Source organism: Lithobates pipiens, unplaced genomic scaffold (genome assembly GCF_037356315.1).
Source record: "Lithobates pipiens isolate NorthernLeopardFrog02 unplaced genomic scaffold, aLitPip1_a1.2 Scaffold_25, whole genome shotgun sequence".
In the NCBI taxonomy this organism is placed as follows: Eukaryota; Metazoa; Chordata; class Amphibia; order Anura; family Ranidae; genus Lithobates; species Lithobates pipiens.
The window spans coordinates 224,192,621-224,253,568 of NW_027507787.1; the positions used below are offsets into that span (position 1 = coordinate 224,192,621).

The following is a 60,948-nucleotide window of genomic DNA, read 5'->3' on the forward strand; positions in this document are numbered from 1 at the left end:
TTTGGTCATTTTAGACGCTTTTTGGGGGTAAAGAGCCGGAGGTGCGATTTTGTTTAATTTTGGACCCATTTTAGGATAAAAGGGCAGTGGGTGCAATTTTGGTCATTTAGACCCTTTTTAGGATAAAAGGGCCGGGGTGCAATTTTGGTCATTTTAGACTCTTTTTGGGGTAAAGGGGCCGGGGGTGCGATTTTGTAGCATTTTGAACCCATTTGGGGATAGAGGGGCCGGTGGTGCAATTTTGGGCATTTTGGACCCTTTTTTGGGGTAAAAGGGCCGGGGTGCAATTTTGTGTCATATTTGAACCCATTTGGGGATAAAAGGGCCGGGGGTTCAATTTTGGTCATTATTGACCCATTTTGGGATAAAAGGGCAGCGGGTGCAATTTTGGTCATTTTAGACCCTTTTTGGGGTAAAAGGGCTTCGGGTGCGATTTTGTGGCATTATGGACCCTTTTTAGGATAAAAGGGCCTGGGGTGCAATTTTGGTCATTTTAGACCCATTTTGGGATAAAAGGGCCGGGGGTGCAATTTTGGTCATTTTAGACCCTTTTTGTGGTAAAGGGGCTGGGGGTGCAATTTTGGTCATTTTAGACCCTTTTTGCGGTAAAGGGGCTGGGGGTGCGATTTTGTGGCATTTTGGACCCTTTTTAGGAAAAAAGGGCCGGGGGTGCGATTTTGTGGCATTTTGGACCCTTTTTAGGAAAAAAGGGCCGGGGTGCAATTTTGGTCATTTTGGACCCTGTTTAGGGTAAAAGGGCCGGGGGTGCGACTTTGTAGCATTTTGGACCCTTTTTAGGATAAAAGGGCCGGGGGTGCAATTTTGGTCATTTTGGAACCATTTTGATATAAAAGGGCCGGGGGTTAAATTTTGGTCATTATTGACCCATTTTGGAATAAAAGGATCGGGGGTGCAATTTTATGGCATTTTGGACCCGTTTTGGGGTAAGAGGGCCGGAGATGCGATTTTGGTCATTTTGGACCCTTTTTGTTTTAAAAGGGCCGGGGTGCGATTTTGTGTCATTTTGGACCCATTTTGGGATAAAAGGGCCGGGGGGTCCGATTTTGTGTCATTTTGAACCCATTTTGGAGTAAAAGGGCCGGGGTGCGATTTTGTGTCTTTTTTGACCCATTTTGGAATAAAAGGGCCGGGGGTGCAATTTGGGTCATTTTGGACCCTGTTTAGGGTAAAAGGGCCGGGGGTGCGATTTTGTAGCATTTTGGACCCTTTCAGGATAAAATGGCCGGGGGTGCAATTTTGGTAATTTTGGAACCATTTTGGTATAAAAGGGCCAGGGGTTAAATTTTATGGCATTTTGGACCCGTTTTGGGGTAAGAGGGCCGGAGATGCGATTTTGGTCATTTTGGACCCTTTTTGGTATAAAAGGGCCGAGGGTGCGATTTTATGTCCTTTTGCACCCATTTTGGGATAAAAGGGCCGGGGTGCGATTTTGTGTCCTTTTGGACCCATTTTGGGATAAAAGGGCTGTGGGTGCGATTTTGTGTAATTTTGGACCCATTTTGGGATAAAAGGGCCGGGGTGCGATTTTGGTCATTTTAGACCCATTTTGGGATAAAAGGGCCGGGGGTGCGATTTTGTGTCATTTTGGACACATTTTGGTTAAAAGGGTTGGGCTTGCGATTTTGTGTCATTTTGGACCCATTTTGGGGTAAAAGGGCCGGGGGTGCAATTTTGGTCATTTTAGACCCTTTTTGGGGTAAAAGAGCCGGGGGTGCGATTTTGTTTAATTTTGGACCCATTTTGGGATAAAAGGGCCGGGGGTGCAATTTTGTGTCATTTTGGACCCATTATGGGATAAAAGGGCCGGGGGTGCGATTTTGTGTCATTTTGGACCCTTTTTGGGGTAAAGGGCCAGTGGTGCGATTTTGTAGCATTTTGGACCCTTTTCTGGATAAAAGGGCATGGGGTGCCATTTTGGTAATTTTGGACCCATTATGGGATAAAAGGGCCGGGGTGCGATTTTGTGTCATTTTGGACACATTTTGGGATAAAAGGGCCGGGGGTGCAATTTTGGTAATTTTGGACCCATTTTGGGATAAAAGGGCCATGGGTGCAATTTTGGTCATTTTAGACCCTTTTTGGCATAAAAGGGCCATGGGTGCAATTTTGGTCATTTTAGACCCTTTTTGGGATAAAAGGGCCGGGGTTGCAATTTTGGTCATTTTGGGATAAAAGGGCCAGGGGTGCGATTTTGGTAATTTTGGACCTATTTTGGGATAAAAGGGCCGGGGGTGCAATTTTGGTCATTTTGGACCCATTTTGCTATAAAAGGATCGGGGGGTACAATTTTGGTCATTTAGACCCTTTTTGGGGTAAAAGGGCCGGGGGTGCGATTTTGTGGCATTTTGGACCCTTTTTAGGATAAAAGGGCGGGGGGTGCAATTTTGGTCATTTTGGACACAATTTGGGGTAAAAGGGCCGGGGGTACAATTTTGGTCATTTTGGACTCATCTTGGGGTAAAAGGGCCGGGGGTGCGATTTTGTGGCATTTTGGACCTATTTTGGGATAAAAGGGCAGCGGGTGCGATTTTGGTCATTTTAGACCCTTTTTGGGGTAAAAGGGCCGGAGGTGCGATTTTGGTAATTTTGGACCTATTATGGGATAAAAGGGCCGGGGGTACAATTTTGGTCATCATAGACCCTTTTTGGGGTAAAAAGGCCGGGGGTGCAATATTGGTCATTTTGGACCCTTTTTGGGGTAAAGGGCCGGAGGTGCGATTTTGTTTAATTTTGGACCCATTTTGGGAAAAAAGGGCCGGGGGTACAATTTTGGTAATTTTAGACCCTTTTTGGGGGAAAAGGGCCAGGGGTGCAATTTTGGTCATTTTGGACCCTTTTTAGGATAAAAGGGCCTGGGGTGCAATTTAGGACATTTTGGACCCATTTTGGGATAAAAGGGCCGGGGGTGCGATTTTGTGTCATTTTGGATTCATTTCGGGATAAAAGGGCCGGGGGTTCAATTTTGGTCATTTTAGACCCTTTTTGGGGTAAAAGGGCCGGAGGTGCGATTTTGTAGCATTTTGGATAAAAGGGCCTGGGGTGCAATTTAGGACATTTTGGACCCATTTTGGGATAAAAGGGCCGGGGGTGCGATTTTGTGTCATTTTGGATTCATTTCGGGATAAAAGGGCCGGGGGTTCAATTTTGGTCATTTTAGACCCTTTTTGGGGTAAAAGGGCCGGAGGTGCGATTTTGTAGCATTTTGGATAAAAGGGCCTGGGGTGCAATTTAGGACATTTTGGACCCATTTTGGGATAAAAGGGCCGGGGGTGCGATTTTGTGTCATTTTGGATTCATTTCGGGATAAAAGGGCCGGGGGTTCAATTTTGGTCATTTTAGACCCTTTTTGGGGTAAAAGGGCCGGAGGTGCGATTTTGGACCCTTTTTAGGATAAAAGGGCCTGGGGTGCAATTTAGAACATTTTGGACCCATTTTGGGATAAAAGGGCCGGGGGTGCAATTTTGGTAATTTTGGACCTATTTTGGGATAAAAGGGCCGGGGGTGCAATTTTGGTCATTTAGACCCTTTTTGGGGTAAAAGGGCCGGGGGTGCGATTTTGTGGCATTTTTGACCCTTTTTAGGATAAAAGGGCCTGGGGTGCAATTTAGGACATTTTGGACCCATTTTGGGATAAAAGGGCCGGGGGTGCGATTTTGTGTCATTTTGGATTCATTTCGGGATAAAAGGGCCAGGGGTTCAATTTTGGTCATTTTAGACCCTTTTTGGGGTAAAAGGGCCGGAGGTGCGATTTTGTAGCATTTTGGATAAAAGGGCCTGGGGTGCAATTTAGGACATTTTGGACCCATTTTGGGATAAAAGGGCCGGGGGTGCGATTTTGTGTCATTTTGGATTCATTTCGGGATAAAAGGGCCGGGGGTTCAATTTTGGTCATTTTAGACCCTTTTTGGGGTAAAAGGGCCGGAGGTGCGATTTTGGACCCTTTTTAGGATAAAAGGGCCTGGGGTGCAATTTAGAACATTTTGGACCCATTTTGGGATAAAAGGGCCGGGGGTGCAATTTTGGTAATTTTGGACCTATTTTGGGATAAAAGGGCCGGGGGTGCAATTTTGGTCATTTAGACCCTTTTTGGGGTAAAAGGGCCGGGGGTGCGATTTTGTGGCATTTTTGACCCTTTTTAGGATAAAAGGGCCTGGGGTGCAATTTAGGACATTTTGGACCCATTTTGGGATAAAAGGGCCGGGGGTGCGATTTTGTGTCATTTTGGATTCATTTCGGGATAAAAGGGCCAGGGGTTCAATTTTGGTCATTTTAGACCCTTTTTGGGGTAAAAGGGCCGGAGGTGCGATTTTGTAGCATTTTGGATAAAAGGGCCTGGGGTGCAATTTAGGACATTTTGGACCCATTTTGGGATAAAAGGGCCGGGGGTGCGATTTTGTGTCATTTTGGATTCATTTCGGGATAAAAGGGCCGGGGGTTCAATTTTGGTCATTTTAGACCCTTTTTGGGGTAAAAGGGCCGGAGGTGCGATTTTGGACCCTTTTTAGGATAAAAGGGCCTGGGGTGCAATTTAGGACATTTTGGACCCATTTTGGGATAAAAGGGCCGGGGGTGCGATTTTGTGTCATTTTGGATTCATTTCGGGATAAAAGGGCCAGGGGTTCAATTTTGGTCATTTTAGACCCTTTTTGGGGTAAAAGGGCCGGAGGTGCGATTTTGTAGCATTTTGGATAAAAGGGCCTGGGGTGCAATTTAGGACATTTTGGACCCATTTTGGGATAAAAGGGCCGGGGGTGCGATTTTGTGTCATTTTGGATTCATTTCGGGATAAAAGGGCCGGGGGTTCAATTTTGGTCATTTTAGACCCTTTTTGGGGTAAAAGGGCCGGAGGTGCGATTTTGGACCCTTTTTAGGATAAAAGGGCCTGGGGTGCAATTTAGAACATTTTGGACCCATTTTGGGATAAAAGGGCCGGGGGTGCAATTTTGGTAATTTTGGACCTATTTTGGGATAAAAGGGCCGGGGGTGCAATTTTGGTCATTTAGACCCTTTTTGGGGTAAAAGGGCCGGGGGTGCGATTTTGTGGCATTTTTGACCCTTTTTTAGGATAAAAGGGCCTGGGGTGCAATTTAGGACATTTTGGACCCATTTTGGGATAAAAGGGCCGGGGGTGCGATTTTGTGTCATTTTGGATTCATTTCGGGATAAAAGGGCCAGGGGTTCAATTTTGGTCATTTTAGACCCTTTTTGGGGTAAAAGGGCCGGGGTGCGATTTTGGTCATTTTAGACCCATTTTGGGATAAAAGGGCCGGGGGTGCGATTTTGTGTCATTTTGGACACATTTTGGTTTAAAGGGTTGGGCTTGCGATTTTGTGTCATTTTGGACCCATTTTGGGGTAAAAGGGCCGGGGGTGCAATTTTGGTCATTTTAGACCCTTTTTGGGGTAAAAGAGCCGGGGGTGCGATTTTGTTTAATTTTGGACCCATTTTGGGATAAAAGGGCCGGGGGTGCAATTTTGTGTCATTTTGGACCCATTATGGGATAAAAGGGCCGGGGGTGCGATTTTGTGTCATTTTGGACCCTTTTTGGGGTAAAGGGCCAGTGGTGCGATTTTGTAGCATTTTGGACCCTTTTCTGGATAAAAGGGCATGGGGTGCCATTTTGGTAATTTTGGACCCATTATGGGATAAAAGGGCCGGGGTGCGATTTTGTGTCACTTTGGACACATTTTGGGATAAAAGGGCCGGGGGTGCAATTTTGGTAATTTTGGACCCATTTTGGGATAAAAGGGCCATGGGTGCAATTTTGGTCATTTTAGACCCTTTTTGGCATAAAAGGGCCATGGGTGCAATTTTGGTCATTTTAGACCCTTTTTGGGATAAAAGGGCCGGGGTTGCAATTTTGGTCATTTTGGGATAAAAGGGCCAGGGGTGCGATTTTGGTAATTTTGGACCTATTTTGGGATAAAAGGGCCGGGGGTGCAATTTTGGTCATTTTGGACCCATTTTGCTATAAAAGGATCGGGGGGTACAATTTTGGTCATTTAGACCCTTTTTGGGGTAAAAGGGCCGGGGGTGCGATTTTGTGGCATTTTGGACCCTTTTTAGGATAAAAGGGCGGGGGGTGCAATTTTGGTCATTTTGGACACAATTTGGGGTAAAAGGGCCGGGGGTACAATTTTGGTCATTTTGGACTCATCTTGGGGTAAAAGGGCCGGGGGTGCGATTTTGTGGCATTTTGGACCTATTTTGGGATAAAAGGGCAGCGGGTGCGATTTTGGTCATTTTAGACCCTTTTTGGGGTAAAAGGGCCGGAGGTGCGATTTTGGTAATTTTGGACCTATTATGGGATAAAAGGGCCGGGGGTACAATTTTGGTCATCATAGACCCTTTTTGGGGTAAAAAGGCCGGGGGTGCAATATTGGTCATTTTGGACCCTTTTTGGGGTAAAGGGCCGGAGGTGCGATTTTGTTTAATTTTGGACCCATTTTGGGAAAAAAGGGCCGGGGGTACAATTTTGGTAATTTTAGACCCTTTTTGGGGGAAAAGGGCCAGGGGTGCAATTTTGGTCATTTTGGACTCCTTTTTAGGATAAAAGGGCCTGGGGTGCAATTTAGGACATTTTGGACCCATTTTGGGATAAAAGGGCCGGGGGTGCGATTTTGTGTCATTTTGGATTCATTTCGGGATAAAAGGGCCGGGGGTTCAATTTTGGTCATTTTAGACCCTTTTTGGGGTAAAAGGGCCGGAGGTGCGATTTTGTAGCATTTTGGATAAAAGGGCCTGGGTGCAATTTAGGACATTTTGGACCCATTTTGGGATAAAAGGGCCGGGGGTGCGATTTTGTGTCATTTTGGATTCATTTCGGGATAAAAGGGCCGGGGGTTCAATTTTGGTCATTTTAGACCCTTTTTGGGGTAAAAGGGCCGGAGGTGCGATTTTGGACCCTTTTTAGGATAAAAGGGCCTGGGGTGCAATTTAGAACATTTTGGACCCATTTTGGGATAAAAGGGCCGGGGGTGCAATTTTGGTAATTTTGGACCTATTTTGGGATAAAAGGGCCGGGGGTGCAATTTTGGTCATTTAGACCTTTTTGGGGTAAAAGGGCCGGGGGTGCGATTTTGTGGCATTTTTGACCCTTTTTAGGATAAAAGGGCCTGGGGTGCAATTTAGGACATTTTGGACCCATTTTGGGATAAAAGGGGCCGGGGGTGCGATTTTGTGTCATTTTGGATTCATTTCGGGATAAAAGGGCCAGGGGTTCAATTTTGGTCATTTTAGACCCTTTTTGGGGTAAAAGGGCCGGAGGTGCGATTTTGTAGCATTTTGGATAAAAGGGCCTGGGGTGCAATTTAGGACATTTTGGACCCATTTTGGGATAAAAGGGCCGGGGGTGCGATTTTGTGTCATTTTGGATTCATTTCGGGATAAAAGGGCCGGGGGTTCAATTTTGGTCATTTTAGACCCTTTTTGGGGTAAAAGGGCCGGAGGTGCGATTTTGGACCCTTTTTAGGATAAAAGGGCCTGGGGTGCAATTTAGAACATTTTGGACCCATTTTGGGATAAAAGGGCCGGGGGTGCAATTTTGGTAATTTTGGACCTATTTTGGGATAAAAGGGCCGGGGGTGCAATTTTGGTCATTTAGACCCTTTTTGGGGTAAAAGGGCCGGGGTGCGATTTTGTGGCATTTTTGACCCTTTTTAGGATAAAAGGGCCTGGGGTGCAATTTAGGACATTTTGGACCCATTTTGGGATAAAAGGGCCGGGGGTGCGATTTTGTGTCATTTTGGATTCATTTCGGGATAAAAGGGCCAGGGGTTCAATTTTGGTCATTTTAGACCCTTTTTGGGGTAAAAGGGCCGAGGTGCGATTTTGTAGCATTTTGGATAAAAGGGCCTGGGGTGCAATTTAGGACATTTTGGACCCATTTTGGATAAAAGGGCCGGGGTGCGATTTTGTGTCATTTTGGATTCATTTCGGGATAAAAGGGCCGGGGGTTCAATTTTGGTCATTTTAGACCCTTTTTGGGGTAAAAGGGCCGGAGGTGCGATTTTGGACCCTTTTTAGGATAAAAGGGCCTGGGGTGCAATTTAGGACATTTTGGACCCATTTTGGGATAAAAGGGCCGGGGGTGCAATTTTGGTAATTTTGGACCTATTTTGGGATAAAAGGGCCGGGGTGCAATTTTGGTCATTTTAGACCCTTTTTGCGGTAAAGGGGCTGGGGGTGCGATTTTGTGGCATTTTGGACCCTTTTTAGGAAAAAAGGGCCTGGGGTGCAATTTAGGAAATTTTGGATCCATTTTGGGATAAAAGGGCCGGGGGTGCGATTTTGTGTCATTTTGGATTCATTTCGGGATAAAAGGGCCGGGGGTTCAATTTTGGTCATTTTAGACCCTTTTTGGGGTAAAAGGGCCGGAGGTGCGATTTTGGACCCTTTTTAGGATAAAAGGGCCTGGGGTGCAATTTAGGACATTTTGGACCCATTTTGGGATAAAAGGGCCGGGGTGCAATTTTGGTAATTTTGGACCTATTTTGGGATAAAAGGGCTGGGGGTGCAATTTTGGTCATTTTAGACCCTTTTTGCGGTAAAGGGGCTGGGGGTGCGATTTTGTGGCATTTTGGACCCTTTTTAGGAAAAAAGGGCTGGGGGTGCGATTTTGTGGCATTTTGGACCCTTTTTAGGAAAAAAGGGCCGGGGTGCAATTTTGGTCATTTTTGACCCTGTTTAGGGTAAAAGGGCGGGGGTGCGACTTTGTAGCATTTTGGACCCTTTTTAGGATAAAAGGGCCGGGGGTGCAATTTTGGTCATTTTGGAACCATTTTGATATAAAAGGGCCGGGGGTTAAATTTTGGTCATTATTGACCCATTTTGGAATAAAAGGATCGGGGGTGCAATTTTATGGCATTTTGGACCCGTTTTGGGGTAAGAGGGCCGGAGATGCGATTTTGGTCATTTTGGACCCTTTTTGTTTTAAAAGGGCCGGGGTGCGATTTTGTGTCATTTTGGACCCATTTTGGGATAAAAGGGCCGGGGGTCCGATTTTGTGTCATTTTGGACCCATTTTGGAGTAAAAGGGCCGGTGTGCGATTTTGTGTCTTTTTTGACCCATTTTGGAATAAAAGGGCCGGGGGTGCAATTTGGGTCATTTTGGACCCTGTTTAGGGTAAAAGGGCCGGGGGTGCGATTTTGTAGCATTTTGGACCCTTTCAGGATAAAAGGGCCGGGGGTGCAATTTTGGTAATTTTGGAACCATTTTGGTATAAAAGGGCCAGGGGTTAAATTTTATGGCATTTTGGACCCGTTTTGGGGTAAGAGGGCCGGAGATGCGATTTTGGTCATTTTGGACCCTTTTTGGTATAAAAGGGCCGAGGGTGCGATTTTGTGTCCTTTTGCACCCATTTTGGGATAAAAGGGCCGGGGTGCGATTTTGTGTCCTTTTGGACCCATTTTGGGATAAAAGAGCCGGGGGTTCGATTTTGGTCATTATGGACCCATTTTGGGATAAAAGGGCTGTGGGTGCGATTTTGTGTAATTTTGGACCCATTTTGGGATAAAAGGGCCGGGGGTGCGATTTTGGTCATTTTAGACCCATTTTGGGATAAAAGGGCCGGGGGTGCGATTTTGTGTCATTTTGGACACATTTTGGTTAAAAGTGTTGGGCTTGCGATTTTGTGTCATTTTGGACTCATTTTGGGGTAAAAGGGCCGGGGCTGCATTTTTGGTCATTTTAGACCCTTTTTGGGGTAAAAGAGCCAGGGGTGCGATTTTGTTTAATTTTGGACCCATTTTGGGATAAAAGGGCCGGGGGTGCAATTTTGTGTCATTTTGGACCCATTATGGGATAAAAGGGCCGGGGGTGCGATTTTGTGTCATTTTGGACCCTTTTTGGGGTAAAGGGCCAGTGGTGTGATTTTGTAGCATTTTGGACCCTTTTCTGGATAAAATGGCATGGGGTGCCATTTTGGTAATTTTGGACCCATTATGGGATAAAAGGGCCGGGGTGCGATTTTGTGTCATTTTGGACACATTTTGGGATAAAAGGGCCGGGGTGCAATTTTGGTAATTTTGGACCCATTTTGGGATAAAAGGGCCGGGGGTGCGATTTTGGTTATTTGGACTCATCTTGGGGTAAAAGGGCCGGGGGTGCGATTTTGTGGCATTTTGGACCTATTTTGGGATAAAAGGGCAGCGGGTGCGATTTTGGTCATTTTAGACCCTTTTTGGGGTAAAAGGGCCGGAGGTGCGATTTTGGTAATTTTGGACCTATTATGGGATAAAAGGGCCGGGGGTACAATTTTGGTCATCATAGACCCTTTTTGGGGTAAAAGGGCCGGGGGTGCAATATTGGTCATTTTGGACCCTTTTTGGGGTAAAGGGCCGGAGGTGCGATTTTGTTTAATTTTGGACCCATTTTGGGAAAAAAGGGCCAGGGGTGCGATTTTGTAGCATTTTGGACCCTTTCTGGGATAAAGGGCAGGGGTGCAATTTTGGTCATTTTGGACACATTTTGGGGTAAAAGGGCCAGGGGTGCGATTTTGTAGCATTTTGGACCCTTTTTAGGATAAAAGGGCCGGGGTGCAATTTTGGTCATTTTAGACCCTTTTCGGGATAAAAGGGCCGGGGGTTCAATTTTGGTCATTTTAGACCCTTTTTGGGGTAAAAGGGCCGGAGGTGCGATTTTGGACCCTTTTTAGGATAAAAGGGCCTGGGGTGCAATTTAGAACATTTTGGACCCATTTTGGGATAAAAGGGCCGGGGGTGCAATTTTGGTAATTTTGGACCTATTTTGGGATAAAAGGGCCGGGGGTGCAATTTTGGTCATTTAGACCCTTTTTGGGGTAAAAGGGCCGGGGGTGCGATTTTGTGGCATTTTTGCCCCTTCTTAAGATAAAAGGGCCGGGGGTGCAATTTTGAGTCATTTTGGACCCAATTTTGGGGTAAAAGGGCCGGGGGTGCAATTTTGCGGAATTTTGGACCCATTTTGGCGTAAAAGGGCCGGGGGTGCAATTTTGGTCATTTTTGACCAATTTTGGGATAAAAGGGCCAGGGGTGCAATTTCAGTCATTTTGGACCCTTTTTGGGGTAAAAGGGCCGGGGTGCGATTTTGTAGCATTTTGGACCCATTTTGGGATAAAAGGGCCGGGGTTCGATTTTGTAGCATTTTGGACCCTTTTTAGGATAAAGGGGCCAGGGGTGCAATTTTAGTCTTTTTGGACCCATTTTTGGATAAAAGGGCTGGGGTGCGATTTTGTGTCATTTTGGTCCCTTTTTGGGGTAAAAGGGCCGAGGGTGCAATTTTGTGTCATTTTGGATTTATTTTGGGATAAAAGGGCCGGGGCTGCAATTTTGGTCATTTTAGATGCTTTTTGGGGTAAAAGGGCCGGGGGTGCGATTTTGTAGCATTTTGGACCCATTTTGGGATAAAAGGGGTGCGATTTTGGTCATTTTAGACCCTTTTTGGGGTAAAAGGGCCAGAGGTGCGATTTTGGTAATTTTTGATCTATTTTGGGATAAAAGGGCCGGGGTGCGATTTTGGTCATTTTGGATGCTTTTTGGGGTAAAAGGGCCGGGGGTGCGATTTTGTAGCATTTTGGACCCATTTTGGGATAAAAGGGCCGGGGGTGCAAATTTTGTCATTTTAGAAACTTTTTGGGGTAAAAGGGCCCGGGGGTGCGATTTTGTAGCATTTTGGACCCTTTTTAGGATAAAGGGGCCGGGGGTGCAATTTTGTAGGATTTTGGACCCAATTTGGGGTAAAAGGGCCGGGGGTGCGATTTTGTGTCATTTTGGACCCAATTTGGGGTAAAAGGGCCGGGTGCGATTTTGTGTCATTTTGGACCCATTTTGGGATAAAAGGGCCGGGGGTGCAATTTTGGTCATTTGACCCTTTTTGGGATAAAAGGGCCAGGGGTGCAATTTCGGTCATTTGGACCCTTTTTGGGGTAAAAGGGCCAGGGGTGCGATTTTGTAGCATTTTGGACCCTTTTCGGGGTAAATGCCCCAGGGTGCGATTGTGTCATTTTGAACCCATTTTGGGATAAAAGGGCCGGGGGTGCAATTTTGGTCATTTTAGACCCTTTTTGGGGTAATAGGAACGGGGGTGCAATACTGGTCATTTTGGACCCATTTCGGGGTAAAAGGGCCGGTTTCGGGGTAAAAGGGCCGGGGTGCGATTTTGTGTCATTTTGGGATAAAAGGGCCGGGGGTGCAATTTTGGACCCATTTTGGGATAAAAGGGCCGGTGGTGCATTTTTGGTCATTTTAGACCCTTTTTGGGATAAAAGGGCCGGGGGTGCGATTTTGTGTCATTTTGGGATAAAAGGGCGGGGGTTGCGATTTGTCATTTTGGACCCATTTCCGGATAAAAGGGCTGGAGGTGCAATTTCGTGTCATTTTGTCCCATTTTGGGGTTAAAGGGCCGGGGGTGCAATTTTAGCAATTTTGCACCCATTTTGGGATAAAAGGGCCGGGGGTGCGATTTTGTGTCATTTTGCACCCATTTCAGGATAAAAGGGCCGGTGGTGCATTTTTGGTCATTTTAGACCCTTTTTGGGATAAAAGGGCCGGGGGTGCGATTTTGTGTCATTTTGGACCCATTTTGGGATAAAATGGCCGGGGGTGCAAGTTTGGTCATTTTGGACCCATTTTGGGATAAAAGGGCGGGGGTTGCGATTTGTCATTTTGGACCCATTTCCGGATAAAAGGGCTGGAGGTGCAATTTCGTGTCATTTTGTCCCATTTTGGGGTTAAAGGGCCGGGGGTGCAATTTTAGTAATTTTGCACCCATTTTGGGATAAAAGGGCCGGGGGTGCGATTTTATGTCATTTTGGACCCATTTTGGGATAAAAGGGCCGAGGGTGCGATTTTGATCATTTTGGACCCATTTCAGGATAAAATGGACGGGGGTGCAATTTTGGACCCATTTTGGGGTAAAAGGGCCCGGGGTTCGATTTTGTAGCATTTTGGACCCTTTTTAGGATAAAAGGGCTGGGGGTGCAATTTGTTATTTTGGACCCTTTTCGGGGTAAAAGGGCCGGAGGTTCAATTTTGGTCATTTTGGACCCATTTCAGGAGAAAAGGGCCGGTGTTGAAATTGGTCATTTTTAACCCATTTTGGGGTAAAAGGACTGGGGGTGCCATTCTGGTCATTTAGGACCCATTTTGGGGTAAAAGGGCCGGGGTGCAATTTGTGTCATTTTGGACCTATTTCGGAGTAAAAGGGCAGAGACAGACATTATGGACCCTTTTTGGGGAAAGCGGTCAGGGGGGTGCAATTTTGGTCATTTTGGACCCATTTCATGGTCTCTGGACACCAAAGAGGGCAAGCAGGCCCTATCGGCTCGTGCCTGTCTTCCTCTCCTTGTTGACCTTCCAGACATGGTAATGGCCTGATGGGAAAACCAGCAATTGGGTAGTGTATACTGTGCTGGAGGCACACAACACCCACTAACTCCTGCAGATGGCTCAATTAGAGAAGAGTAAAATAGGTAGATACCGGTGTATACTGCACTCAGGTCACAGACAACACCCAGAAACTCCTGTGCAGATGGCTGAAAGCTCTATTACAGAAGAGCAAGAACGCTAAAATCGGTGGATAACGGACGTTTATACTGAGTTGAAGATACAGAGAACACCCACTAACTCCTGCAGAGGCCAACACTACACAAGGCCGCCGTGCTGGTGGCCCTATATAGTGTGGGGCGTGTACTACACAGCCTGAAATACGATTGGCCACAGGCATCCTGCCTGTAGCCAATCATGGCTCACCTCGCTGCGGGCGCTGTGATTGGCCAAGCATGCAGGGTCACAGTGCGTGCTTGGCCAATCATGAGCCAGCAATGCACTGCGATGGCACAGTGCATTGTGGGCCGTGAGTGCCACACAAATTTGGCGTGAACGGCCCACAGAGTTCTGGCTTCGCCGAACACCAAGCTCATCCCTATTGGAGAGCAATGTGGCAGAAATCGGACACTGTTGCCGTCTCACACTGGTGGGTTTAGAGACTGATGTGGCAGCTCTGGTATTGTATTGCTATGGTGGTGATCAGACAATGGTTGGCAGCACTGGCATCGGAGTAGACAGCAATCACATCATTTCAAGGTCAATCAGTGGCCCAGTACAATGGATCAGTAATCTGTCCCCAGCGGTGATCTCACTGCACATCAACACGGGCACATGAGGTAGTCAATGAACATTCATGAGTTTGTATGTCATCTGCTTGTACATTGATCCTATGAGGTTTATTAGGATTTGTTACCTGCCTGTATGATCCTTAACCAGTCTTGCTAATTGACAAAACACATTGACTTTAAGGGATCCGCCATCACCAGGCCATATGAGAATACTTGGCCTATGTATTGTATGTTAGATTATCCTGCAGGGTAGTTGATATAAAATGTAAGGTCAAGCAAATGTGAATTTTAACCAAACGGGAATAAAATGATGTTTTAATATGTGCATGCTCTCATTCTGTACCAGTGAAGTCTAATGAAAGTGTAAAAAGAAAAAACGATGTTAAAGTTGTACATTTTAAAAAGTTAAGCAAAGGTGGTTCCTTTCCCCCTCAATTGTCTTTATAGGATTTTATTACCATGTAATCTAAGTACAAGCACACTACCCATCTAGTTAAAACATAGTAAAGAATGGACGACATTTCTCATGTTTAATAATCATGTCAACATTTATTCTTTAGCCATGTACAATTGTTTTTATTTCACATTGCAATCAGAAGACGCTGGCCCTTTAAGCAAATCAGAAAGGCTGCTGCCCAATAGTGATTGGGAACCTTTGCATCTCAGATGTTTTGGAACTACATTTCCCATAATGCTCAACTACACAAGCATCATGGGAAATGTAGGAACATCTGGGATGCCAAGGTTCACTGTCACTGGCCCAATACCACCACAGAATAAAAAATAAAAAGCAAGTTAATAAACAAAAAAAGAAGAAATCAGATGAAGTGATAAAATGAGGTCTCTGGGATGATTGAAGTTCACCTCGGCCTTGCTTGCAAACAAACACTCCAAGTATAGTAGCAAAAGTTGTAGACAACAGCTAAAAAACAAAAGGAGGAAAGGTATAGTGTTAGAGACAAAAGATTTGAAAGTACATTTCCAGCCATATTTGCATTACACCTACTTTTAAATTCGTTAAATGTTGCCATTAATATAGCATAGCTTAGGAAGGTCAACCAGTAATATTTAAAAGCCACCCAACTTTAATTCCTACATGCTCTCCCCACTTTGGTACAGTGTATATTCAGACCCCTCCTAAACATAACAGTTCCTGGACATCTCCATCAACTTATCAAGGATAGGCAAAGTGTAAAAAAGGTTCATTATACCAGATGCTGATGGAAATTGAATAGTGCCAATGTTGGCTTAGCCCTTCTATAGTCTGTATGCAATCTGTTTCCAGCCATAGGGTTTCCATAAATGACCTGCAGAAAGCCAGTATTGACCATTTATAAAGATTCTGAATGGAAGAGAGCATATGGACCAGACACTTGCCAAAAAACCCAACCCTCTGCCCACTCATGCTTTTGTTAAGCTTAGGTGCATTGTCTAAAAGGACAGATCAAAAGATATACCCTTAATTTACCATTGTACCCTTCACAAAGATTTCCTGGAAATATTATGTATGGATGCTTACCAATCTCCCACACCAGTCTTGCCAGAACCTAGCAGTGTTGCTCAGCCAGCCATCTGAATGAAATGGAGGTACCATTAAAAACACAAAGGATAAAAGGCCTCTAAAACAAGTAAACAAACTCCTCTGCAAGGCCCGGCTCACATGGATGTGACAGACATTGTAAAACCACAATATGCATTCCTGGCTGGGCTCTTGAAGAACCAGCAGTGAATCAACCAACATTTTTAAAATCCCTTTAACTGCCCCAGTGTCTCAGATTAAATAGCTGCGCTAATGGGACCAAAGCCTGCAACCAACAGAACATTTGCATTCTTCACTGCATCAGGGTGGGCATAAAATGACCAGCAATGGGGAATCACTGGCATTGTAAACAACCACCACTAGAATGAGCTTCAGAGAGCAAAGTGCGCAGAGAGCAAAGTGCGCAGAGAGCAAAGTGCGCAGAGAGCAAAGTGCGCAGAGAGCAAAGTGCGCAGAGGACAAAGTGCGCAGAGGACAAAGTGCGCAGAGGACAAAGTGCGCAGAGGACAAAGTGCGCAGAGGACAAAGTGCGCAGAGGACAAAGTGCGCAGAGGACAAAGTGCGCAGAGGACAAAGTGCGCAGAGGACAAAGTGCGCAGAGAGCAAAGTGCGCAGAGAGCAAAGTGCGCAGAGAGCAAAGTGCGCAGAGAGCAAAGTGCGCAGAGAGCAAAGTGCGCAGAGAGCAAAGTGCGCAGAGAGCAAAGTGCGCAGAGGACAAAGTGCGCAGAGGACAAAGTGCGCAGAGGACAAAGTGCGCAGAGGACAAAGTGCGCAGAGGACAAAGTGCGCAGAGGACAAAGTGCGCAGAGGACAAAGTGCGCAGAGGACAAAGTGCGCAGAGGACAAAGTGCGCAGAGGACAAAGTGCGCAGAGGACAAAGTGCGCAGAGGACAAAGTGCGCAGAGGACAAAGTGCGCAGAGGACAAAGTGCGCAGAGGACAAAGTGCGCAGAGGACAAAGTGCGCAGAGGACAAAGTGCGCAGAGGACAAAGTGCGCAATCTGTTTAACTGCCTTCGTGGCGCTTCACAGCAAGACCAAACATTTAAACCTATTTATTAGATGGGAATGGCACATGTTAGAACACTTATGCCCTTAAGGGAAAAGGTCTAACACAATACCAAAAAGTCTGACCCAAGAATAAGAGTGTTGATGTTGGCTTGGTCCAAAGTGTTCCTTGACTCTAGTATGGTGCCCTCATACTTTAACCAAAAAACACCATGGAGCATTCCAAATCAACACTCTGTATTCCCAGGAAGAAAGAATGTGCAGTCAAAGAATTCCCCCAGTCGCATCATGAGCTATGATTGAGTCCCTAGACCAACTTCCAAGCCGCACTGCAGCAGAGGGCAAGAAGACTGAACCAGCCCTAGAACTGACCTTCATGAAGAGCTGGGCACTCGCCCTCAATCAAGCAAGGACTGAGACTGGCCCAGTCTCCAAGCCCTCTGCTACAGAGAAGCCCATCGACCAGCCCAGTTTCCCAATCATAGCTCACAATAGGAAAGGCAAGACAGTCTCAGAACGGCAGACCCTTTTACTTGCAGAGAGCAGGGGCTCTCTGGAGACTTTCCCCAAGAGGTTTTAGAGTAAAATAAATGCTCAGCCATCTATCCCCGTCTATGGCAGAAAGAAGCTCCTAGAAACCGATAACCTGCAAGGTAAGCACAAAAGGTGGATTAAAGAGGCCAACAGAGTCTGAAGGAGCAGTGTTGCAGTGCCCCGCCCTGCTCCAACAAAGCTCAACCCACAACCTAGGAGCAAATTTCTACCCAGGGACTTCCAACTGAACAAGTACTTTGCTCTTAGACCCCAACATCTAAGGGTTATGATTTAAAGCTCATAACTTTGCCAACCAAGCTAGACTAGTATCCTAAATTCATTTGTGGGTCCACAGTGTGGCTAACCCAAGCCAAGAGTTCGAACAAAAGCTCAGAACTCTGGTGAAACCTAGCAAACCAAGCTAGACTAGTATCCTAAAATTCATTTGTGGGTCCACAGTGTGGCTAACCCAAGCCAAGAGTTAGAACAAAAGCTCAGAACTCTGGTGAAACCTAGCAAACCAAGCTAGACTAGTATCCTAAATTCATTTGTGGGTCCACAGTGTGGCTAACCCAAGCCAAGAGTTAGAACAAAAGCTCAGAACTCTGGTGAAACCTAGCAAACCAAGCTAGGCCTTCATCCTTAATGAGTTTTGGTACCCACCATCCACAAATGCTGCAGGACAAGAGAAGGGATTCCATCATGCTTGAAGTGTTCAGCCGTCAACTTGAAGTGGTCAAGGCTTCCAATAGAAACCAAGTTGTTAATGTCAACATGTCTACAAAAGATAGAAGTTTGAGGTTAAGGTTAAATATAAAAAGGTTAATAAAGTTTATAAAAGTAATGAAAGGGGCTCACTGACTACCCAAAATTGACCTGCTGTTCTGCTCAACACCTGGCTTCATGTGTTTCAGGTCACCCTCAAGTGGGCAGATCATGAAAGTCTAGAAGTCTCTGCATACTTGTGTAGAATATTAGTAGGACAGCCAAGCAACTGACATTTTCAGGAGAAAACCACAATAGAAGCCTCTATGGCTTCCTATGCCTAGTCCCAAAAACACACAAATAAAACCACCCTAGATAATTCCATACTGGGAGCATAGTGAAGATGTTTTGCTTCACTTTGCTATGGCTTACTGAACAGTACAGGGACTAATGGACTTGTTACCTGGCTAATGTGGCTTTAAAATGTTAATCAAAAAGAAAGCATTCTGCAATTGTCAGAATCTTCTATTTCTCAGGTCACACTCAGTGTTGAGGCCAAAGCACCAGAGAGACAGAACAAACCCACAGACTTGAGCAATGGCAGCCTCCATACTTCATGATTAAGGGAACCCCAGGCAGAAATAAAAAACCCACCCCCACTGAACCCTGGTGCTTGAGCTGCCACAAAAATGCTCTACACCCCACATACCCCAGGCTCCATTTGATGATCTGTGGGCCTGAGACTGGCATAGGTGCACATCTGCTGTCCCCTTCTTGCTGCTGACCCATAAGTGACATCACTCTTCCAGGCCCCACTGACAATTTACCTAGCCGTCAAGGCCAGGAAAGAATGTAATGCAGTGTGATGTGCATTGCTTTACATTCAGTGGAGCACAAGACAACATGCATGGTCTCAGACCCTGGGTGCCTCATTTAAAGAGAAACTTAAAACATAGGCGTTTGTTCCGCCTATGCGATTGGCTTTTGTAAAAAAAAAATTAATTGGGTAACTTTTTTTAAGGCGTTTTTGAACTCAAATTGGGATTTCCTAGTCCCCTGCGGCATTATCGTGTGACAAATTGAGGAACATGTTACACCCATAAGCTTGACTGGCAACTAACTTTATCTCCTACAGAATGGCACGCAGTGAGTGTGGTGTTAAGCTGTACTAAAGCCAAAAAAGCTCACCAATTTTTTCCCAAAGTGGTGGCTGCATTAGTTTAGGTTTTTATTCCTATACAGATTAGTTTTATCAAGACTGAAGTTATAGCTGGCTATTGTAGCAATATATGTTAATGCAATTGAAGCAAACTTTCATACCCATGCAATACGTCTACGCACTTTCTAAAATTACAGTAAATTGACCTTTAGAATCTAGGGCCTGGAATGTGCCCACTGAGAATAAACCATGCCAAATAGTTAGGTATTAGGGGAGAAATTGTTGGTGTCATGGGAGAAATAGTGTCCCATGTTTGTGAGTGAAGAGATACTGCCTCATGGCCTTGAGGCATAATTTCTGCCACTGACAAAGGCAAGCAAAAGGAGCACATCTGGCCCCAGGCTGCAGCGAGACCGCTGGTCTATTGTAACCCACTAGTTTGAGAAACCGCTTCAGGATAGACTTTCTGGTAGTGTTAAAGATGTATATAATACCAGGATTTGGTACCTAAACTCTATCAAAACACCCCGTGGATATCCGTTTGCTCAGCGGGGATCACTCCGTCGATCCCCGCTGAGCAGGGAGATGACCGGTCCGTCTCTGCACACTGCGCAGGGACGGATCTGTCACAGCGCCGCTCTCCCCTATGGGAGATCGGATGACGACGGACCGCAGTGCCCGTCATCACCCGATCCGATCACGGATGGAAAAATAGCTTTTTCCTCCGTTACACTTTTTCGGATCGGAGCGGGTCGGATGTCAGCGGACATGTCACCGCTGACATCCGACGCTCCATAGACCTCTATGGAGCACCCGTTCAGGTCCGCCTGAAAAACTGACAGGCGGGCCTGAACGGGACGTCAGTGTGAAAGAGGCCTTACACTGTCCAATAGATTACTGCATTTATAAGCCAAATTTAACCCATACCTCCAATTTTTCATCTGTTCACCGTTTCCATATTTCACCCTTGATGGGCACCTCACCAGCTACAAAACAAAGGCAGTCATTAGAACCCCATAAAAAAAAAAAAAAAAAAAAAAAAAAAAAACATTTTGCAAGTACGATAAACTTGTTAACTACTTACCAATCTTGCAGTAGACAGTTCAGTCTTTTAAAGAAACACTAGAAAAGCAAAAAAGGTAAAGAGGAAAAAAAAATAAAAAAATAACAAAAACACACACACCACCACCTCCTTATTGCCTCCAATAAAGCCACAAAAAGGTGCATTTCAGTATGGTGACCACAGTTACAGAGGTGAAAGAGCAGCAAATTTAATTAATTAGAGTTCCACTCCAAAGTGGAACTTCCACTTGTACAAAATTAAAAAAGTCAGCAGCTGTAGTATGTGCAGCTGCTGGCTTAAATTTTTTTTGCAGCGGTGGGCAGACTGCTGCTTTAAAACAAGATATTTCAAAATGGCAGTCTCCAAACTTTCTAAAAGGTCAATTTACTGTCCATGAGAATCTAAGGTGGCTGAAATGAGCCCGAGCATAAACCATGCCAGATCTTTAGGCATTATGGGAGAAAAAGTGCCCCAGGTTTGCGAGTGGAAGGAATACTGCCCCAGTGTCAGTAATTATGCCTCAAGGCCCAGATAAGGAAAGCAAAGGATCACATCTGGTCCCAGTGAGACCACTGGTCTATAAGTAACCCAACTAGTTTGAGGAACTGCTTCAGGATAGACTTTCTAGTAGTGTTAATCATGGAAAGGAGGGGGGACCTCCACAGGATTTGGTACCTAAACTATATCAAAACATATTTTCACTTAAAATGTCCTATAGATTGCATTTATAACCCCAATTTGATACATACCTCTAATTTTTCATCTGTTTACAGTGTTGCCATAGTTCACCCTTGAAGGGCACCTCAGCTACAAAATAAGGTAGGCATTAGAACCCCATAAAACAATTTATAAACCATTTTGCAAGCATTTTATATTAAAGCAGAAAAGCTTCATGAGATCTTTGAGTGAAGTTAGCCAATGAAAAGGTTGATGTTTTGCCATTTTGTGGGAATGGCACGCGCTAGACCCTTATCCCTTAAGAGGATAAAGCATCTAACCCAATACCAAAAAGTCTGACCCAAGAATAGCGTGCCAGTGTTGGCCTGGCCAAAGTATCTGTTGACTGTAGCATGGTGCCCTCATGCTCTAACCAAGAAAGACCAAGAACCATTCCAAGACCGACACTATTCCCAGGAAGAAAGGATGTGCAGTCGAAGATGACCCTCCCATTCCCATGATGTCCATGATTGACCTCCTAAACCAGCTTCCAAGCTGCACTGCAGCAGAGGGCAAGAAGACTGAATCGGTCCTAGCCCCGACCTTCACAAAGGACTGGGCACTAGCCCCCCGATCCAGCAAGGACTGAGATTGACCCAGTCTCCAAGCCCTCTGCTACAGAGAAGCCCATCAACTAGCCAGTTAGCCAAACACAGTACAAAATAGGAAGCTCAGACCATTTAAGAACAGCAGACCCTTCACTTCCAGAGAGCGAGACCCAGGGCCCAAGCTCTCTGTAGACTTCCCAAGAGGGATCAGGGAGTTAAAAGCCTAGCAGCCGGCTATAACTTGCAGAAGGATCCAGAGGAGAGCAAAAGAGACGAATCGGGAGTCTCGGTAGGACAGGGCGGGGCAAGCAACACTGCCAAACCGAGCTGCAAGACAAGCTCAGTCATTCAGCCTAGGAGTGCAATCTGAAGAGATATCAAACTGAACTAGGACTCGTCACTCCTAGACCCCAGAACCTGGGGACCACCAACAAGTGGTTAAACCCAAGCCCATGAGTTACGATAACAGTTCATAACTCAATTAGCAGTTTAACACTGGGTCCACATAAATGTGTGGCTAAACCCAACGACAGTGTTTGTATGAGAACCTACCATTTGATGCTGCGGGGCCACAGAGGAAATTCCACGTTGCTTTGAGCTTTTCGTTCCCAGTAGTACCTAAACAAATAAATAAATGGCATCATGCCCACTGAAATCAAATGCTTAGCTCAAAATAGCTACTAGAAACTTATGAGAAATGTGGGCTCTAGCATTGCCGACAACGCTGGCTTCCTAGAGCTCATTATATGCAGATCTTGGATAAAAGCCCCAATCTGCATACTTGACTGGAATTAAACACCAGCATGACAGCCTGGTAACTAGCCTTGTCATATCAAATCATTTCATATACAAATATCGCTTTAGCAAAAATGAAAAGATAATTCATTGAAAAAGGCAAAACAAAGTTGTGCTTTGAGTCATGCGTACACAGCCTTGCAACACAAAGTAATAACCACTGCCACACCTGCATGATATTGCAGCTTAGCCCATTATATTGGTCTGGCCAGTAAGGATGAGCTCAGGCATGTTCATAACCCGCACATGCAGAGCCCGCCAGGAAGTCAGCACTGCACAGAGATAATCACAGGCAGCGAGACATATTCACACTCTACAGCTGAAGAGTTGGAGAAAGGTCTCACTGCCTATGATTAGCACTGTGCAGTGCCAATTTCCTGGCGGACTCTGCACATGTGGGTTATGAACATGCCTGAACTCATCCTTACTGGCCAGCAGCCATCACAGATCCTTCCCCTTATGTCAGTGCTGCCAGTCCTACTTCAGACACCAGGAGGCTCAGGAGGGTGGGAGTCTGGTCATATTTTCATGTTAAGTGGCCGATTAGTTGCTAGGATAAGAGATAGTCCTAGAAACGAGCCACTAGCAACATGAAAAGTTGGCCAGTTTCTGCACCCCATCCAGACCCACTATGTGCCCTGCTGTGTAACATAGGACTATAAAAAAAAAAAAAAAAATGGGGGGCGAGCATGCTTCCCACAAATTCACAATGATGGTGGGGGGGCGCAGAGCATGCATCCCACATTCAAAATGAGGGTGGTGGTGGGGGGGCGCAGAGAGCATGCATCCCACATTCACATCCTTGATGCAAAGCCTGTTTCCATGTGTTCATCTCTAGAGACTCTAGAGATGAACACATGGAAACAGGCTTTGCATCAAGGATAAAGGCTGTGTGGCTCATGTGACAGTTCATCCAGAACTTCTGTGCTTTTGCCCTGTTGATCTCATTGACACTGAGATCTACAATTCTGGTAAGCAGCCCCCCTTCTCACTGGTGGAGGTGATTGCTTGGATTCCCTTTAACACAGAGCATTGTGGGTGTCAATTCCATATTTTCACTTTGGAAGAATCAACACTATCCTTTGGATATTATTTCTGGGACTCTTTCTGATTTTTTTCTCTAAAATTTTTTTATGTTCATTTATTACAACTAATTGGTGGTGTGTCGGTTTATTTTCTTTAATACTGACAATTTATGTGATTTATATATAAGGGATATGTAATTTATGCTAACTATATTATGGGCACTGATTACATTTTTTGTCACATGCATGTTTAAAAGATATTACCCACTAATTTAATTTATTTTCTTAAATTTTTCAAGCTAATTGTTTGTATCCCTTTTTGTCACTATTTTTCCTTGTGATTAGAAATTTTTTTTTGATTTGAGTTTTTTTTAAGCGCAGCTCACTTTTTTCACCTATTCAGTCTATTATCGGAGTATTACAATTAGGGTTGCTGCTTGTAGGGAATTTTATATTTTTTAAACTTTTTTGAATAGCGTGGTTTACTCTTTATATCGTGTTTATGATTCCATATTATAAATAGTAGAGGACAGTCATTAAAGTGATCAGAAAGAGGCTACATCTTCATGCATACAAATCGAAAAATTGGGAAGGAAGTCCGGTAAAAATCAATGAAGACATCTTTGGGTTGATTGCTTTTCTTCGACCTTGCTGGCACACCAACACTGCTAGAAGTTCAGTTGAGCAAACTCATTGAAACGTAGGCAGGAGCTAAAAAAAAAAAGAGGATGAAGGGTTAGAGATGAGACATTGATAAGCAATCCTTAAAGCCCATTTCCACATTGGCAGCTAAATTGTGTGATTTAGGAGGGGCACTGTGGAGACCATTAACGAAGTGGTGGTCAACTTTGACACCGAGGGACTCAAGTGCATATGTATTGCCCATAAACTCTGCTCTGTTGGGACCACAAAGCCCGCAATCAAAAGGGAAATCATTTGCAACTACATTCTACTCTCTTCCAAGGTGGACATTAATTGAGGTTATACCCTGTCCAAACTAACAACTAGCTTCCTGACACCAATACATCCGGTGTGAACTTGCAGACTTATACCAATAAATTAAATTCGGGAAGATTAAACCTATTAGTGTGGGAACGACATGTGTCATACCTTATCCCCTTAAGGGGACAAGGCATCCTGACTCCATATCTTAAGCCTGACCCAAGAATAGGGAGCGTTGATTTTGGCCTGGCTGAAGTGTTTGTTGACTGTAATATAGTGCCCTCATACTCCAACCAAGAAAAACAAAGAACCAATCCAAAGAACACCACTCCGTATTCCCAGGAAGAAAGGATGAACAGTTATAAGAGAATCCGCCATTCCCACTGTAAGCCATAGTTAAACTTCTAGACTAACTGCCAGGATGCACTAGAGCAGCAGACAAGGAGACTGAATACAAACTAGCCTCGGCCTTCTCGAAGGAGTGGGCACTTCTCCCCCAATCCAGCAAAGACTGAGATTGACCCAGTCCCCAAAGCTGCCACTACAGAACAGCCTGGCAACCAGTCCAGATGCCCAACTACAGCTCACAGTAAAAATTTAAGACCGTCTTGCAACAGCTGACCCTTTACTTGCAGAGAGCGGGGGGGCTCCCTGTAGACTTTCCCAATAAAATTCATAAACTCAGCCATAGAATATATTGACTCCCTGTATACTTTTCCCAAAGGGATCAGATTAACATTCTTGCTCAGCCCTGCAGAAACCAAATCCTTGAAACCGATGACCTTCAGGGTAAAGCACAAGCTGTGAGTAAATGAGGCAGAGACTCGGGTGAAGCAGTGTTGCAATGCCCTGCCCTGCTCCATCAAAGCTCCTTAACGCCCCAATAACCCACAACCCAAGGAGGAAGAGACTTCAGACTGAACAAGAAGCTCTGAGCCCAAAACTTAAGAGCTATGATAAAATTCAATGCACCTGCAGAGACTTACAGAGAGCGGGGAGCTCCCTGTAGACTTTCCCAATAAAATTCATAAACTCAGCCATAGACTATAGTGGCTAAAATAGTATAAGCCAATATAAAGCTTTGGGTCCACAAAAAAACTGAGTGGCTAAACCCATGCAGCAAGTTAGGATGAAAGCTCATAACTCTGCTTTAGACCTATCCTACTTGGCTATCTCCTTCCTAACTCAGAGTAACAAAGTAGTACATTCATTTTTGGGTCCACAACATTGAGTGGTTAAACCCAAGCAATGAGTTATGATGAAAAACTCACAACTCAGACAGATGATTGAGCTCTAGATTCTCGCTCTACTTCCTAATCCTGCGTAACCAAGTACATTCATTTTTGGGTCCACAACATTGAGTGGTTAAACCCAAGCAATGAGTTATGATGAAAAACTCACAACTCAGACAGATGATTGAGCTCTAGATTCTCGCTCTACTTCCTAATCCTGCGTAACCAAGTACATTCATTTTTGGGTCCACAACATTGAGTGGTTAAACCCAAGCAATGAGTTATGATGAAAAACTCACAACTCAGACAGATGATTGAGCTCTAGATTCTCGCTCTACTTCCTAATCCTGCGTAACCAAGTACATTCATTTTTGGGTCCACAAAATTGTGTGGCTAACCCAAGCCATGCTACCTACCATTTGCCAGTACTGCAGGAGCAGAAAGGGGATTTCATCTTGCTTTGACTGTTCATGGCCTTCCAACTAGTCATGGAAAAGAAAAAAAATTTACAATGGAGTCATGCCTATATATTCAGAGATAATGAAATCTGAGGTCCAATCTAAACCATGTCATGCAATACAGACTTTCACTGTGAACCCAAAATGCTTGCTGTATGGTTAAACCTGGCTTCAATGTGTTCCAGGGTCACTTAGCCCTGAATCTCTAGAGCCGTTAAAGCAGGAGTCAGTTTACGTTTAACCAGTGGGTTAAATGAAAAAAAAAAAAAAAAAAAAATCAGATTCCTCCATCCAAATGCGGGAAGCCTCCCCGCTCATTTTATTTTGACAGCAGGGAGACTCCCTTGCTGTGAGGCTAGGTTCACACAATGCGATGCGAACAGCGTGATTCTTGTGCGAGTTCCCCCATCGCATGTCTCACAGGCAGGTCACAATTCCCTCTGCGAACCTCTGTGGGTGTCAATACAAAGTTAAAGTGGAAGTAAACTCATGGATTTAAACAGTTAAAAAAATAAAAAAGAAAGCATGCCGGGAATGCCAACTGCACATTGGCTGTGCTCTCAGCCAAACTATCAAACCATCCAATGGCTGGTGTCATAACAAATCACATGTGCAGCACCATATCAGTTGAAGATTAAAACAAACAGAGGCAAAGAAGGCAGCTTCCTTGGCTGAAAACGATAGGGGAGTTTACTTCCACTTTCATGACACCCCCAGTTCGGTTGTCAGTACGCGCTGTGAAATGGTGCAGGAATCAGATCGCATTTGATCCGATTCAATTCCAGTGCGGAGCAAAAAAGGGTCCTGCACCCTTTCGATCCAAATGCGATGCAAATTCAGCCATATATAATCTGTATGGTTGAATTCACATCGCACAGACATCATATGTGATCTGCAATACAGTGCCAAATCGCACGCGGATGTCCAACGCCGAGATCGTGTGAACCCAGCCACAAAATGTACAAATCAGATTTGAATCCTACTGCCTCTGCAGCACTTATCGAGCCGGGATAAACCGACTTCTGTCCAGCCACAGTGGTCACACATTTAATTTGATACATACCTCTCAGTTTACTCTGACAGCATCGTGTTGCCATAATTCAGCCTTGGTGGGCATCTCGCCAGCTACAATATAAAACGTAAGCCTTAGGATCACATGAAAACATAAGCGGTTGATTTTGTATAGAAAAAAGGAAAGGGGTTTATCAGAACATCAATATTAAATACATCAGCAATACTGGTTCAACAATGAAATAGGGGGAAGGCTCGTGCACCTCATCCACACCCCCAGGAGCTCAATCCATGCCAGACACTACCAACCGAACCATAACATCTCACTCTTAGGCACCAGGAACCTGGTCACCACCAGATCGCGTGGTTAAATCCAAGCCCATGAGTCACGAGAAAGGCTCATAACTCAGTTTAGCAATGAAATTAGCAACTCTGGTCCACAAAAACCATGTGGCCAAACTCAAAACTCAAGTAACGATAAAAGTTCATAAACTCGTCCCGTGTTTATAAAAAAAATAAAATAAAAAATAAAAACTTACCATTTGCTGAAGTGGCAGGGCCAAAAGGAAATTCCGTATTGCTTTGGGCTTTTTTTCTCCCGCTAGAAAATTTAAAAAGATCATAAAATGATTACAGTAAGCTTGATCGCGCAACATGCCATTTGCATTTCACAGGAGGTCAGTGCGCAGAGGCCTCAGAAACAGAAGTAGCGTGAGCAGAGACAGCGTGAGCAGAGACAGCGTGAGCAGAGACAGCGTGAGCAGAGACAGCGTGAGCAGAGACCTCATACGCAGGCGCAGCGTGTGTCCCAGCACGCTTGTTGCCGCATGCGTCCCGACTTGTATGTGGCCTGCATACATCCCGACTCGCAAGGGTCAACATGCGCCCGACACAGAGGCCAGTGTTGGGGAAGCTCTCCGCAGACTTCCCCCAAGTGGGATCAGAGTGAAATTCGCCACCTGCATCTCTTTACAGAGAAGGAGCTCCTAGGAACCGGTAACCTTCATGGAATGCTGAACACTGATGTGAATGAAAGCCAACCAAGTTCTCCGCTGTGACAGGGCAGGGCATGCAACACTGTCGACTTTGAACTTGGGGAGGAAGGCTCGCGCACTTCATCCACACCCCCGGGAGCTCAATCCCTGCCAGATGCTTCCAACCGAACCATAACAGCTCACTCCTAGATCCCCAGAACCTGGCCACCTCCTGTGCTTTCTCATCTTACCATTTGCTGAAGCTGCAGGGCCACCAAGGAAATTCCACATTGCTTTGAGCTTTTTTTCCTCCCACTGGAATTTGAAAAAAATATCATAAAATGAACGATGGGGTCAATTTCACCAAAGTCGAATAAACCAAAATAGATACCATAACCCTACCAAGAAATAAGGAATCTAGCATTACCGACCTACCGAAAGATGCTTCCTAAATCCCTTACCTCCCCAGAAAAGTATCCATATTGGGGGAATGCCTAAACCTGCATACTTGTCTGGGGTTAAAGAACAGCATGACGGCAAACTGGTCATCCACCACAATATTCCACGACTGGAGTAAACAGACATAAAACACTCCCGTCCCCTCCGAGGAATTACCCACAACTACAGCCCCACTTAATCCAACCATACAAGAACAGACGTCTGGAGTGAAAATTGGCTGTAGCGGCCATTTATTAACATATAACCAATAAAACACATTCCTTGAACGTGGAGGGGAGGCAACTTGGGGGCGCTCAAGCTGGTGCAGAACTACAAGTCCCATCATGTCTCTTGGAGTCATTTTAAGTGCCAGCAATGCCTCATGGGAAATGTAGTTCCACAACAGCTGGAGGGCCTACCCCTGCTTTAACAGAAACATAATTACAAAGATACCCAGAGAAAATGGAGGCTGGACTGGAGGTAATAGAAGGCATTACAATGACATTTCAAGTAAACTTTTACCAGTATTTTACATATTTAAAATGATAAAACACACAACACAAAAACACACAACACAAAATCAGCCTTTACTACTACTTTAATCTAAAAGATTTATATCTCCCTCCATGTCTGACCCCTAGTTAAAATGCCCATATATCCTACTTCACTATATATTACTTTTACTGTTCTACAGTATAAATGAGCCCCTTATAGTAGCGATTTTCTGCTATAAAAAAGGACTCCATTTTAGTTTTTTGTTTTTTTTAAACACGACAAAAAAAAAAAAAACATGCTGCTGCTACTAATCGTCTTAGGCCTGGTTCAAACCAATGCATTTTTGGTGCTTTTTTTGCAGAAACGCACTACAGTTCATTTATCGCCGTTTCCTATGGGACACGTTCACATATTAGCCAATTAATCAAAATAAAATCAGGCAACTAATCGATTATGAAAATAATCATTCGTTGCAGCCCTACTAAAATGCATACATGGTTTATAGTAGGGCTGAAACTAATAGGGCCATGCTTGCCATCGATCGCCAGCGATCGCCAGCGGCCAAGGGCCATGCTTGCCATCGATCGCCAGCGGCCAGAGCCATGCTTGCCAGCGGCCAAGGGCCATCGATCGCCAGCGGCCAAGGACCATGCTTGCCATCGATCGCCAGCGGCCAAGGGCAATGCTTGCCATCGATCGCCAGCGGCCAAGGGCAATGCTTGCCATCGATCGCCAGCGGCCAAGGGCCATGCTTGCCATCGATCGCCAGCGGCCAAGGGCCATGCTTGCCATCGATCGCCAGCGGCCAAGGGCCAGAGCCATGCTTGCCATCGATCGCCAACGGCCAGAGCCATGCTTGCCATCGATCGCCAGCGGCCAGAGCCATGCTTGCCAGCGGCCAAGGGCCATCGATCGCCAGCGGCCAAGGGCCATCGATCGCCAGCGGCCAAAGGCCATCGATCGCCAGCGGCCAAGGGCCAGAGCCATGCTTGCCATCGATCGCCAGCGGCCAAGGGCCAGAGCCATGCTTGCCATCGATCGCCAGCGGCCAAGGGCCAGAGCCATGCTTGCCATCGATCGCCAGCGGCCAAGGGCCAGAGCCATGCTTGCCATCGATCGCCAGCGGCCAAGGGCCAGAGCCATGCTTGCCATCGATCGCCAGCGGCCAAGGGCCAGAGCCATGCTTGCCATCGATCGCCAGCGGCCAAGGGCCAGAGCCATGCTTGCCATCGATCGCCAGCGGCCAAGGGCCAGAGCCATGCTTGCCATCGATCGCCAGCGGCCAAGGACCAGAGCCATGCTTGCCATCAATAGCCAGCGGCCAAGGGCCAGAGAAATGCTTGCCATGAATAGCCAGCGGCCAAGGGCCAGAGAAATGCTTGCCATCAATAGCCACGGGCCAGATCTATCTATCACCAGTGGCAAAGGGCCAGAGCCATGCTTGCCATCAATCGCCAGTGGCAAAGGGGAGGCATGCTTCCTAGTCACCAGCAGTGGCAAGAGGAATGCATGCTTCCCATTGATCAGCAGTAGATTTTAGCATGGATTCCCCTGGAGTTGAGCTCTGCAGCTTTGTGTTCAGACTTGAACACAAGTCATAGGGAAGATTAGACATTCAGATTGGAACATTTAAACAAAGTGCAGTAAAAATGAATGTAACCCAGAGCTTCTAACTCAACATATCAAACATCACTTACCAAACCAACATGGCAGCAGCAAGCCATGTGCTCCATCTGTAGACCAACAGGGCAGACTGCTCCAAAAGTGGGCGTATTTATATGGAAAGCAGACATTTTTTTTTCCAACTTTATTTGTGACAGCACATACCTGACAAATCTAACAAACTCTCCAAATAAGTTCAAATAACTCTTATTTTCTTTCGCAAGCAGAGTTGGGACTTGTAGCTGTTCCTGGACAGCTGCAGATAAGAGGAAATAAAGTAAAAAGGATAAAAAAATAAAAAATAAACTGCAAACTGCATGGGGGACTAGAAAAGGTCAGCTGACACAGCCATGCCCTCTTCAACTTTAACCCCTGATTGCCCAGATTCAGTGTTGCTTTTGCAAAAAAAAAAAAAATAAATAAAAAAAAAAAGGCAAAATAAAAAAAAAAGAAGAAAAATTTAAATAGAAAAATAAAGAACAAATAAAGAAGAAAAAAGAAAAGAAAAAAAAAGAAGAAAATAAAGAAAAAAAAAAAGTTTGTCCTTTTTATCCGGTAAAAATTCAGCAACCAAATTATACAAATAGTTTCATTCAGTAATGCAGAGTGCGTTATGGGGCCCTGTTGTGAGACGCACATTGCCTTTTTAGTGCGTTTTTTTTTAAATCTGTTGTGTAAAAAAACAAAACAAAAAAAGAAAAAACACATAATGCGTTCTTCATGCTTTTTTTCTCCATGGTGGGGGGGGGGGGGGGGGGGAATGGATATGTGACTCAAAAAGCACGCTCAAAAACAAGTCATGTTGCTTTTTTTTCGTTGCGTTAACATAGTGTCAAGTAATCAAGTATACTACTACAACTATAGTGGAAGATGTATTTTTTTGGTGCGTTTTTCACAAAACGCGCTAAAGACGCAAAGCACACAGGGCTTTTCAAAAGGAGAGCCCACAGGTTCACATCTAATACATAGTATTTAAAGGGGATTGGCACCTCTGGCACACTGGAAAGCTGCCGGAGCTCAGTAAAGGCCTTAAACTTATAGAATTAAGTCATACCGAGGTCTCTATAGTAACATCAAATGTGATTGGTCGGTATGGGTTGGCTGCCAAGCATCCCAGATCACACGGGACAGCCCAGGGATTGTGGATGCGGTTTGAAAAGGTCGGCGTCCTGCAGGGTGTCCGGATTATGGGGTGGCGGTGGGGTGATAGTGTAGGGAATGCAGGGTGCCTGGCACTGTAGCCGAGGTTTAGTTGCAGCTTCAATAAAGAGGCAAAACACCATGATAAGGAAAGCCACCACTGACACTAATGATATGGAGCGTCTTTATATCAGTCACCAACCATATGGTTTATTTTATTTCACATACACCAATAATGGGGCTAATTTCTACTCCCAATGGCACCAGGTGCCAGTCAAGGGGAACGGTTGGTTGTAACATGGGGATGTGATGGGCCTGAGCTCAGGGAACGTGTGCCCCAGGGAATTCTGGGGTCTTTCAGAGGAGTCGGTTGGAAGAGCTGCTGTGGACACTGCACCTCTGGCCATGGACACTAACATTTTGTTGGCCAGGGTCCACAAGCTGGCCCTCCAAGGTCAGGCTGAATGGCTTTTCTGTCTCCTTACACTTGAGATGTCCCACCCTCCACTGCCACCTACAGGGGCCCCCGGATGCTAGGGCCAGCAGACGCACCCATCCTCCTTCCCGTCTGAGCCCCATTCCTTCAAGGCCTTCCTATTCCCCTTCCACCACCCACGTCCCCCTGGAGCTGCTGAGGGCTACTGATCCTGGCTCTCCCCCCCCCCCGCTGCCACCCGCCGCAGAAATTCTCCCCGGCGGGTCCCCCCACCATTTGAACACAGCCCGGGCCGGGGCTCCTCTTGCCCGGCCCGCTCCCAGAGCCCAAGAGTCCTCCGGCGGTCCGTTCGGGCTCCTCTGACTGTCCCTCCACGTGGGTGCCCCACCCCTGCTCACTGCTTGTGGGTGCCGGTTACCGCTGTCCTTGGTTCCCCCCGGGGGATGGGAGGGCCAACCGGAGATTTTCCCGCGGCACCAGACCCCAGGAATGCCAGCCCAGAGCTGCTGCATGAGCCTCACATCCTTCTTCCTCCACGCTACTTGGATCTGCTGGCGTGTCACTGCCAGCGTCTCTGCTTGCGCCCAGCAGGGTTGGAGAGTCAAATTTTGATGCTCTCCACTCTTCCTATGCCAGATCCACTGTGCATCCACATATCCCTGTGGCATGTACATCCCTGCCATCCCCTGTACCCGACTGGGTGGGGGATGGCAGGGATGTACATGACACTCACCCCCTGCAGTGTACCCACCTGGGTGAGGGATGTTAGAGCTGCCCATGCCGCTCACCCCCTGCTGCTGATCCCCACCTTCCCACATCCCCCTGCACCCAGCTCACTGACCTCTGACCATCAGCAGCTACCTGCACCCGGCTGGGCTGGAGCTTCCTTCCAGACGCCTGCTGCCACAGCCTCGCCCCACCATCTCCCTGCGCCCGGCAGGGTGGGAGATTCCCATTGTGGGCATGCCAATGAGACCTTGCCCCTGCCTGCTGCGCGGCAGCTTCCTTGGACATTCGGGAACTGGCTGCAGGGGTTCTGTGCTTATGCCGGGAGTGCTTTGTGAGCATTTTCCAGAGTTAGCTGCACCACTTTTTTGCTACCTTGATCTCATTTGTGGTGCCTACAAAGTGTATGGGGGCCAGTGTTGGTTCCACTACGACACGCAGTTCCATCAAAAAAGTCATCAAGTAAGGAGCTCCGCTTTGATTGCCCGGACGGTAGCCTGTGGTTATAGCTCATGTGCCCCCACAGGCCTTCCTCCTTTCAGTCCCCAGCTTGGCGATCCCTCCGGAGCATCGGCTGCCCCCAAAAAAGGTCTATGCTGGCTATTCAATGAGAGCCACTTGAAGTGGTACACTGTGTGCGGTTTTAAACACGACTGCTCACTTTGCGGGGCTGCTCACCCAGCCAGCCGGTGCTTCCAAAAGGGAAAACAACCTATTTCCCGGCTGGGGCCAAGCCTGAAATTTCTAAACCGCAGGACCCCGGTGATTGTCTCAGAGAAGCTTCCCTGGCTAGACCGGTACTCCATAGCGAAGCCTTGATCTTAAGGGATGGTTTAAACCGTGGTTTTTGGATCCCCTTTACTCCTTCGGATGTGCCGACCATGGCACCCAATTTGAAAACGGGCGTTCAATTGAAGTCTGTGGTGGCCGAGAATCTCCAGAAGGAATTGGACTTGGGGCGCATGGCGGGCTCTTTTGATCTCCCCCCCTTTCCACAACCTGAGTTGTTTCCCCCCTCGGTGTGGTCCCCAAAAGGGCTGAGGGAAAATTCCACCTTATCCACCACTTGCCCTATCCTTCTGGCTCCTCGGTCAATGATGGCATCGACAAGGCGCTCCACTTGATCAGAGTGGCTGGTCCTTCGGCCTTGCTGGCCAAGGCGGACATTGAGTCCGCCTCTTCCCGGTCCACCTGCTGGGATACTATTTTCAGGGAAGCTACTTTTTTGACATGTGCCTTCCCATGGGCTGTGCCATTTCTTGTTATTTTTTTTTTTTACTTTTCAGTAGTTTACTTGAATGGGTAGTTGTCCAGGCAGCTGGTTTGCATTCTGTATTACACCATTTGGATGGCTTCTTCTTTGTGGGCCCAGCTGACAGCAGCAAATGGTTTTCTATCCCGCTGTCAGCTGACAAGACTGAATGCCCTGCGAAGGTTCTGGCCTTCTTGGGTATTGAAATCAACACCATGGAGATGGTTTTCTGGCTGCCCAGTGACAAGCTGGCTAGGCTACTCACCCTGATCTGCTTGGCAAAAGGGGCTAAAAAACTGCAATTAAAACAACTTCATTCTTTGCTGGATCACGTGGTCTTTGCATGCCGCATCATCTGCATGGGGGGGGGGGCTTTCTGTAGATGCCTGCATAGGCCACAAAGGGAGTAGCTGCCCCCCCCACCACCATGTGGGATGACTTGGGGATGTGGCTATCCTTTCTCCAGTCCTACAACGGGCAGTCTTGTTGGTTGCTGGAGGAGGTACCGAACTTACAGCTGGAGCTATACACTGATGAGGCAGGCTCCTGTGGTTTCTGGGCCTTTTTCCAAGGGGAGCGGTCTGCTGGCCGCTCCCCTTGTTGGCTGGCCTCATGGGCCTGCATGGATCTTTTGGGCAACCTCACACTGCTGGAGCTTTTTCTGATTATTGTCACCATTGAGTGTTGGGGGGAAGCAGATGCGTAATCACCAGATGGTTTTCTGGTCCGATAACATGAACGTGATGCAGGTGGTCAGTCAACAGTCTGCCAGATCCCCTCCTGTCATGTCATTGCTGCATTTTTTGGTTTTAAAGTGCCTTCAGTTTGGAACTCCAGCGTTTGGGTAGGTGGGAATCTGGCCCACTACCCTCTCTGCAGTAGTGCGATGGGCATCACGGGAGAGCCGGGAGCCAAGAGAGCAGAGAGATTATTATCTGTCAATTTCCGCCCTCTCTCTGGAGCTGTGTGAAGTTGGCACCCCATGTTTGTAAAACCTGAATAAAAATATACCATTCGTTTGTGCCGAGTTTGTGCTGATTTGTGCCGCAAAAATTAGCGTTTGTGCCGGTTCGGTTTCTGAGATATTAAACATTCAATGTAATGCAAGCCCCGCCCACTTTGCACCCTATGTTCTTGAATTTAAAAAACAAAATGCGCAATTTGTTTGTGCCGTGTTTGTGCTGTTTTTTTTCCCCGCAAAAATAAACGTTTGTGCCGCTTTGGTTGTGGAGATATTGTGCGTTATAGTTGCTAAAACCCCGCACACTTTGCACCCCATGTTCTTGAATGTTAAAAACGAACGCGCCATTCGTTTGTGCCGCAAAAATAAATGTTTGTGCCACTTTGGTTTCTGAGATATTGTGCGTTATAGTTGCTGCAACCCCGCCCACTTTGTACCCCATGTTGCTGAATTTTAAAAACAACCGCGCCATTCGTTTGTGCTACGTATGTGCTGGTTTGTGCTGCAAAAATAAACATTTGTGCCATTTTGGTTGTGGAGATATTGTGAGTTATAGATGCTGAAACCCCATCCCATATTGCTTGCTTAAAAAAAAAAAAAAAAAAAAAAAACGCGGCACAAACGAATGGCGTGTTTGTTTTTAATATTCAGCTGGTTTGTTCGTGGTTTGTGCAGATTTGGTGGATATTGTACATGTTTTACTCCACATGGATCCCCCCCTTCCGATTCTCTAGCGCTGACTGGAAGAACAGACGGAGGAGGAAATCTGGGGAGAGGGAGGGCACAGCTGGCGCTGGCTCTGGCTCTAGTGAGGCAGAGTCAGCTGTCAGGTGGCAGGATGGATCTCAACAGTATTGTCAGGATCTTTCCCGGCTGCATTGCGGCTCTGTGCTGTTAGGATATAGTGGGCCATAGCGTGCCACATGCATATGAATTTTTTTTGTCACGGGAGAACATCCTATATGTCATCTTGTGAACAAAAAAAAAAACTAAGGCCAAAAAAGGTTGGGCCATAGTTCCCTTTTAAACCAGGTCTTAAACAAGCAAAACAGCACTCCAGCAAATTCTCTTATATAAGGCCCTTTTTTTTTTTATTGCTTTTTTGAAAAACATCTATGTCAGTAAACATTCTTTTCCTAACAACCCACATATATTATGCCATGGAATCTAACACCGCCTCCTCTCCAATGCTATAGGACCCCACATAAATTTGAGCTCACCACTAGAGCTTTTTTTGCCCTCCTCACTGAACCTCCTTACTTTTAGGCTCGGTTCACATAGGGGCAACACGACTTTCAACAACTTGGGCACGACTTGGGGTGACTTACAACACGACTTTCAGTCACCCCAGGCCAGGCGACTTTTGTCGTGGCCAATCAGAGAATGATCTCTCAAGGGGGGACTCCACGACAATTTTTTTTTTTTTTTAAACGGCGTGGGTTCCCCCTCCGAGAGCATACCGGGCCCTTAGGTCTGGTATGGATTTTAAGGGGAACCACCTACGCCGAAAAAAATGGCGTGGGGGTCCCCCCCAGATCCATACCAGACCCTTATCCAAGCATGCTACCCGGCCGGCCAGGAAAGGGGTTGGGGATGAGCGAGCGCCCCCCCTTCTGAGCCGTACCAGGCCATGTGCCCCCACCCCAAAGCACCTTGTCCCCATGTTGATGAGTACAAGGGCCTCTTCCCGACAACCCTGGCCATTGGTTGTCGGGGTCTGCGGGCGTGGGGGGGGCTTATCGGAATCCGTGAGCCCCCTTTAATAAGGAGCCCCCAGATCCCGGCCCCCCACCCTATGTGAATGAGTATGGGGTACAATGTACCCCTACCCATTCACCTGTGAAATAAAAATGTACCAAAAAAAAAAAAAAAACACAACAAAGGTTAAAATAGTTTATTGCACGGCTCTGGGGGTCTTCTTCTGTCTGCGGGGGTCTTCTCGCCGGACTCCTAAGCTATCTTCTGCTCTTTTGCTAGCTCTTTCACTAGCGGAGGAGCCCGGCTTTTTGGAAAAAAATTTTCACAGGTGAATGGGTAGGGGTACATTGTACCCCATACTCATTCACATAGGGTGGGGGGCTGGGATCTGGGGGCCCCCTTATTAAAAGGGGTATGGTATGCTCTCAGAGGGGGAACCCAAGCCAATTTTTTTAAATAAATTTGGTGTGGAATTCCCCCTTGAGAGCTGATAATTCTCTGAGAGTCGCCTCCGTATAGACAGAGATCCGACTTGGAGGCGACCTCCATTGAAATCAATGGGTACCAGTTGCCTACCAGTCGGATAGAAGTAGTACAGGAACCTTTTCTGAAGTCGGAGCAACTTCAGTAGTGTGCATTAAGATGGCTCTCATTCACTTACATTGATTTTTACATGTTGTGCGACCTGAGGCGACTAGGGGCGACCTGAAGTCGGATCTGAGTCGCCCCTGTGTGAACCGGCTCTTACGGATGTCCAAAATTGATTGTGGAAGTTGATGCCGGGCAGTTTCAAGATAGCCCAGGACCCAACCATGGGCGGGTGTGTGGCTCCAGGCCCGTGTCCTGTGGTGGGGATGGCCTTCATCTTCAGACTTCTGTCAGGTCTGAAGATTCTCTGTGGCAGCAGTTCTTGTATGTAAAAGCTCCCCGATTTTCCCTCATGTGCCTTGCTGTCTTTTTTTTTTGCTTCTATGGCACCTGGAACTCAAGTGCATCATCCAGGTGGCAGCTCCGGCTCGCTACTGTACATGTGCGATCTTCGGACGAAGCCGAGGCTTGGTTTCGCGCATGCGCTGTGTGGCAGGGGACCCGGCGGCCATGCAGGCACTCTACGGCAGGTCACCACTGCGCAGGCGCAGTCCGGACATGGCAGTGATGTTATTCCGGCGGGGATGTTTGAATCCCTGAGAGCCCTGTCATTACAGTACAGGCAGCTTGCGTCCGATCCTCAGGCCCCAGGTTCCCAGCTCATGGTTAGCTTCAGCCTGGGGCTATGGTAAAAGAGGGAAGGGGGTCTAAGATGCCTTTTAAAAAGGGAAGCTGCACTTCTATTTGTACTCCTTTGTTCCAGGACGTGTGAGTGTTCCTACAATGCTGCAGAATCACATCCTATTCGTCCGTCAGGGTGCCATGGACAGATCACCGCCTCCGTACGGCCAGCCCTTGTGCTCCAGGTATGTGGGGCATGAGAAGGGGTATGACGGCTTCGTGGGCAGCAGCCCGGCATGTAGCTCCTGATCTCATCTACTAGGCGGCCTCCATTAATACCTTTACCTTACACTATTGCAATCTTTGCATCTTTCGATCTTTGGTTTAAGAATCCAGTCGGTTGGTGGGGAGAACTAAACTTATTTTTTATCAGCATACCCACCCGTGTGGTTTGGCTGTCAGGAAAATGGAAAATTTATTATCAAATACTTACAGTAATTTTACTTTCCTGATGGACTCCATGGCAGACGGAGTTCCCACCCTTTGGTGATGAGTTGGCTAATTACGGAACGCAGTCTCTAGTGGTGAGCTCAAATTTATGTGGGGTCCTATAGCATTGGAGAGGAGGCGGTGTTAGATTCCATGGCAGACTATATGTGGGTTGTCAGGAAAAGAATGTTTACTGACATAGATGTTTTTCAAAAAAGCAATAAAAAAAAAAAAAAAAAAAAAAAAAAAAGGGGGACTTATATAAGAGAATTTGCTGGAGTGCTTTTTTGCTTGGTTAAGACCTGGTTTAAAAGAAAACTATGGCCCAACCTTTTTTGGCCTTAGTTTTTTTTTTGTTCACAAGATGACATATATAGTGATGGACGAACTTCCGACGGGACGTTTAGCGAACGCGGACCGCGAACGCGGCCGATCGTTCGCGAAACCGAACGTTCGCGGCGGGCCCCATTGACTTCAATGGGAGGCGAACTTCACAAACCTACAGGTCAAATTTGCAGCCACAAAAGAATTAATAGCTGTGTAAACACATAGTCCCACCACATGGCCAATGACATAACACATGTATGAGGTGAATCTGGGATCGACAACTACAAGCATTCTTTTTTTATATGGGAAAATGTTGTGACAATTCAGGAATGTGGAGCACATGAAGGCAATGGAGGAGAGGGAAGGTCTGGGACCAGGGTAGGCAAAGAAGAGGGTGCAGGAGATGATCACTAGCAGCGTGACATACAGCAATGACACCTGCACCGTGATAGAGTGATCTGACAACAGCACCGTGATAGAGAGCACTGACATCAGCAGCGTGACATACAGCAATGACACCTGCACCGTGATATACAGCACTGACAGCAGCACCTTAAGCAGCCCCAGGAGGAAGTCAGCATAGCACAGGGATGGTGGGAGCACCTCAAAATATGCACAGCAGAGATACAGTCCCAGGAGGAAGTCAGCACAGCACAGGGATGGTGGGAGCCCCTCATAATAAGCAGCCCCAGTAGAAATATGATACCGCTCAACCTCTTCAAAGAGGAGGGTGCGGGCATATAGTACAGTGTGCTTTTTTTGGACAAGGAAGTGAGCCAAATGAAGAAAGAAGGTCTCTGTGCTCGATTAAAAAAATAGTTTATAGACATATACATGGTCTACTGGTCACATGTGTTGAATTCCTCCGAGATCCATGCCTCATTCATTTTTAGAAATGTGAGGTAGTTAACACTGTCGTGAGCTAGGCGAGTACACTTATCGGTCACAATCCCCCCTGCTGCGCTGAAAGTCCTTTCGGACAGGACACTGGATGAGGGGCAAGCCAACAGTTCCATTGCAAATTGGGCAAGCTCTGGCCAGAGGTCTAGCCTGCCCACCCAGTAGTCCAGGGGTTCATCACTCCTCAGAGCGTCCACATCGGCCGTTAACCCGATGTAGTCGGACACCTGACGGTCTAGGCGTTCCCTGATGCTGGATCCGGATGACACCGGTCGATGGGTCGGCTGAAAGAATGACATCATATCCGAAGTCACCAGCACATCTTCAAACCGGCCTCTTCTTGCAGGCGCTGTTGGATTGGTACCCGCAACTCCTTCTCTGGGAGTGGGAATTGCTCCTCTGCCAGCGCACGCAAAAGCAGAATGCAGCATTTCTCGCAGCAAGGCCTGGAAGCGCTGCATTCTGACAGCCCTCTGTGACAGCGGTAACATTTCTGCCATTTTGTGTTTGTACCGGGGGTCTAAGTACGTTGCCACCCAGTACTTGTCCTTGACCCTTATGCTTTTTATTCGGGGGTCCCTATTAAAACACTGGAGCATGAAGGCCCCCATTTGCACTAAAGTGGAAGCGGTGTGGTGGCCTGGCTCCTGCTCATCATCCAGGATAATGTCGTCCTCTTCATTCTCCTCTCCCCATCCACGCACAACAGGGATCCCAGAAAGGTTTAAAGCATGCTCTTCTTGCTCCTCCTCATCCGCCCCTGCACCATCCTCCTCTGACTCCTCTTCAGACTTCTGTTGTTGACTTGTCTCAGAGTAGCCCCCCCTGGGAATTCATCCAGCATTGCGACTTCCTTATCTTCCCGCTCCTGCTCCTCCACAGCTTGATCAATGACGCGCCGCAATGCACGCTCCATAAAGAAGGCATAAGGTACCATGTCACTGATGGTGCCATGGCTGCGACTGACCAGTTTGGTGATCTCCTCAAATGGCCGCAGAAGTCTGCATGCGTCGCGCATGAGCAGCCACTGGCGCGGTGAAAAAACCCCCAGCTCCCCAGAACCGGTTCTTCCGCAGAGTTCATACAGGTAGACGTTAACTGCACGTTTCTGCTGGAGCAGCCTATCAAGCATATAGCAGGTTGAGTTCCATCGCGTCGGGCAATCGCAAATAAGAAGTCTGACCGGCAGATTGTGTCGCCACTGAATGTCAGCAAGGCGAGCCATGGCCGTGTAAGATCTTCTGAAATGGGCTGAGATTTTCCTTGCCTGCCGCAAGATGTCCTGGACCCCAGGGTATTTGACAACGAATCGCTGCACGACCAAGTTTAAGACGTGTGCCATGCATGGCACGTGCGTGATTTTGCCCTGTTTCAATGCGCTAAGCAGATTGGCACAGTTGTCACACACCACTTTACCAACTGTCAAATTGAGCGGTGTTAGCCACTGATCTGCCTGTAAACGCAAAGCTGATAGGAGTGCCGTTCCAGTGTGGCTCTTGGCTTCCAGGCACAACAGACGCAGCACGGCATGGCAACGTCTCACCTGGCATGTGGAATAGGTTCTGGGGAGCTTGGGTGGTGCAGCGGAAGAGACGCTAGCAGCAGAAAAGGAGGAGGCAGCTGAGGAGGAGAGGGAGGAGGAGGAGAAGAAGAGTCAGGCCTGCATGCAATCCTTGGCGGTAAAACCAAATCTACACGGGTGCCACGGGTTACATGCTTGACGGCCGTCAGAAGGTCCACCCAGTGGGCAGTAAAAGTGATATACCTTCCCTGCTCGTGTTTGCTAGACCACGTGTCTGTGGTCAGATGTATCTTGGCACCGACACTGTGTGCCAGAGATACATTCACTTGCCGCTGAACATGGCCATATAGCTCTGGGATGCCCTTCTCTGAGAAATACTTCCTTCCTGGGACCTTCTATTGTGGTGTTCCAATGGCCACAAATTTGCGAAAGGCCTCCGAGTCCACCAGTTCTGACAAGCCAGCCGTCAATCGTTGGGCAAGAGGGTTATCCGGCGTCATCATTTTTTTACGCTCGAACATTAGGCCCACGGAAGCCTGCCTTTTTGCAGAAAAATGTGAGCTTGGCGTGATGGAAGGTGGAGTGGAGGACAATTGTGAGGAGAGAGGAGAAGGAGAAGTAGAAGACGAGGCTGGACGGTGAGAGCCTGCAGTGTGGCTTTGTGTGTTCCGTTGCTCCCACTGGGCTCGGTGATGGCTGCCCATGTGCCTTCTTAAGGCGGTCGTCCCTAGGTGAGTATTGGGCTTACCGCGACTAATGCGTTGACTGCAAAGATTGCAGATGGCAACGCTATTGTCAGCAGCGGACACGTTAAAAAAAGCCCACACTGCGGAGCCATGTGCCGGTGTCCTGGGAGCGCCAGATGTGACCGTACATGGTCGATGACTCGCTCCTGATACATTTGCAGTCTGCTTTGTCCCTCCTGTGCAATGTAAGTTATGCCTGCTTCTCCTCCCTATCTGCTGGTCCATATCTCCCTCTGAACTCCCCTCCTCTTCCTCTCTTGTGGGCACCCACGTGACATCACACGTCATCATCAACGTCACCTTCCCCACCGCTATAAGTAGAGATCTCGGAGTAGGCAGCAACACCGGGGACCAACCTCCTCCTTGGGCTGATCTGGGTACTGTCGTCAGACTGCTGAGTAGTGGTTGTTGCTACCTCCTCTTCCTGATCCAATACCAAGAGTGGCTGTGCATCAGAAATTTCCTCTTGATATGGATCGGAAAATAATTCCTGTGACTCAAGCGGAAGGTATGTGGTGGTGGTGGTGGTGGTGGTGGTGTTAGTGTCTTTGGGGGTGCACATAGCAGAGAGTGAAAAAGAGGGTGCAGATCGAGAGGATGAGGAGGGTGCAGAAGAGTAAGGTTGAGTGAGCCACTCAACCAAGTCTGGTACATCCTTTAAAGTAATTGAACGCACCTTCTGCAACTTCCCACTTTGGCTCAACGCTGTTGCTCCTGCCCTACCCCTACCATCTCTGCGGAAGGGCCTGCCTCTTCCTCTGCCTGTCATTTTTTAACCACTTTCAGACCGGACCATTTTGCTGGTCAATGACCAGAGGTCTTTTTACAATTTGGCACTGCGCTGCTTTAACTGGTAATTGCGCGGTCATGCAATGTTGTACCCAAACAAAATTTGCGTCCTTTTCTTCCCACAAATAGAGCTTTCTTTTGATGGTATTTGATTGCCTCTGCGATTTTTATTTTTTGCGATATAAACGTAAAAAGACCGCACATTTTGAAAAAAAATGATATTTTCTACTTTTTGTTATTAGAAAAATCCAATAAACTCAATTTTAGTCATACATTTAGGCCAAAATGTATTCAGCCACATGTCTTTGGTAAAAAAAAAAGTCAATAACTGTATATTTATTGGTTTGCGCAAAAGTTGTCACATCTACAAACTACGTACAAAGGTACGTTTTCTGGAATTTACGCAGCTTTTAGTTTACGACTGCCTATCTCATTTCTTGAGGTGCTAAAATGGCAGGGCAGTACAAAACCCCCCCAAATGACCCCCATTTTGGAAAGTAGACCCCCTAAGGAAATTGATAAGTGGCATGTCGAGCCCATTGAATATTTTATTTTTTTGCCTCAAGCGATTGAATAATGACAAAATATTTTTTTTTTTTTTTTTACACAAAGTTGTCACTAAATGATATATTGCTCACACATGCTATGGGCATATGTGAAATGACACCCCAAAATAAATTCTGCTGCTTCTCCTGAGTACGGGGATACCACATATGTGGGACTTTTTGGAAGCCTAGCCGCGTACGGGGCCCCGAAAACCAACCCCCGGTATCAGGCTTTCTAAGGGCGTACATTTTTGATTTCACTTCTCGCTACCTATTACAGTTTTGAAGGCCATAAAAGGCCAAGATGGCACAAAACCCCCACAAATGACCCCATTTTAGAAAGTAGACACCCCAAGCTATTTGCTGAGAGGCATGTTGAGTCCATGGAATATTTTATATTTTGCCACAAGTTGCGGGAAAATTACAAACTTTTTTATTTTATTTATTTTTTTCACAAAGTTGTCACTAAATGATATATTGCTCACGCATGCCATGGGCATATGTGAAATGACACCCCAAAATAAATTCTGCTGCTTCTCCTGAGTACGGGGATACCACATATGTGGGACTTTTTGGGAGCCTAGCCGCGTACGGGGTCCCGAAAACCAAGCACCGCCTTCAGGCTTTCTAAGGGCGTTACAGTTTTGAAGGCCATAAAATGCCAAGATGGCACAAACCCCCCCCCCCCAAATGACCCCATTTTGGAAAGTAGACAGCCCTAAATTTAGGGGTACACTAGCGAGACTAGGTAATAAATGGCGAGTGCCCTGAAACTATAAAAAAATAACTAACCAACCAGCGTCACCTGTAACAGTTATATGGTGATCACTGGTGAAAGGGTTAACTAGGGGGCTTTATGCGGTAGTATATGGGGGTCCCTGGCGCTATAAAAAGCTGCAGCGAACCTAAATACCTACCTGCCTAACTAGCGTCACCTGTGACACTAATACAGCGATCAGAAAAACAATCGCTTATTAGGCTGGGTTCACACTGGAGCGATGCGGGAACGCCACGAATCCGCGGCGGGTTCCCGCATCGCATGCCTCCCGGCGGCAGTTCACACTGCCCTATGCGAACTGCTGGGAGTGTCAGTGAAATGTTAATGACACCCCCAGATCAGTTCGCATATCACAGTGCGATCTGCAAACTCGGATCGCATGGTGTGAACACCCATGCGATCCGATTCTGCTGCGGACCAAAAAAAGGGTCCCGTGCGAATTTGTGGCGGGTGCGGCGGGTGCGTTGAATGGCTGAACTCGAATCGCACAGAGATCGGATCATATGCCTGCCCGTGCCATTCTGTCGACGTACATCGTCGTGCGGCGGTCGGCAAGTGGTTAAATGACCCTATGACAAAACTCTTAGTCCCTATACCGATGAAGGACTGCTGCAGTATAGGGCAGCGGTCAGCAGTGGTGCACCTCAACCCTATCTATTGTGGACCGATGCCGGTCCTTACAGAACAGCAGACTGTACCTCACTCAACCCTATGTACTGTAGCACCCTAGACAGACCAAGTTACCAGTCCTGATAAAGAGCTTTGTGGAACAAGTGAGTTGTGAATGATTAGCAGACTGCAGCAGAAGGGCAGCAGTCAAGTATAATATTCTTTCTATATTTGGAAGAAAGAATATTATACGTGTACAAGCCTATTACTATACCACTGATACCAGTCCTGAAAAGAACCTTTGTGGAACTAATAGTAACAGCTACTGTTTAAACTGACCCTCACTGCCTGACACACTGCTTCCTTCCTGTCCCTATACAAACTGGCAAAACAGAGGAGACTGGAACAATTACTGGTTACTCGAATAGCACTTTTGTGGACCTGATAGTAACAGCTAATGATGATGATGATGACTAATCTGGCTGTCCCTAAAATAGCAGCACACAGCGCTCTGTCCCTTTATCTAAACTGACAAAAGACACTCAGGCTGCTGCAACAATCAGTAGCACAGCAAACCTATATACACCTAACACCTATACCAGTCCTGAAAATAACTTTTGTGTACCAAATAGCTAGCGATTTAGCTCTCGCTGCTCCACACAGCAACCTTTCCCTATAGTGACAGAAGAAAGAATGTAAAATGGCCACTGGATCGGGTGTATTTATAGGTTAGGGGAATGTCCAAGTGTCCATGTGCTGTAATGTCTCAATTGGCTGTCCTGTACCCCATGATGGATGTGTCATCATAGGTCAAAGTTCTTTTACACATTAAACACGAAAGTCCGCCGGGTGAATGACGCCAATAGTCCGCCGAACGAGCGGACCGTGAACGTCCGAATTTCCCCGCAAAACGACCGCCGGGCGAACCGTTCGGCCATCACTAGACATATAGGATGTTCTCCCGTGACAAAAAAAAAAAAAAAAACTCATGTGCATGTGGCGGGCTATGGCCCACTATATCCTGACAGCATAGAGCCGCGATGCAGCCGGGACAGATCCTGACACTACTGTTGAGATCCATCCTGCCGCCTGATTGACAGCTGACTCTGCCTCACTAGAGCCAGAGCCAGCGCCAGCTGTGCCCCCCCCCCTTCCGTCTGTTCTTCCAGTCAGCGCTAGAGAAGCGTAAGGGGAGGGATCCATGAAGAGTAAAACGTGTACAATATCCACCAAATCTGCACAAACCGCAAACAAACCAGCTGAATATTAAAAACAAACACGCCATTCGTTTGTGCCGCGTTTTTTTTTTTTTAATTCAGCAATATGGGACGGGGTTTCAGCATCTATAAACGCACAATATCTCCGCAAAACGGCACAAATGTTTATTTTTGAAGCACAAACATAGCACAAACGAATGGCGCGTTTGTTTTTAAAATTCAAGAACATGGGGTGCAAAGTGGGCAGGGTTTCAGCAACTATAACGCACAATATCTCCGCAACCAAAGCGGCACAAACCAGCACAAACGAATGGCGCGTTTGTTTTTAAAATGGGGTGCAAAGTGGGCGGGGCTTGCATTACATTGAATGTTTAATATCTCAGAAACCGAACCGGCACAAAATCAGCACAAACGAATGGTATATTTTTATTCAGGTTTTACAAACATGGGGTGCCAACTTCACACAGCTCTTTCCCATTCTTCTTTAACAAAGTCCAGTAGTCCCCGAGGTCTCCGCCCATATACTAATTCAAAGGGCGAAAACCCAGTGGAGGCCTGGGGCACTTCTCGGATAGCAAACAGGAGAGCTGGTAACAGGCAGTCCCAGTCTTTCCCATCCCCTTGTACCACTCTCTTGAGCATAGACTTAAGGGTCTTATTAAAACGTTCTACCAATCCATCTGTTTGGGGATGGTAGACCGATGTGCGCAGCTGTTTAATCCGGAACAGTTTGCATACATCAGCCATAACCTTCGACATAAACGGGGTGCCCTGATCTGTCAGTATTTCCTTGGGGAAACCTGTCCGTGTAAACAACTGGAATAGTTCCCGGGCAATAGCCTTAGAGGAGGTATTCCGCAGGGGTAGCGCCTCAGTATGTCGAGTGGCATAGTCGAGGATCACCAGTATGTAAGAATGACCTCGAGCCGACTTTACCAAGGGACCCACTATATCCATGGCTATCCTCTCGAATGGGACCTCAATTATGGGCAGAGGGACCAACGGGCTCCGGAAATGGATCGCCGGAGCGGTCAACTGACAGGTGGGACAAGAGGTACAGTATCTCCTTACCTCTGCTTTCAAGCCTGGCCAGTAAAACTGGTCGGCGATCCATGCCTCCGTCTTTTCAACTCCCAGGTGTCCCTCTAAAACATCATCATGGGCCAGGTCCAGGACCTTGTGTCTATACTGTTGGGGTACCAATAATTGTTCTACCACATTTTATCGCACTTTAGTAACCCGATAAAGCAATTCATTACATATTGCAAAATGTGGCCACCGCTCATTCGCACCTGGCTCTTGGTATTCCCCATTTATTACTACAACCTGTTCCCGTGCCCTGGCCAAAGTGGGGTCCTGCATCTGGGCAGTACCAAATGCCCCCTGGGGAACACCCAAATCCGGCAAGGCAGGGGTAGAGGCCACTTCCTCATCCTCTTCCCCCAGCATTACCTGAAGCGGGGAAGGTTCCCCCCCCTCAGTGTTCAGGTAGGTCTGTGAACCCCACATTTTGACATCCTTAACAGTATCAGCACTACTTTCATCACCATTAACCAAATCCTTGGCATTTTTATCAACTGGGTCCATATTACGATCATGCGGCATCTCAGGGTTATTACCCTCAACAACAGGAACAGAGGGATTAGTTTCTTCCCAGTCTCTGGACCTTTCAGATAGTTCTCCTTGTCCCCACAGTTTTGCAAATAACGGACAGTCTCGTCCTATGAGAACGTCATGTACCAAGTTCTTTACCACCCCCACCTCTTGAGTACTAGTGCCACATGCTGTGGAGATGGACACCGAGATGAGAGGGTACTCTCTAGTGTCCCCATGAATGCAGACAACCAGTAAAATGTTGCTTACCGGACCGATCTTTCCAATTACTCTAGGGTGAACCAGGGTTACCATGCTTCCAGAGTCCAGCAAAGCCCGGGCAGGGTGGTGGTTCACTTAGACTTCACACTCAAATTTCCCCTCTCCAAGGTCAAGATGTGTTGTACAGGCTTTATGGGCATAAAAAGACCCCCTTCGAAGAACCCCGCATTCCATGGGTTCTTCCTGCAATGGGCAGTGGGAACGGGTATCGCCCCAGGCATTACATCGCCAACATTTTAATCCCCTCCTCTCCGAACAGGAACAGGTCGCTGAGGGGGTAACGGGTGTGACTCTTGGCCTTCCGGGGTGTTGGTTCCAGGGCTCCTGGGGACATCCTTTCGAAGGGCGGCAGTTGGTCGGAAAGGCCGTAGCAGACTGGGCCCTTGACGCTTGGTAGGGCCAAGCAGATCCTCCACCACTTTATATCGTTCCACCATCTCGACAAGGAGGTTCACCGTTTTGGGGTCTCCATGTCTGACCCACCGTTGAAGGTCGTCTGGCAGTGACCTCAAGTATCGGTCCAGCCCGACCCGCTCCACAATTTGGGGGCCAGACAACACTTTGGGCTGCAGCCATTTTTTTTACTAGTTGCACAAGGTCATGCATTTTAGATCGCGGTGGCCGGTCTGAACGATACTTCCATTGGTGCACTCGTTGGGCCCGAACAGCCGTAGTCACCCCCAACCGAGCCAGTATTTCTGCCTTTAGTTTTTGATAATCTTTAGCATCTTCTGGTGGTAGGTCAAAATAAGCTTTTTGAGGATCTCCGGTGAGGAAAGGAGCAATTAAGCCGGCCCACTGGTCCTGGGGCCACCCTTCTCTCTCTGCCGTCCTCTCAAATGTAGTCAGAAACGCCTCTACATCATCACTTAGGGACAATTTCTGCAGAAAATGGCTTGCCCTTATGGTCACCTGGTTGCCAGGGGCAACGGCCACTTGTTCATGGCCCTGAGAAAGCTGCTGCACTGCTTCTTTTAAAGGCAGCCATCTGAGCCTGCATAACCCCTTGTTGGGTCGCTTGCTGGGCTGCTAACTGGGCCACCAACAGGCGAGCATTTTCTTGCTGCAGAGCCAGCGCCTCATTGTGGTGCATTTTTTTGTACCTCCAGCTGGGTTGCTAAGCGCTGATTAGCTTCCTCATAGCGAGTCTGCACTTGCATATTAGCCAAGGACAGCTGTTTAATTAGCTCCTACATTGTTTCAGCTTTCAACAGTTGTGCAGCTTTAACCCAGGACATAAATTCACTGTACTGTCCCTTTAAATGTCAGTTTAAATCCAATGCAAAAAAGCAAAAAAAAAAAAAAAAAAAAAAAGCCTGTTACTTTGTCCTGCCCGCATTCGAGCGCCACTTGTAATGTTCGGGGGGGGACCAGCAGGATCGCAGGACACAGGCTTTTCACACAACAAGGGGTTTATTAAACTTAAACAGCTTTACAGCAGCCCAAAAACAAAAGGAAAAGGTTTTTAGTCTCACCGACTTGCAAAGTCCAGAATAGCTGTCTCTATCAAACAGTACTTGATTTTTTTATGGCAGGTAGCTTCCCCTGCCAGGAGGCTTCCAGGCAGGACACTGCTGTCCACTTCTGTTGCTGCATCCCAAAACCCAAACACCATGTCCTCTACACTCCTCCACACCCATCTACCACTTCCTGTCTTGTTTTTAAACACACTTCCTCTGACAAGTGGGTTAATCAATTTTATTCCCTTAAAGGGACCACAAACCAAACAGAGGAGAAACATAGCGTCCTTCCACGACCCAGCCACGGCATCCTGTACAATATATAAAGATAGGGGAGCTCTCTGGGGACCCTAATGTAAGAAGAGGCTCTCTGGGGACCTTAATGTAAGGGGGGCTCTCTGGGAACCCTGATAAAAGTGGGGGGGGGCTCTCTGGGGACCCAGATAGAAGTGGGAAGCTCTCTGGGGACCCTGATTTTAAGGGGGAGGCTCTCTGGGGACCCTGATTTAAGGGGGCAGCTCCCTGGGGACCCTGATGTAAGGGGGGCTCTCTGGGAACCCTGATTTAAGTGGGGGGGGCTCTCTGGGGATCCTGGTGGAAGTGAGAAGCTCTCTGAGGACCTTGATTTTAAGGGGGAAGCTCTCTGGGGACCCTGATTTAAGGGGGAGGCTCTCTGGGGACCCTGATGTAAGGGGGTCCTCTGGGGACCCTGGTGTAAGGGGGGCTCTCTGGGAACCCTGATATAAGTGGGGGGGCTCTCTGGGGACCCAGATGGAAGTGGGAAGCTCTCTGGGGACCCTGATTTTAAGGGGGAGGCTCTCTTGGTACCCTGATTTAAGGGGGCAGCTCCCTGGGGACCCTAATGTAAGGGGGCTCTCTGGGAACCCTGATTTAAGTGGGGGGCTCTCTGGGGATCCTGGTGGAAGTGAGAAGCTCTCTGAGGACCTTGATTTTAAGGGGGCAGCTCTCTGTGGACCCTGATTTAAGGGGGCAGCTCCCTGGGGACCCTGATGTAAGGGGGCCCTCTGGGGACTCTGGTGTAAGGGGGGCTCTCTGGGAACCCTGATGTAAGTGGGGGGGCTCTCTGGGGACCCTGGTGGAAGTGAGAAGCTCTCTGGGGACCCTGATTTTAAGGGGGAGGCTCTCTGGGGACCCTTAGTTAAGGGGGCAGCTCTCTGGGGACCCTAATGTAAGGGGGGCTCTCTGGGGACCCTGACTTTAAGAGGGAGGCTCTCTGGGGACCCTAATGTAAGGGGCGCTCTCTGGGGACCCTGATGTAAGGAGAGGGTCTCTGGGGACCCTGATTTAAGGGGGGCTCTCTGGGAACCCTGATGTAAGTGGGGGGCTCTCTGGGGACCCTGATGGAAGTGGTAATCTCTCTGGGGACCCTGATTTTAAGGAGGAGGCTCTCTGGGGACCCTGATTTAAGGGGGCAGCTCTCTGGGGACCCTAATGTAAGGGGGCTCTCTGGGAACCCTGATGTAAGTGGGGGGGTGCTCTCTGGGACCCTGATGGAAGTGGGAAGCTCTCTGGGGACCCTGATTTTTTTTTTTTTTTACAAACGTTTTTATTGGTGGTAAAAGAAGCATAATTAGATCAACAGACACAAGTACATGACAGCATCAATGGAGAGCATAATGGATATACACATCATACAAATGTTGCTGGCACAGCAGCGGTCCAAGCCCAACAAGGAACATTTAAAAAGGTGATTAACGTACACAGCCTGGAACGTATGCACCAGACGATGCTTATCAAGTGCAAAGATGTACATAATAGAGAGTTAGTAAAACAAGGGGAAATAAAAGAAACATAAACAAAAAGTTAACCTTGCAATAATCATTGCTATTGACTTCACCGACAGATAGCTAATACACTACAGTACTGTTTACAAGCTGGCGCTAGTCTCAGGTCCGGATCAAAGATATAGGAGAATAAACCAACAAAATGGTATCAATATACAAATGCAATGGGATCGCCCGGACACCGGTGTAACACCTACTAAGGGATATGCGGGGAGGGAACCCCCATAGGACCGGAACACTCCGGCCATTCGAACCATTTGGCAGTATGGATATGCATGGTGTCCATAATGGTGTGATGTACCCGTTCCATTAGACGGATAGCGTCCATCCTACCAAGAACCCCCGACCAGGAGGTAACTTGCGAGCGCCAATGTAGCGCTATCGTCCAGTGGACAGCACAGAACAGTGTATTGATCAACCTTTGGGTGGGGCGGGAAACCCCTGCTATAGGAGCGAACAACAGACAGTGTGCAGGTGACAAATCAACCACGGATCCCACAATCGAGGACACCGTGGTGCGTACCTGATCCCAAACCCCCCGGAGCTGGGGACAGCTCCAGAAAATATGGACCAGAGAGCCTGTATCCGGGCAACCCCTAAAACAGCGATCAGGAACCGTGGGGTAAAACCTGTGAATCCTATCCGGGGTGAGGTACCACCGAGTATGAAGCTTCACAACGGTGTCCCTCACCGCCATAGATCTAGCACACTTATGCATATTCACAAGCATCACACTCCATTCCTCAGGCGTGAACTCTGTGTCTAAATCAGCCTCCCAGAGGCACATCGCCCTAGTTTTCTCTGGCATTTGGGATTCCAGAAGGTGTTTGTACACCGTAGAAATAATACCCCTGTCTCTGGAGTGTCTATAGCATAAAGATTCAAATTGGGTATTAGAGATGTCACCTAAAGAACTATAATGTGTCTGAAAAAAATGTCTAATCTGGAGATATTTGTAGAATTCGGCCCTTGGCACCTCATGTTGTGATTGGAGTTGTGAAAAGGAGGTGAAGGCACCTCGTCTACCAGAAAGGTCCCGCAGAGTGACCAAAGACCTTTGGATCCACCATCTGAAGACAACAGGAGACCCAAATGCCAGGGGGAATCTCCTATCGCCCAAAAACGATGCCAAAGTAGGCCTGTTAGGTCGCAGTCGAAATTTAGTCTTATACAGTGACCAGAGGTATAAGGAGCTACTCACTATGTTATTGAGAGGGGCTAAGTCCCTTGGACGGAGATTCTCCTGCCACAGGACACCCGGGAGGAAATAAGGTCGCAAAGACTGAGTTTCAAATTGCAACCACGGTATACCAACCGTTGGAGCATGCCATTGAGCTGTCTGGGCCAACCTGGCCGCTAAGTAATATAGCCATACATCTGGGAGTCCCAAGCCGCCCTGTAAAAGTGAGCGATGCGTCAGATGTCTCCCTAGCCTGGGCCTCTTTCCCAGCCATAGAAAAGTGTTAATATCGCGTTGTAGCGAGGTGAGGGCTTGGCGTGACACATAGATAGGGAGAGCCCTGAAGTAATATAAAAGTTTCGGCACAATAGACATTTTAACCGCTACCACCCTCCCAATCAAAGGGATACGAAAAGTTGACCACAAACGTAACCACCTCCGAACCATTGTAAAGGCCGGAGGATAGTTGGCGCTATAGATTTCTGGTAAGGAAGGAGCTAGCTGGACCCCTAGGTATAAAATGGTGTTTTTAGAGAGAGAGAGACCAAAATATGAGCGCAAATTAGAAACTTCTGCAGGGGTAAAGTTGATAGGAAGGGCAGCACACTTAGCTATATTCACCCCCAAGCCCGAAAGCTTGTGAAAGGTGCCCAAGAGCTCCAGAAGATTGGGAAGAGCTATCAAAGGATTGGGTAAAAACAATAGGACATCGTCCGCGTAAAGGCTAAGCTTGTACTCCCCTTCCTCTTTCAAGTAACCACCTATGTTTGGATTAGTAACAATGGCCCTGGCAAGGGGCTCCAGAGCCAAGGCAAATATAAGTGGGGACAGGGGACAGCCCTGGCGGGTGCCCCGACTTATAGGGAAAAATTCGGAGGAACTACCGGGGAGTTTGATCCTAGTATGGGGTCTATGATACAGTGCTTTAAAACCATTAATGAATTCGCCCCCAAATCCAAACCTGGCCAAGACCCGGTCTAGATAGGGCCAGAGGACACTGTCGAACGCTTTTTGGATATCCAACCCGAAAATCAAAACTTTACGGGAGAAAAGGTTCGCATCTTGAATGATATTCGTTGCCAAGCGAATGTTATCAGTGATCTGCCTATTGGGGATAAAACCAGTCTGCTCCGGTGACACAAGGGCACCTACAATAGGGGCCAATCTATTTGCCAATATCTTTCCTAGTATTTTAATGTCATTATTTAACACCGAAATGGGCCTAAAATTCTGGGGTAGGGAGTGGTCTTTATGGGGTTTGGGGATCAGGGTCATATTAGCATGCAGCATCTCGTCAGGGAGAGTCTGTCCTTGCAGCGTCTGATTAATGAGTCTGGACAATTTAGGGGCCAGGATCTGTGAAAATTTCTTGTAATACGTGGAGGTGTAGCCATCCGGGCCAGGGGCTGTAGAGGATTTGAGTGTCTTAATAGTGTCCAACACCTCCTGTTCGGTGCAGGGGGCGTTAAGTGTGGCCCGCTGTGCATCGGAAAGGGATGGAAGGGGGAGCGAGTTCAGCCACTCATCTACATTATCCGGCATTGGATGCGAGGGGGAAGATAAAAGATCTCGGTAGAAGGATGAGAAAATTTTGAGCACCTCATTAGGGTGTGAAACCAGAGTACCTTTGTCATTTTTCAATTTATAAACATGAGTAGGTTGTAAAGATTGGTGTAGTTTACGCGAAAACATCTTGGAAGCCGTGTTACTATGTAGCAGAAATCTAGCTTTTGACCACCGAAGTGATTTCTCGGTACGTTCCGAGAGGATATTGTCTAGTTCGGTACGCTTTTGATTAATCAACAGAAGGACATTAGGGGAATGTGCCTGTACGTGGGACTGGTAGAGGGCACGCAGCTCACGTGTGAGGGCCTGAATCTTAGCATTACATTGTTTCTTCCTAGTGACTGCTATTTCAATCAAACGACCACGGAGAACCGCTTTGTGAGCGGTCCAAAGAACCTGGGGTGAGATGTCCGGGGTGTCATTGATCGCGAAGTAGTCTGCTAGGTGGCTCTCAATCTGAGTATGGATAGTGGGGTCTGAGAGTAAGGAATCATTCAATCGCCAGGAGGCAAGAGAGGGGGAGAGGCCCACGTGGGAGGTATGAAAGGCTACAATCTGATGGTCAGACCATGGGCACGGGTGGATAGTAGTGTGTGTGGAATTGGCCAAAAGAACCGGGGAAGCAAAAATATAATCAAGCCTAGCGTAGCTATCGTGAGGGTGAGAGTAGTGTGTATATTCACGAGCTCCAATATTAAGGGCCCTCCAGGTGTCAATAAGCTGCAAACCATCCAATGCTTTAGAGAGAAATTTAGGGAAAACCCTAGCACTATGTGACGTTCGGCTTCTATCCTCCGCATGATTAGCCACTAAGTTGAAGTCTCCACCTACTATCAGGTGGGGGGAGATGTATCTGTCGAGAGTACGTAGGAAAAGGTGATAGAAGGCACTCTGTGCATTATTAGGGGCGTACAGATTAGCAATCGTTACCTCCTTACCCTGCAATGTACCCTGAACAATTAGAAACCTGCTATCCTGATCTTTAAACACATGTGAGGGTTCAAATGAAACAGAATTACGAATATAAATTGCCACTCCTCTGGTCCTGGAATCAAATGTAGTAGTGTAATGTAATTTATATGACTTATCAAAAAATGTGGGGCAGGCCCCCGAGGAGAAGTGCGTCTCCTGTAGTAAGATGATATCCGCCCCAATACGTTTATAGTATCGGAAGGCTTTCCTCCGTTTGTGAGGGGAGTTAAAACCTCTCACATTATGTGAGATAACACGGAGACCCATATCAGCCAGTGTTCAACCGCAAAGGTGCGGGTGGTCCGCGGGGAGAATTGGGGTTAAAATGGTTGAGTCCAAAACCAGAGGGGCCCGCATGAGCCAATATCAGGCCCAATCTAGTACCTATGAGGCCATCAGGAGGTCCGACATGAATCGGCGATCCATCAGCCCCGAGTTTATAGGCAAAGAAAATACATTCCGTCGTGAAGTCAGCAAAGCAAATAAACATAAACATAAAAATAAAACTTAACACTCTATGGGGTCTGGTTGGAAAGTCCAGCCGGACCAAGAAAATTGTGTAAATACTAGGCCTTACGGCCCAACTGCCACCTGCTACACACATGTCCCACAGTGGGTGAAAATCGTTAGTCAACTGGGAGACTATAACAAGATGAGTGTGTCCAAAAAGCCTGATACTCAGGTCTCTGGGACTAAGGATACGTGAGGAATGGTGTGCAGGTATGGAAGGGGGGAAGCGCAGCTACGAAAGTCAGAGAGGGTGAGGCCACAGGGAGGTAACGAAAAAAACAAAGTCAATTTCCTCAGCCTCCCGGGACATGGAGAAAACAGATGATGTAGTAGCCGAGCACCTGTTGAGCATTAGAAAATGGGGGCATTGGGAGATACAAGGACAGACGAAGGGAGAAATTCTGAAGAGGTCACGGTATGGAGAAACAGACCTCAATCATCCGGAAGAGGCTGGAGTCTGCGAGACCTTCTGTCCCTTTGAGGCGATGGTGTAGCCCAGATAGGGGATGGTCGCGGGGTCGGTGGGTGGCGAGGCGAATGCTGTCGTACCAGAAGACCCAGCTTCACCAAAATATCTTTGCCTTCGGATATCGTAGAGGCTATGTAGGTAGAGCCGTTATGAGGCACAATCAGTTTGAACGGGAAACCCCAGCGGTACCGTATGTGGGCAGACTGCAAGGAGGAGGTAATCTCCTTCATCTTCCTTCGCTTCTCTAGTGTTGCCGGTGAAATATCCGGGTAGATCTGGACAGAAGCTCCGTCCAGTTGGATCCGAGGCATGTTTCGTGAGGCACGAAGGATTTCCTCCTTTATAAGGTAGTCCTTGAGACACATTACTATATCTCTGGGCGGCTTATCGGGAGGAGGTTTGGGTCTCAGAGCGCGATGTAGACGATCGCATGTAAAGGCTTCGGTAGACTGGTTCGGAAGTAGAAGTTGAAACAGACGAACGATCGTGGCCGGGAGGTCGGTCACCGACTCGGGGATCCCTCGCACACGAACGTTATTCCTCCTGTTGCGGTTGTCAAGGTCCTCTAAGTGGTTTTGAAGTTGAACGACCGTGTCACCGAGCAGCTCATGATCCCTTCGTAAGTCCGAATAGGCAAGGTGTAGTTCGTCGTGCTTAACTTCCAGGAGGTCTGTCCTATTGCCCAGGGCCGCCATTTCCTGAGAAATCAAGCTCGTGGATTTATGCAGCTCCGCTTGGAATTTCTTCGCCAGCCTATCGTACATAGAGGACAGGCTGTCCTCCAAATCCGCTTTAGTGAGAGCGTCACCCATGCCGTGGAGCGGGCCCGCTGAACGCGAGGCCGCATCGGCCTTGGGGGAATGGGCGCCATCTTGGGACATGTCTGGTCCGTCCGAGGTCCGTAGAAGGTAGGCCGTAAGAGAGCGTTGAGCGGTCTTCCGCTTGCTTTTCTTAGATGTCGGCATGCACAAGTGGTCCCGCAGGCGATTCCCGTTATTTGTGGACCAAAAGTCGGGCCCAATCGTCCTGGGGAGTGATATAACTTCTCCGTAGCCCCGGGAGCTCAGAGACCTAGCTGCTGCCTCGTTTCCCGCCGCGCATGCGCCCCTGGGGACCCTGATTTTAAGGGGGAGGCTCTCTGGGGACCCTGATTTAAGGGGGCAGCTCTCTGGGACCCTAATGTAAGGGGGGCTCTCTGGGAACCCTGATATAAGTGGCGGGGGGCTCTCTGAGGACCCTGATGTAAGAGGGAGGTTCTCTGGGGACCCTGATTTTAAGGGGGAGGCTCTCTGGGGACCCTGATTTAAGGGGGCAGCTCTCTGAGGACCCTGGTGTAAGTGGGGGTGGGGGGCTCTCTGGGGACCCTGGTGGAAGTGGGAAGCTCTCTGGGGACCCTGATTTTAAGGGGGAGGCTCTCCAGGGACCCTGATTTTAAGGGGGAGGCTCTCTGGGGACCCTGATTTTAAGGGGGAGGCTCTCTAGGGACCCTGATTTAAGGGGGCAGCTCCCTGGGGACCCTAATGTAAGGGGGCAGCTCCCTGGGGACCCTAATGTAAGGGGGCTCTCTGGGGACCCTGGTGGAAGTGGGAAGCTCTCTGGGGACCCTGATTTTAAGTGGGAAGCTCTCTGGGGATCCTGATTTTAAGTGGGAAGCTCTCTGGGGACCCTGATTTTAAGGGGGAGGCTCTCTGGGGACCCTAGTGTAAGCTCTCTGGGGACCCTAATGTAAGGGGGGGCTCTCTGGGGACCTTGATGTAAGGGGAGGCTCTCTGGGGACCCTGATTTAAAGGGGAAGCTCTCTGGGGACCCTGGTGTAAGGGGGGCTCTCTGGAACCCTGATGTAAGTGGGGGAGGGCTCTCTGGGGACCCTGGTGGAAGTGGGAAGCTCTCTGGGGACCCTGATTTAAAGGGGGAAGCTCTCTGGGGACCCTGATTTTAAGGGGGAGGCTCTCTGGGGATCCTTATTTAAGGGGGGCTCTCTGGGGACCCTGATGTAAGCTCTCTGGGGACCCTAATGTAAGGGGCGCTCTCTGAGGACCCTGATGTAAGGAGAGGCTCTCTGGGGACCCTGATGTAAGTGGTGGGGCTCTCTGGGGACCCTGATGGAAGTGGGAATCTCTCTGGGGACCCTGATTTTAAAGGGGAGGCTATCTGGGGACCCTGATTTAAGGGGGCAGCTCTCTGGGAACCCTAATGTAAGGGGGGCTCTCTGGGAACCCTGATGTAAGTGGCGGGGGGCTCTCTGGGGACCCTGATGTAAGGGGGAGGCTCTCTGTGGACCCTGATTTTAAGGGGGAGGCTCTCTGGGGACCCTGATTTAAGGGGGCAGCTCTCTGAGGACCCTGGTGTAAAGGGGCTCTCTGGGAACCCTGATGTAAGTGAGGGTGGGGGGCTCTCTGGGGACCCTGATTTAAGGGGGAGGCTCTCTGTGGACCCTGATTTAAGGGGGCAGCTCCCTGGGGACCCTAATGTAAGGGGGCTCTCTGGGAAACCTGATGTAAGTGGTGGGACTCTCTGGGGACCCTGATGGAAGTGGGAATCTCTCTGGGGACCCTGATTTTAAAGGGGAGGCTATCAGGGGAGCCTGATTTAAGGGGGCAGCTCTCTGGGGACCCTAATGTAAGGGGGGCTCTCTGGGAACCCTGATGTAAGTGGGGGGTGCTCTCTGGGACCCTTATGGAATTGGGAGGCTCTCTGGGGACCATAATTTTAAGAGGGAGGATCTCTGGGGACCCTGATTTAAGGGGGCAGCTCTCTGGGACCCTAATGTAAGGGGGGCTCTCTGGGAACCCTGATGTAAGTGGCGGGGGGCTCTCTGGGGACCCTGGTGGAAGTGGGAAGCTCTCTGGGGACCCTGATTTTAAGGGGGAGGCTCTCTGGGACCCTGATTTTAAGGGGGAGGCTCTCTGTGGACTCTGATTTAAGGGGGCAGCTCCCTGGGGATCCTAATGTAAGGGGGCTCTCTGGGGACCCTGGTGGAAGTGGGAAGCTCTCTGGGGACCATGCTTTTAAGTGGGAAGCTCTCTATGGACCCTGATTTTAAAGGGGAGGCTCTCTGGGGACCCTAATGTAAGCTCTCTGGGGACCCTAATGTAAGGGGCTCCCTGGGGACCTTGATGTAAGGGGAGGCTCTCTGGGGACCCTGGTTTAAGGGGGCAGCTCTCTGGAAACCCTGATGTAAGTGGGGGGGCTCTCTGGGGACCCTGGTGGAAGTGGGAAGCTCTCTGGGGACCCTGATTTCAAGGGGAGGCTCTCTGGGGACCCTGATTTTAAGGGGGGTTCTCTGGGGACCCTGATTTAAGGGGGCAGCTCTCTAAGGACCCTAATATAAGGGGGACCCCAATATAAGGGGGGCTCTCTGGGGACCCTGATTTAAGGGAGCAGCTCTCTGGGGATGACTTTCTTTACTACGCTGCTATGGGCTCTAGCCCCAGATCTTTTGTAGACCCAGCAACACCCCTGCTTTGGGTGATTTCCACTAACTTTCCTGTTGCATCTCTGGCACAGAAAAGGAAGGTAATTTCCCCCCCTCCCCCCGGCGCACAGATAGTAAAAACAAACTGGCAGCAGTTTTAACCCTACCCTACTCAATCCAAAACAAATTCTGATTTTGGCTACACATACACCTTCATGACATTGTTATAGGAACAACTGAAGACATCATTCTAACAGTTCTTGAGGTTCAGAAGCAGAACGATCCAGAAGTAGAAATGAGACATTTCGTTCCTTGCTGTCGAATGGGTTAGTCGATCGTCGTCAGTGGATGTGCCAGAGAGGCTGGTCTATGGCACACTCTCTTTATATATATAACAGGTTAGGGCAGGGCAAATAAAAGAGGTGATTTGTATTTAGTTTCGTTTTGGGTGATGGTCGATATGAAAACGAAACTCTGTAACTTTAGTAAAAGTGAATCAGGTTTATTGCATACAAAACAATTTTATCCTATGAATGTATGTAGAATTCGTTATTTCTGAACTTACAAAGAATTAAAAAAAATGCAATTGTGTCTTTATATCTGCCTGGAGTTCCGCTTTAAGATGATATAATTTTCCTTTAATATTTATGTGAATATGGATATACAGGATGGCTGCAATATAAGTCCTACCCCCCAAATAAGCCCTAGTAAAAGTCATTGTAGGTCTTATTTTCAGGGTAGGGCTTATTTCTGAGGAAACAGGGTAGGGCTCATTTGGGGGTAGGGCTTATGTTGCAGCCATCACCGACAATCACGCTAGGTCTAATTTTCGGGGAAACAGGGTAGCTCATTATGAGTAACTTATCTGAGAATGAAGCCCCCGAAGCGGTCCTCCTCCTTCTTCATCTTCACCGCTGCAATGTATCCCGGACTGACTTCCGGGTCTCGCTGCTCCGGTGCTGTGATTCGCCGCAGCCGCAATGACGTCACTCCCGCGTGTGCGCATAGGAGCCGCCACAAGCGGCATATCGGCGTTATCTGCGGTGTGCTCAGTCTACGGCACAGCGGTACCTGTCTTTTTGTAAATATCTCCTAAACCGTCTAGGTTTGGGAGATGTTTCTTGTACCTACAGGTAAGCCTTAATCTAGGCTTACCTGTAGGTCAAAGTGGTTTGTAAGGGTTTACAACCACTTTAAGGCCCTGAATAGTGATGGCCGAACGGTTCGCCCGGCGGTCGTTTCGCGGCGAATTTCCGACATTCGCGGTCCGCACGTTCGAACGCCTTTTTCCGTCGTTCGCCGCAGCGGACTTACGTGTTTAATGTATACAAGAACTTTAACCTTTGGTGACACGTTTATCATGTGATACAGGACAGCCAATTGAGACATGACAGCACATGGACACTTGTACATTCCCCCTAACCTATAAATACACCCGATCCGGTGGCCATTTTACATTCTTTCTTCTGTTAAGATAGGGACAGGTTCCTGTGTGGAGTAGGGAGAGATAAACCACTAGCTATTTGGTACACAAAAGTTCTTTTCAGGACTGGTATAGGTGTTAGGTGTTGATAGGTTTGCTGTGCTGCTGATTCTTGCAGCAGCCTGAGTGTCTTTTGTTAGTTTAGAGAAAGGGAAAGGACGGTGTATGCTACAGGGACAGCCAGATTAGTCTTTCATCATCATCATCATCATCATCATCATTAGCTGTTACTATCAAGGTCCACAAAAGAGCTGTTCCAGTAACCACTAATCGTTCTCTTTTTTTGCCAATTTGTATAGGGACAGGAAGGAAGCAGTGTTGTCAGGCAGTGAGGGTAATTTTAAAGACTTGCTGTTATTATTAGTTCCACAAAGGTTCTTTTCAGGACTGGTATCAGTGGTACAGTAATAGGCTTGTACATGTATAATATTCTTTCTTCCAAATATAGAAA

At 47.6% G+C, this 60,948-nt stretch overlaps 2 long non-coding RNA genes across 5 annotated transcripts; both read right to left on the reverse strand.

The window, feature by feature from the left end:
* Positions 1-14,643: 14,643 nt before the first annotated feature.
* LOC143930917 (uncharacterized) lies at positions 14,644-22,126 on the reverse strand. Of its 2 annotated transcripts, XR_013262845.1 has the most exons (7): positions 21,939-22,126; positions 20,871-20,928; positions 20,143-20,180; positions 19,986-20,044; positions 17,858-17,972; positions 15,634-15,686; positions 14,644-15,036 (listed from the first exon to the last, which is right to left on the reverse strand). It is a non-coding gene; the product is annotated as an uncharacterized LOC143930917 (long non-coding RNA). The 2 variants fall into 2 exon arrangements; XR_013262846.1 differs by lacking the exon at positions 15,634-15,686.
* Positions 22,127-23,494: 1,368 nt separating this feature from the next.
* LOC143930923 (uncharacterized) lies at positions 23,495-59,408 on the reverse strand. Of its 3 annotated transcripts, none has more exons than XR_013262848.1 (5): positions 59,270-59,408; positions 28,075-28,138; positions 26,902-26,963; positions 25,797-25,862; positions 23,495-23,917 (listed from the first exon to the last, which is right to left on the reverse strand). It is a non-coding gene; the product is annotated as an uncharacterized LOC143930923 (long non-coding RNA). The 3 variants fall into 3 exon arrangements; XR_013262847.1 differs by lacking the exons at positions 26,902-26,963; positions 59,270-59,408 and adding exons at positions 27,389-27,450; positions 30,454-30,486 and having other exon boundaries at positions 23,656-23,917; XR_013262849.1 differs by lacking the exon at positions 59,270-59,408 and adding an exon at positions 30,454-30,492 and having other exon boundaries at positions 23,663-23,917.
* Between the last annotated feature and the right edge of the window lie 1,540 nt (positions 59,409-60,948).